The sequence below is a fragment of the Rhyacophila brunnea genome, unplaced genomic scaffold (genome assembly GCF_057557595.1).
Source record: "Rhyacophila brunnea isolate RB1 unplaced genomic scaffold, BYU_Rbru_1.0 scaffold_11, whole genome shotgun sequence".
In the NCBI taxonomy this organism is placed as follows: Eukaryota; Metazoa; Arthropoda; class Insecta; order Trichoptera; family Rhyacophilidae; genus Rhyacophila; species Rhyacophila brunnea.
The window spans coordinates 20,730,140-20,780,944 of record NW_028232763.1 but is presented as its reverse complement, the minus strand read 5'-3'; the positions used below and the strand labels follow the sequence as shown (position 1 = coordinate 20,780,944).

General features: G+C 34.0%; 3 protein-coding genes across 4 annotated transcripts; 2 read left to right on the top strand and 1 right to left on the bottom strand.

The window, feature by feature from the left end:
• Positions 1–17,182: 17,182 nt before the first annotated feature.
• Positions 17,183–42,518, top strand: LOC147078473 (DNA polymerase beta-like). 2 transcript variants are annotated; one of them, XR_015072139.1, is made up of 6 exons: positions 17,183–17,694; positions 19,503–19,625; positions 20,070–20,244; positions 21,035–21,224; positions 23,817–24,420; positions 42,469–42,518. XR_015072139.1 is itself a non-coding variant. In XM_085959919.1 (5 exons), exons 1-5 carry the CDS (start codon positions 17,264–17,266, stop codon positions 23,909–23,911), a joined length of 1,014 nt encoding a protein of 337 aa, XP_085816045.1. In that variant the 5' UTR covers positions 17,183–17,263; the 3' UTR covers positions 23,912–24,868. The 2 variants fall into 2 exon arrangements, 1 of the variants encoding a protein (XP_085816045.1); XM_085959919.1 differs by lacking the exon at positions 42,469–42,518 and having other exon boundaries at positions 23,817–24,868.
• LOC147078472 (ATP-binding cassette sub-family C member 10) lies at positions 25,348–48,203 on the bottom strand. Its single transcript, XM_085959890.1, has 21 exons — positions 47,858–48,203; positions 47,109–47,760; positions 45,885–46,011; positions 43,591–43,752; positions 43,150–43,372; positions 42,077–42,341; positions 40,978–41,215; positions 39,920–40,188; positions 38,902–39,325; positions 38,304–38,426; positions 38,047–38,160; positions 37,199–37,378; positions 36,478–36,638; positions 35,401–35,976; positions 34,920–35,052; positions 34,329–34,502; positions 32,075–32,281; positions 31,286–31,526; positions 29,604–29,795; positions 27,993–28,224; positions 25,348–26,821 (listed from the first exon to the last, which is right to left on the bottom strand). Exons 2-21 carry the CDS (start codon positions 47,739–47,741, stop codon positions 26,576–26,578), a joined length of 4,920 nt encoding a protein of 1,639 aa, XP_085816016.1. The 5' UTR covers positions 47,742–47,760; positions 47,858–48,203; the 3' UTR covers positions 25,348–26,575.
• Positions 48,204–48,245: 42 nt separating this feature from the next.
• LOC147078471 (coiled-coil domain-containing protein 97) lies at positions 48,246–50,604 on the top strand. The gene has a single exon (XM_085959902.1). The coding sequence runs from the start codon at positions 48,246–48,248 to the stop codon at positions 49,422–49,424; it is 1,179 nt and encodes a 392-aa protein (XP_085816028.1). The 3' UTR covers positions 49,425–50,604.
• The last annotated feature ends 201 nt before the right edge of the window (positions 50,605–50,805 follow it).

The following is a 50,805-nucleotide window of genomic DNA, read 5'->3' as shown; positions in this document are numbered from 1 at the left end:
GCAATAGTACCTACGCGATCCATTTTCAATAGATATTGATAGTGTACCGACAGAGCTACAACTTGAAATTATTGATCTGCAGTGCGACACTGATTTAAGAGAATTGCATCGTCATGAAGGAATCTCCAAATTTTACAATACCCTTAATTCAGACAAATTCGACCAACTTAAAAATTATGCAAGAAAAATGTTCGTTATTTTTGGATCAACCTATATATGTGAACAAACATTTTCGATCATGAACCTCAATAAAAATTCTTTACGATCAAATATCTTCGATGCCCGTTTACAAGCAGTTTTGAGAATATCAACTACAAAATTAACACCTGAATTTTAAAAAATGTACAACAGTTTCATTCTTCTCATTATTTTTTTGTAATGTTTATTTTTCGTGATAATAAATAGTGTGTATCTAAAAATGGTATTTTACTTACGGCCCGCCGCTCATTTTGAATTTTTGAATTTGGCCCTCCATCCAAAAAGTTTGCCCCCCCCCTGGTCTACACGGTAGAGCAAATTAATAGGTATATTACAATAATTTAATCTCAGGAAGGTAAGTACCTACCTACATAATATAATAGGTACCTATACTGTGAGTAGCAAACTTTAGCGGCCTTAAAATTAGTGTTAAATATGTCCCAAGAGAAACTTCCTATGTCCTTGGTTGGCATGCACTTACTAGTAGCGTAAGACAAGCGATTATTATTTTGTTAATAATTAATAATTATAATATTGCCGTAAATCCTCATTAAGAAAAGACTTTATTGTTCGCCGTAAAATGTTTCAAACCGAGAAACTTTCTCTCGTAGATGCTAAATCTTACTGGTCAACCGGTTCAACTGAGGTTCGCACCGACTTGTGAAGCTCTTGCCTTTCAACCAACTAAGAACCTGTCCACATGACGCGTTTTTACGCACGAGTGACAAATCGCGCGTTCTCCGGGTACATGTGACCCAATTCAGCTGTCCACAAGCGCTCGCGTGTGATGACTCTCGCGCGGAATGCGCCGAGCAGACGCCAGACTCTCGACCTCGCGCGTGTTGTGCGCGAGTCGAGGTACTATGCCGCCAATTATTGCGCCCAGTAACAACGCGTTTGCCAACGTGCGCGGAAGTGATTTGTCGGCTTGTTTTAAAATATACATTATTTTTTTCACAATGGAGCGTGAATACTTCGATACAGAATTATATATTGATGAAATGGAAACAAAGGAAGGCTATATGGGACATGGAATCTTCTGATTATTTTAATAGAAATATAAAACGCACAATCTGGGAAGAGCTCGTAGAAAATTTTGTAAACCTGGTGATTCGAAAAGAGAAATTGTTATTAAGAAAAATTTAGGTGCTCTAACAATGAATTATAGTTGGTTATACAATTATAGTAACTCTCAGTACCTAGAGCTGTATTTCAATTAATTTTACTTATTATTATAATTATTATTATTATTAAAATAACAGTTTGTTCAATCAATTGGTGACAGTGTATTTTTTACTTGTTTAAGTAGGCTCGATAGGTAGATACATAAATATCCTAGATTTTTGGACCGAATGGCCTAAAATATTAATTGTGACGTTAAAAAACAAACGTGGCCATCTCCAGTCACTGACTTTTTTGAGATTTTTGGTTGGTATGACTGCTTGTGTTGTTTTATATAATAATATTCACTTCAGACATGTCTATCTCCTTATTTTCTGCTAAAAAAATCAAAATAAAAGTTGTGATTTTTTTCAAACTTAGTCATCTCCATTGACTTTTTATATCAAACGTGGTCACATTCGTCTTAGCCAATCACGACGTAGCACTTTTTCAGAATGGCCAATCATGTCGTGGCATTTTATCAATATGGCTCCCATCAGCAAAAAGTTTTCTCTGTATATAAGATGTGCTCTTCAAGTTTTTAAGCGAAATAATTGTCAAAGAATGGAAAATAATCCAAATAAAGTTTGAAATAGTGTCTCCAGAGAATGCACGAAAGTTTACCAGATCAAATTATACCATTAAACGTTCAAAGAAGACTGAAAAACGGTAAGTAAATTTTGATTTTCAAACGTTTTACGACAGTTAGCATTTTAGAACCTCAGGGCTGTGCCTTGGCTGTTCATATTTTAAGTTCAGTTTTAAAGCTGCATAATATCGTGTAAACTGGTTCAGTCATCTATATTTTTTTATATATTTTTATTCAAAAATATTGTTATGTTTGCTTAGTTACCTATTTAATTCTAATATCATAAAACTCAAAATAAATTCATAAACCCAATTATAATTTTCAAATTATTAAGTGTTAGTTGTAAATATGAAATAAGTTATACATTTATATTGTTGTTTTTTTCGGGTGCCGGACGAAATCCCGAAGGCCGAAATCCCGAAAAATAAAAAAATATAAACAGTAATAATTTTCAACCAGCGGCACCCCAATAGGAGGCGCTTTTCCTCGATTGTATAATTTAACAAGATAATTAAAATAGTTATATAAAAACTATTATTAATTATAAAATGAAGCAAGAAAATAATTTTCAACCAGCGGCACCCCAATAGGCGGCGCTTTTTCTCGATTGTATATTTTAACTAGATAATTAAAATAGTAGTATTTAAAACTATTATTAATTATGAAATGAAGCAAGAAAATAATTTTCAACCAGCGGTACCCCAATAGGCGGCGCTTTTTCTTGAGTAAGTAATTTAACAAGATAATTAAAATAGTTATATAAAAACTGTTATTAATTATGAAATGAAGCAACAAAATAATTTTCAACCAGCTGCACCCCAATAGGCGGCGCTTTTCCTCGATTGTATAATTAAACAAGATAATTAAAATAGTTATATAAGAACAATTATTAATTATAAAATGAAGCAAGAAAATAATTTTCAACCAGCGGCACCCCAATAGGCGGCGCGTTTTCTAGAGTGTGTAATTTAACAAGATAATTAGAATAGTTATATAAAAACTATTGTTAATTATGGAATGATGCAACAAAATAATTTTCAACCAGCGGCACTCCAAAAGGCGGCGCTTTTTCTCGATTGTATATTTTAACTAGATAATTAAAATAGTAGTATTTAAAACTATTATTAATTATGAAATGAAGCAAGAAAATAATTTTCAACCAGCGGCACCCCAATAGGCGGCGCTTTTCCTCGATTGTATAATTTAACAAGATAATTAAAATAGTTATATAAAAACTATTATTAATTATAAAATGAAGCAAGAAAATAATTTTCAACCAGCGGCACCCCAATAAGCGGCGCGTTTTCTAGAGTGTGTAATTTAACAAGATAATTAGAATAGTTATATAAAAACTATTGTTAATTATGGAATGATGCAACAAAATAATTTTCAACCAGCGGCACCCCAAAAGGCGGCGCTTTTTCTCGATTGTATATTTTAACTAGATAATTAAAATAGTAGTATTTAAAACTATTATTAATTATGGAATAAATCAACAAAATAATTTTCAACCAGCGGCACTCCAAAAGGCGGCGCTTTTTCTCGATTGTATATTTTAACTAGATAATTACAATAGTAGTATTTAAAACTATTATTAATTATGAAATGAAGCAAGAAAATAATTTTCAACCAGCGGTACCCCAATAGGCGGCGCTTTTTCTTGAGTAAGTAATTTAACAAGATTATTAAAATAGTTATATAAAAACTGTTATTAATTATGAAATGAAGCAACAAAATAATTTTCAACCAGCTGCACCCCAATAGGCGGCGCTTTTCCTCGATTGTATAATTAAACAAGATAATTAAAATAGTTATATAAGAACAATTATTAATTATGGAATGAAGTAAGATAATAATTATCTTGTTTAATTACACACTCTAGAAAAAGAGCCGCCTATTGGGGTACAGCTGGTTGAAAATTATTTTTTTGCATTATTTCATAATTAATAATAGTTTTTATATAACTATTTTGATTATCTTGTTAAATTATACAATCGAGAAAAAGCGTCCCCTTTTGGGGTGCCGCTGGTTGAAAATCATTTTGTTGCTTGATTTCATAATCATGAATAGTTTTTTTATAACTATTTTAATTATCTTGTAAAATTAGACATTCAAGAAAAAGCGCCGCCTATTGGGGTACCGCTGGTTGAAAATTATTTTTTTGCTTCATTCCATAATTAATAATAGTTTTTAATACTACTATTTTAATTATCAAGATAAATTATACAATCGAGAAAAAGCGCCGCCTTTTGGGGTGCCGCTGGTTGAAAATTATTTTGTTGCTTGATTCCATAATTATGAATAGTTTTTATTATAACTATTTTAATTATCTTGTTAAATTACACATTCAAGAAAAAGCGCCGCCTATTGGGGTACCGCTGGTTGAAAATTATTTTTTTGCTTCATTCCATAATTAATAATAAATTTTAATACTACTATTTTAATTCTCTAGATAAATTATACAATCGAGAAAAAGCGCCGCCTTTTGGGGTGCCGCTGGTTGAAAATTATTTTATTGCTTCATTCCATAATTAATAACAGTTTTTATATAACTATTTTAATTATCTTGTTAAATTACACACCCAAGAAAAAGCGCCGCCTATTGGGGAACCGCTGGTTGAAAATTAATACTGTTTATATTTTATTTTTCGGGATTTCGGCCTTCGGGATTCCGGCCATTCGGGATTTTGGCTTTCGGGATTTCGGCTTTCGGGATGTCGGCATTCGGGATTTCAGCATTCGGGATTTCGTCCGGCACCCATTTTAACACAACCCTGTTTGTTAGAATACAAAACAAACCAATCGAATACAAAACAAAACTGTCCATCTCCAATAGTATTTATTTCAAACCTGGTCAAATCCAGATGATACAAAACAAACATAGCCATCTCCAACATAAAATCGTAAATATCTTGTTTGTTAAAGATTCGCGATTATTGAGCATTGTTTAAATCGTATCTTTTAAATAAAATATAATCATAAATTAGGAAATTATTAACTTACGGGTTCAAATTAACCACAAAAACAAAAAAGTTGATTTACTCAGTTTCACTTTTGATGGAGATGGCTACGTTTGTTTTTTAGCGTCACAATTTACATGTTGACCCTTTTCAAAATAAAAAAATGTGACCGCTGCATTAGATCATCTTGGATGATCATTGACGGTACGCAAGCCTCGCAAGTCCTCGGTTTCCATGTTGAATACTAAGCGTAAAGCATTTTTGCTACTCGCGCATAAAACGCGTCATGTGGGCGCACCGTATTTTTGCTACTCGCGCGCTGTGCGCGCTCAAAAACGCGCCATGTGGACAGGCTCATAGGGGAACACTACCAGACAATGTAATTGACATTTTGAAATTCATCAAATAAGTAGGTAGGTACCACCCAAGTCGGAGATTTTATTAAACCAAGCTTGATAGTGTTTGGAGATAAAACTGGGAAAAGTTCTACTACCTAGTATGAACCTTTATCCTTTGAATCATTTACATGCTTCCTATTATTGTAATATCAAGCGCCTAGTTTCAAAAGCCCCTAAAACGGTTTTCATAAAATTTTGAGTTAGATATATATTTAGAGATATGTTTTTGTCCACTATATGTTGGACAAAGTTATAGTTTCAAAAAAGGCCTAAAACCGTCAATATTTATTATCAAAAATTAGGCTTAATTTTAAAACCCTCTAAAACAGTTTTCGTGTGAATTTCAAATCCCCCTAAAATGAATACGCCAATCAGCGGCTGCTCTGATGGTCATGTGATACGGATTTCAATATGTCTGCCTGAACAAAATTAAAGTGACTTCGTGTTGATCGCTCTGTAGGTTAATAGTATTTTTCAATATTTATAATGAATGTTGAACCGATTAATGTGTTGAAACGTAAGCCCAATGAGTCAAGGAAGCGTTTAGAAAGAAAATAAATATGGGAAGTCAATATCGAACGCCAAAAACGGCAAGTGAATATTGACAATTTCTGCATGTTATTTGTCCAATAATACAGTGGTGTCTCAGCATACTGTCCCTATTGTTGATTATAAAATTACTTGATTTAAAATAATTACAGTTTACCATTGAAAACGTTAAATATGTACCTATTGACTAAATACTTTTTTCACATATTTTATTAATTATCAGGACCGGTTTTACCAACTTATTATTTTCTATACAAATATTTAAAAATGCAAACTAAATAACAAAATATAAAGTAGGGACAGCCACTAACTAGAATATAAATAATTATATATACACTATACCTATACCATTCACCCGATTACGATAAAACTTTGGTGAGTTATTGTGTGCACGGTTTCTGAATTAGAAAAATCATCTTCTTCTTCTTCTTCATTCTATTTTCTTTTATTCGTATGGTTCCTATACCATTCATCCGATTGCAATGAAACTTTAGTCAGTTGTTGTGCGCACACCCGCAATGATTTTTAAATTAGTACAACCATCTTCTTCTTCTTCTATTCTATCTTCTTCTATTCGTATGCATTGCTATACCATTCATCCGATTGCGATGAAACTTTCGTCAGTTGCTGTGCTCACACCCGCGAAGGTTTATGAATTAGTACAACCATCTTCTTCTTCTTCTATTCTATCTTCTTCTATTCGTATGCATTGCTATACCATTAATCCGATTGCGATGAAACTTTCGTCAGTTGCTGTGCTCACACCCGCGAAGGTTTCTTAATGATGGTTGTACTAATTCAGAAACCTTTGCGGGCGTCCGCACAACAAGTCGCCAAAGTTTCAATGAAATCGGATGAATGGTATAGGAACGCATACAAATAGAAGAAGCTAGAATAGAAGAAGCGGGTGTGCGCACAGCAACTGACGAAAGTTTCATCACAATCGGATGAATGGTATAGGAACCATATGAATAAAAGAAGATAGAAGAAGAAGAAGATAGTTTTACTAATTCAGAAACCTTCGCGGGTGTGCGCACAGCAACTGACGAAAGTTTCATCGCAATCGGATGAATGGTATGGGAACCATATGAATAAAAGAAGATAGAATGAAGAAGAAGATGTTTGTACTAATTCAGAAACCTTCACGGGTGTGCCCACAACAACTGACGAAAGTTTCACTGCAATCGGATGAATGGTATAGGAACGCATACAAATAGAATAAGATAGAATAAAAGAAGAAGAAGAAAGTAGTTGTACAAATTCAGAAACCTTCGCGGGTATGCGCACAGCAACTGACGAAAGTTTCATCGCAATCAAATGAATGGTATGGGAACGCACACGCATACAAGAAGATAGAATAGAAGAAGAAGAATAAGATGGTTTTTGTCTCTGCTATTCATTAGTTGATTGTTTTTTCCTTTGTTCACAAGCGGAAAAAATTGAGTCTTGCGAAAGTACAGTAAAATTGTGAAATTGTGCATTAACATGAAGCGTAATGAAGACAGCAACGTCGCGGAAGGACTGGCGATGGAAACCGACACGAAAGAGTCGGAATTACTGATGGAGGATCGAGTGAGTGAGCTGAGGGCGTCAGTAATGTCACTAGATAATAAGGTATCGCAGATCTTTTCAATGTTGACCCAACAGGGTCTGCCTGCAGTGGTACGTACTCCGCAGAAGCCGACGGTAAACATCGACTCTCCGGTAAGTTTTTTACGGCCGCCCGCAAGACCTGAACCAGCGGAAAAACCCAACAGGATTCCGTTGCCTGTATTTAGTGCCGTAGTACAGGAGTCTGCTTTCCGACGCCAGACAAAGCTCGGGTAGCGGAACTTACCAGACTCCAGCTTTTCGACACAGATAATTGGGCGGGGCTCGCTATGCTGAAACCCAAAAACAGTATTTGGCGGCCCCGTCCTTCGTTGAGTTGGGACTCAACGATGAGTTACGCCCCTACGATCGTTCGTCGCAAGGCATACATTTAAAGTAGCGTACGATCTTCGGCCTCCAAAATGCGATGCTCGCTCAAAAGGAGTACATTCGGGACTCGTTACAGCGAGTGGTCGACTCTGTCAGTGACCACACGATTGGTACGGCTCTTTTTGAGACGGTCGTAAAGGAGTTCGGGAACTCATCGGCACTCAACAAAGTGTCTGAGGACGTCACCCGAATCCTTTATGGAAAACGGGCAGAGTTGATTCAGACGAGGCGGCAGAAAATCCTCTCGGTAATAAAATACACATTTACGCGAGAAGCTCTTAACAAGATCCCACCTAGCGCCGAACATATCTTCAACAAAGACAAACTGGCGGTTTTCCTAGAAAGAGGTGGGGGTCACGAGAAGGTCTTCGATAAGACCTCCAAAGTGGTTGACCAGGGCAGGGAGAGTCAACCTAGCACTTCGTTAGGTGACCACAAGGACACCTTTCGGAGGCAGGGATACACGAGGACGATATCAGACCAGGTTAGGGGTGGCTTGCCGAGAGGCCCACGCCCATCCAACCAAGATTTTCTCAGAGGTAACCGAGGTGGTGCGAGGGGCACCCTAGACGCAGGTGACCGGGTCTCACTCACCACTTTTACAGGGGGGCGCCTCCAGCATTTCAAGGAAATCTGGCAGGCCAAGGGTGCACCACCACCATTATTAAAAATAATAACGGGAACCCGTATTCCGTTTATAAAGAAACCCCCTCTAATAATGCCTTCCGTACAATTCCAGAAGGATTTCCAAACGCGACAATCACCGGAGATCACTTCACAAATCGCGGAACTGAAGAAATCGAGAGTATTGGAATCGGCAGAGCCATTTCCGAGCTACCTCTCAACCCTGTTCTTAGTAAGGAAGCAAGACGGCAGTCAATGACCCGTCTTCAACCTAAAACGCCCAAACGGTTTCCTACAACCAAGGCCGTTCAAACTGTTCCAACATTTTAAGGTCCTAACATTCCTGCAAAGGGAAGACTGGTTAGTTAAAAATAGACCTAAGCCAAGCGTACCTACATGTACCTATAGCTATACAACATCACCGATTCCTTCGGATAGTTTACCAAGGAGAACTCCTGCAATTCACATGCCTGCCATTCGGACTGTCGGCAGCACCAGGACTGTTTGCCTCATTAGCAAACTGGGTAGCCGAACACCTCCGGGGAAAAGGTATGAGAATCGTCACTTACTTAGACTACTTTCTGATGGCAAATCAGTCCAGAGAGATTTTCCTATCGCAACTGACTTATATGATAGAATTCATGCAGGCACTATGCTGGATAATCAATAAGAAAAAATCTTGTCTAATCCCAAGCCAACAACGGGAGTTCTTGGGTATCACGTGGAATACTCACAACAATTGGAAATATCTATCAACAGAGAAATGCACATCACTTCGTCACCACCTGCAATTGCAGATCGAAAAAAGCAGTTGGTCGCTCAGGCAGACACAACGCCTCCTCGGGTGACTCAACTTTGCAATCTTCGTCACTCCACAGGGGAGGTTGCATTGCCGACGTCTACAACGCACGAGCGCTCAATTATCAAGGAGCCACCCTCACCGAACAACATCGATTTCACCACAAGCTCGAGAGGACATCATGTGGTGGATTCGAGCGGTGGGCTCCTCAGGAAAGATTCACAGGGCAACCTACAATCACTTCCTCACCACAAACGCAGCCGATTCAGGCGGGGGAGCGCATTTAGATGGGTACAGGTGGGTACATGGACACAAGGCTAATCCACGTGGCACTCCAACCGAAAAAAACTGTATGTAGTACTCCCAGCCATACAACTCAGGGAGCAAACGCTCAGGGGATAAGAATTACTCCTACAAACCGAAAAACAGTGGTGGCCTACATCAACAACGAAGGGGGCACAAAGTCCGCAACCCTACTAAGTCTTTGCCGATAGATTCTGAAAATCGCCAACCAGGCCAGTATATCATTGACTGCACAATACCTTCAAGGCAAATACAACTGCGTGGCAGACCATCTCTCACGCAGCAAAATTATCCTAGAATGGCACCTAGTTATGGCGGCTACAACACCCCTATTTCAAAGATGGGGACTCCCAGACGGAGACCTGTTCGCGTCCAACACAGCCCGTGTTGTCGCAATGTATGTCTCACGAAATCCAAACGATGCCCTTGCACTGTTCCACGATGCCTCCAGTCGACAGTGGGACTTCAAACTAGCCTGGATATTCCCACCACCGAATCTAATTCCACAAGTATTGGCACACCTGAACACGGCAAGGGGAACATATTTACTAGTGGCCCCATAGTGGAAGAAGTGTTTTTGGAGCGCAGACCTACAGCAGAGATCACTGGAACCCCCCTACCCGATCCCGCACTTAGAGTCATTTCTAGTGGACATGGTGACAAACCATCCACCTCCACAAGTGCGGGACCTATCACTCCAGTTATGGATAATTTCGGGTGGGCAGAGTTAGTTTCTAACTGGTCGGTAGAGGACAGATCTCTTCTCACTTCCGGCTGACGACCATCCACTTTGAAGACCTATAAACCTGCATGGGACAAATGGAAGACATGGTGCATGGCCAACACGATAAGCTATAATACCCCCGAGCCGATTGAAGTGGCTAGATACCTACCTGGGTCACTTATACAATAAGGTCTTTCATATAACACTATTCTTGTACATAAGTCAGCCATATCTACCTTTTGCAAACCTATGATCAGTAAAGACATCAGCAGTATCATAGTTGGTAGTGCGTCATATGTTAAAAGCCATATCCACCCGCAAGACTAAACCTACAAAACCACCAAATTGGGCTCCAAGAAGAGTCGTAGACTACCTCAAGAAAACAACACCACTAGTATACAACCCATATAAAGTTTCACGCAGACAGCTATATTATTATTACTCGCATCGAGACAACGGGTTCATGACCTTACCCTACTCAGTGTAGCAGATAATGGCCTAGTCGATAATGGCGACCATAACATAATACTATGGCCAATGTCTGGTTCCAAGACAAACACATCAAGGCATCGCCAATCTGGATGGAAATTAAACGCTTCCAGTTGTCAAAACATCGATCCAGTATTTTGGCTACGAAAACTTATCTGCGTTTCCAATGAGAAGAAAAATGAGAGTGGTAATATTCCGGCATTATTTATCTCGTCAGGAGACTCCCCGAAACTTGCAACTCGAACAGTCAACGGAAATTGGGTGAAGTCAGTACTCGCTGATGCAGGGGTACAGGAATCACCAGGCAGTACTCGATCAGCAGTCGCCTCCCTAAATTTGTTAGAGAATTACCGCATAGATGACATCCTGCAGAGAGGTAATTGGCGCCAGGAAGCTACTTTTAAAACATTTTACCAGAGACCGATAGACACACAGACTTCCACAGCGGGGGAACAAAATATATTGACCTCTATGTTCAGCCCGGTGCACTGAGTCTAATCTGAGCAAGGAATATATTATACCTAATTCTCATGCTAGGTTTCATCCATCCTATCTTGCAGGATCTATCTTGCTTTACCAGGTGATAACAAACAGATATCTCAAGGGACTTCAGAGTCAATACTGAATAATGAAAGGAGTTTTACCTAGGTACCATTAAAACTCTTATTATTCTTTTGTTGACTCTGAAGTCCAGAGAACACCTATCTGGTTTCCTTGAGACATATCAAAATGCATAGCACAAACAAAGGACGCCACCAACAGAAGCGTCAGTCCTGCCAGCCTGCTAAACAAGATGAGCAACCAGAGAGATAAATAATCGAGAAGAAAAGGGGGTAAAAGGGCCAGCACAGACGAACACAAGGCAAAAAATACGATCAACCTCTCAAGGAACTTCAGAGTCAACAAGAATAATAAGAGTTTTAATGGTAGGTAAAACTCCTTTCATTATCGTTGATGAAATTTGTCTCTAACACTGCCAATGGGCAATAACTTTGCCCAAAGAACAAAATTATCTTTAATCGCCTATAAACAAAAAAATGGCACAAGTATGAAAAATATAAAAAAATTGGAAAAAAAATTATGATTTTTCATTGTAGCTTCACTCAGTTGCAAGTTGCATCCCATCGAAGTTGGCGGGTATTTGAGTGGTGCCAAAAATAATAAAGTTCTAATAATTGCTGCTACTGGGTTTACACATAATTCACGTAAGTTATTCTTGTTACATATTATTGATTGCTATTTAACAAACATTTATCTTAGGGTGTTATTCAATTATCTCGTCAGAAACTCGAACAAATCATCTGGGCAATGTTACCGACACATTCTCAGAGTATCGTCTGTCAACATTGCCCACCTTTAGGGTTATCACTTTTGTAGTATATAATATATACTTATGTATATTTTTATAAGGTAATTTATTTTAGTTACTTTTTGTTGCGTGCTTTAACATTTTTGTTGTTTCTAGGATGAACAATACTGGAAGAGCCAAACCTCGTATTAAGAAACGAAATAGCAGACGCTAAATAGATGCCCAAATGTACAAAAATTATTCAAAAGAAATGTTGGAAATGGCAGTTTAGCTGGTTAGAAAGAAAACGATTACATCAAGAGATGCAGAAAACCAGTTCAGCATACCCAGAAGAACACTTTTAAACAGAGTCAACATATTGTGCCACGCAAAAGATGTTGGATGTCCGAAAAAACTCTCATTAGAAGAGGAGCGAAAGCTTGTTAAAGTTCTCAGTTAAAGTTCTCAGTTAAAGCTGTTGCAGACTTCGGAAATCCATTAACAAAACTGGAACTTAGGTTATTGGTTTTTGACTATTTAAAGATAAATTCACGTGAAGATATTTTTAACGGGAAACCATCCGGAAAAGCTTGGGTTGCAAATTTTTTGACAAGACATGCTGCAGAACTAACTGTCAGATCTACGCAGAACATTAAAAAGGTTCGGGCTGAAAAAGGATTAGATGATTTAATGAAGTATTTTAATAATTTAAAGGAAGTTTTAAAAAAACATACCTTCAATGAATATAATGAATTTCGACGAAACAAACCTATCAGACGACCCAGAGGCAACGAAATGTATATTTCGAAGAGATTTTAAATACCCGGAAAGGATCGTTAATTCAACAAAAGGCTCCATATCCATAATGTTCTCAGCTACAGCTAATGGTACATGCTTGCCAACTTATGTTGTGTACCAAGCTCAAAATTTGTACACAGAATGGCTAAATGGTGGCCCATCTGGTGCCAGATATAATTCTACTAAATTCGGGTAGTTTGACTCAGTTGTATTTGAAGACTGTTTCAAAACAATTATACTTAATTGGGCTGAAAATCTGTCAGGTCCAAGGGTAGTAATTTGTGACAATCTATTCAGCCACCTGAATGTCTATGTGAAAGAAAAAAATATAAAATTTGTATTTCTGCCACCGAACTCCACGCACCTGATACAGCCGTTGGATGTAGCCTTCTTTGGACCTTTAAAAAAAGAGTAGAGGAAAATTTCGTTTAAATATAAAATAGAGAATCCGCAACAGACGTCTCTAAATAAAAAAACTCTTTCCAAGATTACTAAAGAGTTTGATTGAAAATATTCAGTTAAATGAAAGCAATAATATTAAAAGCGGCTTTAAATCAACTGGAATCTATCCATTCAATCCGCAGCCTATTTTGAAGAAGATTCCTGAGTACCACGAAGAAGTAAATACATATGGGATTGATAAAACCTTATTGGAATACCTGAAGGAAACAAAATCTCCGAAACCTATGGAGTTTAAACGTAACAAAAAAATCGTTACTGAACTAGGAAAATCAATTAGTCTATCTGATATTTTTCAACATTCCACCTACGAACCGAATCAAAATTCTACTTGTTTCAAAATGGTTGAAATGAAACAGTTTTTCGATGAACAATCTGGATTACCTACTGAGATAAATCAAATTAAAAGCAAATTTACTATCATCTCAAACGAAGTAATAAGATCAGCGGTTCCCATAACCATCCTTTGCGAAAAGACAGGAACCATGATGCATATTACCACAATAAATCGTGGTTGTGTTGAATAAAGTCATACAGGCGTCAGCAGCTGCTATAAAATACAAACACAAACTATTAATTGTTAAGCGTGTTCAAGACCAAGTGAAAAGCAAACGTAAAACTAAACTAAATAAATTGACTGCCGGTAGTTTGGATGAATCAACTGAAAATAATTTAAGTGACTATTCTGTAATGGATTCGTCTTATGGTGAATTACAATTTTCTTCAGATGATGATCTAGATTCTAGAGGATATTTTTGAAAACAAACCCGAATAAACTACCTGCTTAGACATGTCTGAAGAATCTGCAGTTGGAAAATATGTCTTAGTAATATTTAATACTGATAAAAATAAAAGATATTACGTAGGTAAAATTTTACGTGCACATGACAATAACTGTTTTGCAACAATTTTTTTAAGAAACAAAATAAAAGGTCATTTTTACTGACCGGCAGTGGATGATGTGGCTGATATTTATTCCGCTGACATAGAGAAAGTATTGACGCAGCCTAAAATTAACCGTCGTGGTGTACTGGAATTTGGCTTTAATTTTATGAATTATTCAATTCATTAGATTTGTATTTGCATTTTATGGGTATGTACGTACCTGTAATATATAATTTTAATTCTGAAGCATTATTTTCATGGTTATTTTGTTACTTTATAAAAGCAGCATTATAAATACTACTTTACCTACTGCATTGAAATATTAGAATTTATGAAAATTTTAGTCAAATGCTACACACTTCGCCTATTCTCAATTTAAGTATGGAAACAATAAATATCTCTATTTTTCAAGACATAAAATCAAAATCACTCACAATATGTATGTACCTTAGCCAAATGAAACCAACGACACCAACCTTTGAACAAAAATTATGAGTAGGGAAAGTTGCAGCATTTCCCTTATAATTGCCTGTTTTTTAAAGAGGTGTTTATTCTAATTTCTGTATTAATGTGTTTTTCTATCAATACTGTACACAGTGACAAATTCTCTATCTAAATCAATTTTAAGATACTTAATTACCCTACTGATAGATAGTCTATATACTGACGTCCCAAATTATTTTTAAGTTATTACTTATTATGCTTTATAAACTCTATCTTTTTATAAACTTTCTTTCCATTCTCTTATACTAGGTACCTGTTTTTTTCCTCTTGTCTCATTTTTAACTTCTCCCTCTACTGTATTTATGCGATTTTAAATAACAGGACCTATTATTAAAATTAATGGTTGGTTTAAATAATGTTTTATGTGCCCATTTATTGTTGGGATTTGGGACCATCACTTATTCATGTATTTTATATTCACCTTAACTCTGATTGATTGACCTTAATAAATAAAAAAACACTAAAAAGGATTTTTTTAAACATACTTAGCTAACTATATATTTTTATTCCTTACCTAGATGTTCTGTGATAACCCTGGATTAATGCTAATATTTGTATGAAAAAATCCATAAAGGTGTTAGTAACATTGCCCAAAGATTTATTCTACAAAGTATTGTTTATTATGCCTCAAACTTAATGGGATCGGTAAGTTTAGCCAGTTCTACATTATAGTACATAAGGACGTAAGAGTAATGACTTATATTCAATGTACAAGATCAATGGGCAATGTTGGCAGAAATGGCTGATAATTTTGACCGCTTCAAAAAATTAAAATATTTCCTAAAGTAATTGCTTGTTTTGTATTTTAAACAGTTTTTCAAATTTATAATGATATTAGTGATCATTTTTAAATAAAAACGCCAGCGAACCATTGTTTTTTTGTAAAAATCCACGAGTACATTAAAAAAGTGGGCAATGTTGGATGATTTGACGGTATATTGTAATCTATGGAAATTAGTAGCCTAAGTAATTATTCAATAAAAAAAAAGAGTGCGTTAACAGCCACAAAGAAGTATTTAAAAAAATCAATTTTGGAATACAATAATTGAGGCGTTTTGAAACAATGCGAGGATTTCGAATCGTTCCAAAATTATAGTTTTTCCACCGCTTTGACCATTCAAATATTCAAATGTGATAAACATTCTACGACTAATGTTTGCTTTATAATAGTTATTAACCTAAGAATAAGGCAGTATTTTTTTTGAAATAGGTACGCCATTTCTATTGGCATTTCCCAGTGGTTAAGCTACAACATACGGCCGTAAAGTATACTCCCTGAAGTAGGGAGTAAGATCATGTTAACGTGCGTGTTTGAACATGTACCGTTTAAAAAAATCGGTTCGGTCAAAAGAAGGTAGAATCAAAAAAATTAAGTGCGCCAATGTGTACATGGTGACATTTGAATAAAAAGAATCAGTTCCATTTTTTGTCAATAAAGGATCAGAAGTTCTTGAGCGACGAAGACGTCATTCTAGGCGTGAACAGTAAATATGGCGATCGTATACGGCAGGGGGGGCAAACTTTTTGGATGGAGGGCCAAATTTAAGAATTCAAAATGAGCGGCGGGCCGCAAGTAAAATACCATTTTTAGATATACACTATTTATTATTACAAAAAATAAACATTACAAAAAATAATGAGAAGAATGAAACTGTCGTACATTTTTGAACATTTTTTTTAAACTTCAGGTGTTAATTTTGTAGTTGATATTCTCAAAACTGCTTGTAAATGGGCATAGGAGATATTTGATCGTAAAGAATTTTTATTGAGGTTCATGATCGAAAATGTTTGTTCACATTATAGGTATAGGTTGATCCAAAAATAACGAACATTTTTATTGCATAATCTTTAAGTTGGTCGAATTTGTCTGAAAAGGGCATTGTATAATTTGGAGATTTCTTCACGACGATGCAATTCTCTTAAATCAGTGTCACACTGCAAATCAATAATCTCAAGTTGTAGCTCTGTCGGAACACTATCAATATCTAATGAAATCGATGCTCAACGTAGAAAATAGTGGTTACATAGTGTGAGACGAGACGCAAGGAAGACGTACTGAGATAATACATTTACAAAATAACAAATTCTTCAAATTTTAATCTATTGTCAATATTTTTTAAAAAATTATAAAAAAGTTATTCGTAATTAATGATGGCGGGCCGCAAAAAAATACCCGGCGGGCCACATGCGGCCCGCGGGCCGCAGTTTGCCCCCCCTGGTATACGGTATGTAAGAAAATATCGATATGAACGTCATGTACCTACCTGTAAAATCATGGAAAATTTCTGAAATGTGTTCAATTCAATCGGTAGCGCACGTTTAGAAGTTAAAATGTGTGATAACAATAAAATGTCGTTTAAATGAGCTGTTGTTGCGTTTTCCAAAATCTCTTATAATATTAATAATTAGGAATTTTACATATTATTGAATACTCTTCGACTCTGGCAACCTATTTTGCATATATTGTCTATGGCACTCTATTGACACTGACAGACGTCAGATGGATCATTATTTAATCACAAATTCTTGGAAATAACAGTTACTGTTATTATTGAATGAAAATGAGCAAACGAAAAGCTCCAAGCGAGGATAATCCGAATCATGATTTTTGTGAATTTCTAAGTGAACTTGCGGATTATGAAAAAAATGTAAACAGGAACATTCATAAATACAATGCTTATCGAAAGGCATCCAGTGTTCTGGCTGCTCATCCTACTCGAATAAAATCCGGAGAAGAAGCGATTAAACTGAATGGTATTGGCGATAAAATTGCTAAAAAGATCGATGAATTTTTAGATACAGGTAAGTTGGCAAAGCTTGATAAAATCCACGATGATGTGAGCAGTACAGCCATTTCGCTTTTGACCAGAGTAAGCGGCATTGGACCGGCGAAAGCCAGAGAACTGGTTAATCAAGGAATAATAAATTTGGAAGATTTGGAAAACCATAAAGATAAATTAAATCATCATCAAAAAATTGGCCTTAGGTATGAATTATTTGTTTATTATTACGTATGTAAAGAATTTGTTATTTATTTTACTAATATATTATTATATACAGTAGGTACTCCAAATTGACACAAGAAATAATTAAAAAGTGAACTGAAATTTATACTTTTTAATGTAGAAGAAACGTATGTCATACATATACATTCAAAAATAATAAACATGAATAGGTGGACTGGATGGGTCATGTTTATCATTTGTTATACTAATTTAAATGAATACCTATTAAACATTGTAATTTATTTACAATGTGGAAATATGTATGACAACCTTTCATTACAGTTTCTAAATTAAATGTTAACGTAAGAAATATACCTATTATAAAAATATTGGTAGGTATGGAGCGGGATACGGATCTATATTAATATAGTTATATTTCCTTGATGTTCCATTGTATATAATATATATATATTCAATAATAAATGGAATAAAAAAATGTTTAATCAAAACTAATGATTTTTAGCTGTTTTTTTAAGTATTTGCTATGGAGTACTGTATATTATAAATGTTCTATTTGTGCACACAAATATTTCCAACCTCACACAGAAATATTGTAAAAATTAGTATGTACTATGTAGTAATAGTAGTATGTACTTGACAGGCAAGAAAAAAATGGTTTATTGATATTACCTAATATCCAGATAATTGTTTTAATGTACTTATAGTCTTTTTTTTAATTCATGTTATTTATATAGCGGGTGAACTAATCAATAATATACATATCTTATAATAATATTTAATAGATTTAATGTTGTAGATACCTAAGTACCTACCGACTTAAAGTTTTGAATTGTTATTTGATTGTCAAATAAAAATAAGCTTGTGTTATGTTTAAAAAAAGTGTAAAGTTGTAATTAATTGACCTCCTGGACCTTTAAGCCGTTTGTCTATGGTCTGATCTGAACTTTGGTATCCGTGATCTGAGATGATGGTCCGATGTAGGGAACCTTCACATTTATATACATTTCTTGTCCATGATTTCGGTTGACAGACATTATGTGGACACAGTGACGTCCCGTGGGGGTAGGCAGATTGAGCGTCGCTTGGGGCGGCAGTTACTCGAAGGGCGGCAAATCGAGGAAAATCATTTAGAATATATTATTCTATATTGAAATAGCTACCGAAACTTAGTAATAACGAAAATATCTTTCCATTAGAAAATTCAGCTGACTGGTTTTGTCGGGTTCGCGATATCTAGTTTACTTCCGTTGCCCTTCGACGTCCTTGGTGACCAGAAACGGCGCGTGCAGATTTGCGAATAAGTATTCTGATATTTTGTTGGTAATGTATCCAAACATCACATTTCTTAGATATTGGACCCATGAAAGGATGATTAAAATAATGTATAAAAATAAAGCGGCATATTATCTAGGGACGTCACTGTGTGGAGAAATGAGATACATAAATGTGAAGGCTACTAAATTGGACTGTTATCTCGGATCACAGATTTCGACATTTAGGTTGAACTGGGGACAAACCGCCTAATGGGATACAGCAACAAAATCGTGTAAGAATATTGTGTAATTGACATGTAAATAATTACTTCTTAATTAGGTAGGTACTTTCTTGCATGGCATAATAATTTGATGCACACAAACAAACGAATGATGGATATTTGAAAACACATAATTTTTTTGTACACAATTCACTGTTCAGATGAGCTTATGATCCACACACACATAGAACAATACAATTAGCGGGAATTTTTCAGTATATTTATCATTTATTTTTCTCGGTGATTCCAGTGTATCGTTGAATGCAGAATGTAAATGAATTTAATTAATTTCAGATATTTTGATGATTTTGAGAAGTTGATTCCACGATCAGAAATCCAAGATGTTGAGGCTAAGATAAACACAACGATCCTACGGTTAGATTCCACTTTTACGATAATAATTTGTGGAAGCTATAGGTGAGTAAATATTTTCTAAGAATGTGTATTATAAGTGTGAATTGAGCCCCTTTGCGGAAAAGTAACGTTATGATTCTTATTAGGTTTTAAATATACCCCATACTACCTTCCGTATTTACATGCGTGACCATGTACCAGGAATTAATTTAAAGGTTGAAATGTTTATAGTCTCAGCCCATTCTATCAGTGTTCTGCCAAGTACTTCACAGTCGGACGAAGAAGTTAGTGATCGACTATTATTATTATATGTTTACAGATGACCTCCAGTCGGTGCAATTGAATGAACATTTAAATTAACATGTGCAGTAAAATTGGATAAAGATTATGATAATGATATTGTGTAATTTTGGAAATCTTTTATCCCAGGAATAGATTTTCCCAAATACCGAAAGTCAATTGCAATAAAATATATGCGCTTTATTTTGTTTTATGTGTAACTAACAGAAGAGGAAAAGCAACTAGCGGTGATATAGACGTGCTTGTTACTCACCCGTCTTACACTAGTACAAGTAATACACCAAAATCAAAGAAAGGATTGCTGCTAAAAAGCATTGTCACTGCTTTAGAAAACGATGGCATAGTCACTGAAACATTATCTTTGGGAGATACAAAATTTATGGTAAATATATTTTGTCGTATTTTATTGAATCCTGTTATCCATAAAATAATGTCAAGCAACATGAACCAATATGAATGGCAAATGCTGGTAAAATGTGCAAATCAAATAAATGATACAAAGAAATGAATATGTAGTGCTATTATAAAATAATATTTTATAACCACTACTTAATTGTTCTCAATTTTTTTTAGCATTCATTGATTGAGAAAGAATGGACCTTGAGATCATGATATTAGGCTATAGTTTCAAAGTCAGTAACCTCCATTATTATACTTTTTTAAATATTTTTCTTGGTTCTTATTCTGTAAGTACTTTTCCATCGTATGTTTATACATAAAATATCAAATTCTGCTCTGTTTGTTAGTTAAATAGAATTAAACCTTAGAATCAAACGGTTGATTTGCAAAGTCCATTTTCAATATTCTTCGACTAACTTTCAACATGATTTTTTATTCATTTTAGTTTGATTTCGGTATTTGCATATTCCGATTGTTTACTAAAATTTTTGCAAAAAGAAAATATTCTATATGCAGTCCTAAACAATATGGAGATTACCAACTTTGAAAACAGTGTTAAATCATCGTAAAATATTTTATGTAATCATTCAATATTTATCCATTTGAGGAAACAGAGTATCACAAGGACACATTACTTTCCTACAAAGCGTATGGATTGTCTTGGACACTTACCTGAAATTATTTTTCAACCTTTCACGGCACTTCTGCGTTTAAGAGTTTTTAAATTGGCGACATTGGTGTTTGTTAACATATTTGTATCATTGTTATTGCAGGGAGTTTGTAAATTTGATGATGAATCGATAGCACGCAGGTTGGATATTCGTTTTACCCCGTTTGATCAATACTACTGTTCTACTTTGTATTTCACGGGGAGTGATGTGTTCAACAAGACAATGAGAGCCCATGCTTTGGAGAAGGGCTTTACCTTGAATGAGTACTGCTTGAGACCAGTAGGATGTACAGGTAAATCTAAATATTCACTGACATGTTTACCTATAGATCCAACATATAAGATGTGCATATCATATTCACATATTCAGTATTTTTTATACTGTGATGAGCTTAATTACAAATTCTAGACTTTGTGTTTATAGATTCTTTGAAGATGATTTTTTTTAGTAGTAGGTGTCACTAATGGTTGATGTTTGTAGGTGTTATAAATCACAATTTTTAAAACTTTTTTGTATTCTTTGTTAGGAGTTTACATACAATGTGGGAGTAAAAATAGTATGCAATAGAATTTTGAGTAGCTTAACCTTTTAGAAGCCCAGCTGAAAGTACTAGGTATACTCTCCAGGGCCCGGTAATTAAATATATTATAAAAAAATTTAAATATCAGTGAAAAGTTAAATTTCATACACTTACATATATGAGACCTCAATTGAAGTTCGGCAAAAAAGTTTTTCATACACAATTTCGTGAAAATGTCTGTAAATTTTCAGATATGGTAGGGTTATCACAACACTGCATTTACAAGAATTAGTTTAAAATTTTTTTTATAAAATCATGTTTTAGTATTTTTAAAAATAAATTTTATAGTATTTTTGTAAAATGTCGACATATATACTGATAGCAATAAATTACACTAAACACATTAAAATCACTAAAAATTTTCTTATGTATGGAAAATTTCGAAGCACGGTACATACAAACAAAATGCGCGCGGCTCAAACATATCGCATTTCCACTCAAATGTCGGTTTTTCAGTGGATTCTGATGTGGTATGTTGACTTTCATCGACTTCTAAAGTTTCTTCAAGTTCAACATCTAAATCATCACTTCCATCATCTTCAGATTCAACTGTTTCGATAAGATCGATTTCACCAAAATCGTCTATTTCATCCATTTTGAATCATAAAATTTGTAAAACTAAACTCGTAAATAAAACACTCCGTATACGTAAATTGAGCCCGAAATACAAATAAAAAATAGTCACAACACTTGGTCTTTCATCAATTTCTATCTAAAAACATCGAAAATCTTTCTTTTCATTCAACTTCAGTAGGTACAATTTAAAACAAAACTCGTAAATGTAACACTTTTTTATACTCAAATTATATGTGAAATATAAATAAAAACACTCGGTCACTCAACAGAAATTAAATTTCAATATAAAAACATTGAAAACAAATTAAGTTAAGTTAAATTATAACGCTAATCTGAATAAGAAAATTAGCATTCCGACTTTACTAATTGATAACTCGGCGCCAACTGCTCGCCGTTCGCGTCAGTATTGAATCATACCTACAGTACGAAATCCCAGTGTACAGGGGAACTTTGAGCTAACCCTGATTTGGCCTCTCGGGAAATTCCCTTATTCTCGCGATGTAAGCGCCATATAAATGTTTTTTGCTTGCAAGGTCTGATCAGAAATGTAGTTACACGTTTTAAAATTGAATGAATAAATATTTGACTCATACAAGCGCGCAGAACGGCACGGCGTATATCGTACGTTACGGGCGCCTGAATCGCCGCCGTGCATGACGTATCCGTTACGTTACGGGCAGCTATCAGGTTAAGGGTAACAGGTTACCAACGTGTGTCGCTGGTTACCTCTTACCCTGTTTATACGTTCATGGATTTACTGCTGACAGTACGTATTATCGCGGCCATAACAAAAAAATGCACGTGTTAATACGTATTATCGTGCAGATTGCATGCTTGGATTAAGAAATTTCAGAAGCTTTTTAATTTTCACGTAACAATTGGATTGCGATATTTGCGTCTGCGTAGTAGATCGATAGTGGTGAACTTGCCGGTAAAAAAAATGAACTATACAGCGCAGAGACTCAATTTGAGGTTATCCTGTTTTCATGACCTGTCAAATAGTACCCTAAAATGACAACATCGCGTCTCACTTACTCTTGAAGAATGAGATTAGCGAGACAGTTAGCACTTTTACGTGTAAACAGTTATTATTGCGATAGTTTAAAACACATACTATTGGTGAAAGTAAATCCATGCGCAGGTGCTATAATACATAATATGTGCCATCAGGTAGGTATTACTGATATTTTACAAAATACCTCAAAAGTTTTGCCAACCAAAAAAGGTTGATGAAAAATCATTGATGTAGTTAAATAGAGTATTTCATTATATTTTGAATGTTCAAGAATTAGGTAGACAGAAGTAAAAAGTCATATGTATTTTCTATTTTTATTGCATCACATTGTCATAAAAATACAAAAAAACTGTACAAATAATAAGGTAAACTCACCAGCATTTTATAATGTATATAAATAATACATATTAGGTATTATAAATGTACCACCTCATCACACAATATTAATTACATAATATATTAGCTTTAATGACAAATAAATTAGCAGCAGCTTATAATATGAATTTAAAATACTTTTGATGTCCTTACATCCACTGATATTAAACTTAGTTATTGTATTGTATAAAAAATTACATTATCTTTTTGTTATTATATACATACATATTTAGAATTTCTTTGTCTTTCTTTGAAGTGATAGTTAATTTGTGACCATTATACGTAGCTGCTACGTGTAGCTCAGTGTATCACAATATAATATAATATTATCATTACAGGCGTGCCAGGAGAAGCCGTCGAAATAACATCTGAGGAAGATGTTTTCGATTATATTGACTTCAAGTACAAAACTCCAGAACAAAGAAACATGTAAAGAAATTGGAAGACTTTTATAGATAGGGAATTTATGCTGTAGTCATGTATAAACTTATATCAATATGTATTATGCAAAATAAAAGATGTTTTACCATAGACTGATTGTTTGTATAACAATCATTATAACAAAACTCATAATACCCAAAACATGGAAGTAATAATTATAGGTGGTTTTATCGCATTCGCACTGCCTGCTGCTCTGGTTCTACATAATAGTATGACTTCTATATTCAGGCTGAGATACCAGAGTGCTGTAGGACATGGGCAGAGACATAGTGATGTACATGAAAAAGCAGGCGATATTCTTGGTTCTTCATATGAATCGTCAGAATAACATACATGTAGAAATCGCACTATATAATATGTTGAAAACTAGACCTAATACTTCTTGTTTACAATCTCAAGATGAAAGGATAAAATATTATTCTACTTCGAGTAGAGGCGACATGTTATTCTGTAAGAATGAAACAGAAGATTTGTAGAATGATATTCAAGCATATAAGCAACGTCTCGGAGGCTGATGTGAGTAGATTATTTATAAAATTCATGTTTAAACATAATCTAGCTTCAATGGATAATATACTACATATTAAGACAATTTTGGCATACTTAAATACAACTGGAGTAAGTAAAGGCAAATGGAATGCCCAAGCAGTTATTAAAACATATTTGTAGATTAGAATGAGTCTAGTATTCATTACTTTTAGTACATTATGTACTATTGTATGACAACATCTTTTTGGCTACGTGTTAATACTGTGAACTAACATGCTCCGCCCATTTTTACCCGGAATCCCATTATAAACTAAGAAGCTCCTCCCATTTAGTAGACAGCAGCGCCTAGAAGCTTAGCCAAGAAGATGTTGTCGCACAATAAATAAAATATTAAATGTGTGTAATATGTAACCAAAGCTCTGGACATTTAGAAATCATAAGAATAATACATGGCATCTACAATATACATAAATTATTATTGAATCCATATAGCTAGATTCTACGAGTTAAATTAATCTCACAACTATTTTCATTACAAAAAGATCTCACTTGATATAGTATATTGAAAATAATCAGAAAACATTAAAAATCTTTATACAAATATGTATTCTACATAATATAACAATGTTTTTTAATAATTCTCATATAATGAGTAAAGCATTGAGATTTATTATGTATACTAATATATATAATTTATCACAAATTTTGTATCTAATAATTATTAAAAAAAAAAAATCTTAATTTATATTTTAAACTGATTTAGAAGCCAAAAATTGTAAGATAATCCAATTTAATTTTCTATAATAAAAAAAAATCTTATGTGTATAAAACTAACAAAATATAAGTTAAATGGACTGTATTTACTGTTACATGTTTGGCTCATATCACAATATAATAAACCTTCGATTTAAAGCGTTAGTATTTATAACAAACAGCCTTAGTAGAATAATTTAGTATATAACATTATTATGAAATATAGTATTTTTATATCATGAGGTAGGACTCACTCTACTGCGCATCTGCCTAACAAAGTGGGGAAGAGCCTTTATTAGGTAAATACACTAAACCGGAATTATTACCCATAAAATCCAAGACTGTGCTCTGTAAAACTATGTATCTACATAGTATCAAAAATTTATGATCAGTGGTTATATGTAGAAGTCTTATTATTTTTCAATGCACCACAAACTGTCAAATAAAATTCTGACCCAAAATACCCAAGTCTATAAAAATGTTCTTTTTTACATACTGCGACACTTTATTTTGAGATGTTTTCAGTTATAAGCTTTTAGTCATAAAATATTTGATAAATTCTTAAATTAAATTCATTTACCTGTTGATGACAAATGACAAAAAACTGCTTTTTGGGAGTACCAAACTTCTTGGCATACATCTTTTCCACACTCATTATTGATGTTTGGGAAGTGGAGCCATTTACGATAGATCACTCAAACAAAATGGTGATTATGTTTCCCAAATTACCCCCTGTTTTAAATTATTTTTATTAATGCAAGTTAGATGTCATGTACGTTTTTGTGTATACTGAATTTAAAAAAAATCTCCATCAAACAATCCAGTAAAGGTATTTCAATTAAAATATGTAGTCATTTAAATTTTTTTGTAGTGTTTCTATAATAAATAATGGCTTGTCATCATTTACTACACTCTGTCACTTATTTAAAAGAATTATATACAAAAGATTGCATGCTTTTGGTAGAATAATTCAGCCGAACAAGAATAAAAAAAACATTATCACATTATAATTTTTACACGGCAACAATTTTGATTGCGTTGGATTTGTGTTGTGTTGGTATCTCGTCCTCCAATCCAATGGTTTTTTAAATCCAGCATTCCCAAAAACCAATAATTGGACTAGTAACTTGTAAATATTAAAATAATTAAATTCTATGGAGGACAATTTGGAAAATATGGCCGCCATTTTGTTAGGGGTATAAATTTCAGGTGGGTCCTCTTCCTAAACGCTCACAATAGGTGTGGGCATGATGTATGTCAAGTTTGGTGCTCTCAAAAAGCGCAGTTTTCTTCTAAAAAAATATTGCTTGCACAGTTAACTAAAAATGGATTCAATGGAGGATATATTAACGGCGTTTCGGGATAATGTTACCCTATAATTAAATAAAACTATTTTCACTCAGTCTCAACTTCATTATGTCTCTTGATTCATAAGTTGATAGAAATGTGAATCAGGATTTTCCATCAGATTGTCAGGAGTGTCGAACTCGACGACTTGACCGTCTCCCATGACGAGGACTCTATCAGAATCGAGAATCGTACTGATTCGATGTGCAATGGTGATGACAGTACTTTTCCTAAAAGAGCATCGTATTGTATCTTGTATGAGTCGATCGGTTTCTTGGTCAACGTTAGCGGTGGCTTCGTCAATACAAAGAATCTAATAAAAAGAATAAACATAATAATTTTATTAAGGTCTGGCGAAGCGTTACCCGCTCAGTCATCGTGGGTGAATGTTTAGTTTAATCAATAATATTATTGTCCTGGAGCTATTTTGATTATGCCTCATTTTTTATTATATCCAATAGTACCACTAAAAATTGATCCAGTTAGCGCACTAATTCAAACAAAAGTGTGAATTCTGAAAATATCCGCTTATATCTATCACTAACTTAGATCAATCCGCTGCTAAATGAAGGCCTCTCCAAACTGATTATATTTCTCTTGGTCTTATGAATTGCTACTAGTATAAAAACCTTATTCATTTATATGCCTACATAAGTTTTCATATATTTCTGGTTAAAAAAAACTACAATCACACTTTTCTGGCATCTATAATTAGGTAGTTTTTTTATAAACAATGGGTAGACGTAAGAAGACTGGTGATCGGCAGAGATTCTTGGAGGTGATGCGTGGGATCCATATTTTCTATCTAAGGAGCTCGAATATATCGTCACCGTTCAGGCAAAAGTCACCAACCCTAAAAACATAGTTTTGAGATATCGCAATTTGAAAGTTTGAAAATGCAGGAAAAATCAGATTTTAATGTTTTTAAGGTTTTATCTACATTAAATTATTTTCTCATGTCTTCTTAATAATTTCTTTAATGTAATTTTACTTTTTGATGCTAATTAAAACATCTGGAAGGTTTTGAAAGAGGCAAGGTAGCTCAATTATGGTTTGGTGACTTTTGCTTGTTAATAATCTGAACAATGTTAGCCAAAAGAAGGATCAGTAAAACTCACCATCCATAGTATAGTGACTTTTGCTTGTATATTTATAACGAAGGATTTATTTTTTTTGTATAGTCAATAATGTCTATTCACCTATAATGACTTTTGCTTGTTAAGTTTTATCGAAAGTCATTTAGTGAAAAACAAATAATTCGGATTTAAGCAAAATTTTACTAACTAATGTACCGTGGTGAGTTTTGCATCTTAAAGAACATAATTTTAAGCTTCGGGTGACATACTCAACTCAAAACTGCCATTTTCAGGGTTGGTGACTTTTGCCTGAACGGTGACGATATATAATATTTCAGGCCAAATAAAATTATCTTTAAAATGTAATAAATGAAAGTAGATTGTCTATTATTGATTTGATACTCTTACTTTTGCATTATGAAGTATAGCACGGGCAAGGCATAACAGTTGCTGATGACCTCTGGACAAATCAGAAGCTGTAGCTTGAAGTCCGCCTCTCTGCTGAACAATCCATTTGGCTCCGCATTTCTCAACCGCGTTCCACAGCTCATTGTCTATATACTGAGTAAGAGGGTCCAGATTTTCCCTAATAGATCCGGAAAAGATGAACGGCTCCTGAGGTATGATTGCCAATCTACACCTAGTATAACATGTAATTATAATTAGTGGATATGTTATATTTCTATAAAGTTGTTGATTAAATGAATATCTACATAGAGACTACATACTCTATGCATAGACAAACTTATTTAAATAAGTCGGCTTATTGTCGTTGAGACTAGAAAATTGTGTAACTCCAAAAACACTATTTTACAAGAGAGACAAAAAATTGTTGTTTTTATTTAATAAAACGCAATTTTTTTTTTGTAAAAAAAAAATAAAATAAAAGAAATTAGAGACAAAAAACATTATAGTTTCGTGTACAAGTCTATGGCCATGGAGTTAAATCATCCACGATTTGACAATGCTACAATTTTTTTGGAATTACACCATCTGCATGAGGGGTCGGCATCGGCCACAATTCAAAATCAATTTCAATTCCATTGAATTCCAAAGTCAATTTTCGATTAAAATGGAGTTACACATTTTTCTAGTTTCAACGACATTATGCACTATTAACCCGATTTTTTGGGTAAATAAGGAATAACAACTAATGCATAATGAATAGGAGGTCTCTCTGAACATAACTGTCATCTGCTGTCAAATAATTATGTTTTGTAAACAGAAATAGTAAGTATACTTGCGGCCAAAGTAATATGGTAGATATCGGTAGCGATTATCTACACAAACACCGACTGAAAAGGAATGAATAATTTGCAAGCATTTAATCAATTATGGAGAATTTTGTGAGAGTTTGTCATGATTTTAATAATAAATGATAATGATGCTGGGAATACTTTATCCATGGTTTTAATTTACAATTAAAACATAGATCAAGTGGCCATTAAATTATTCAGTGGATAATATTATGTACTATTAGGTAATAATTACATATTCAATTTCTATTGTGCAGTTTTCATACTTTTACCATTGTATGTCAATTAAAATATATGTAATAAAGTATGGAAAATAGTCATTAAAAAAGTGCAACAATTTTGATTCTGGAAAGTGACGTTGCAATGTTATTGTTTCGGTAAAATGTCATCTATGCATAGGGATCGTAATTAGAATTGTAAATGTTACTTTTTTGTTTATAATTATTCAATATTCTTTCTCATTTGTCTTATGTAATTTCTTTATATTATATGTTCTTCTTACTTTCTATCTTGTTAGGCTTAACTATATTATAATTTATATACGGAAAGTTTACTGGTTGCAATATCTTTTTTCTACTCTATTTTTATACTTTTTTTGTAATCAATGTTTTCCTTAATAAGTAAATAAAAAATAACGCCCACATTCTATGCATCAGACCAATAATGTTTCGATTCAATAAATGCAAATCAACATTTCTTTTGGAATGGTTAAATACAGTAATAAAGGAGAAAAATGGATTAACATGATGATGGAATTACAAACCTCAATTTTGCCAATGACAAAGTACTTATGTCTACTGAGTCAATAGAAATATTTCCGCTGGAAAGTTCGCACAATCTAAACAACGCTGAGAATAGTGAACTTTTGCCAGCTCCAGTTCTCCCGACGACACCAATTTTTTCTCCCGGTAAACATTCAAATGTAACATACTTCAAGCTGGGTGACAAATGAGCCCTGAAAAATATAATTTATTTGTAAAGTTTTTTATTTAAGTTAACTTTTGTTTAATTTTAATTTTGTACAAAGTTTTCTCATAAGGAGTATATAATATTTTGGATATCTGGTGAACTAAGGAAAACAACAATTGCAAATGTTTGACGAATCTTTTACTTATACATAATTTACATGAACTATTAATAAAAAAAAATGTGTGGCGAGCATACATAACATACTTCATGTATATTGCCACTTATTAAATTTTAAAACAAATGTAACATTTTTATATTTCCATCTATTAACATTGAAACAAACTAATACTTTTAAACATCGATAATTTATCAGTTTGCATCTACAATACAGTAAAACCTCGTTAATAAAACCACGGATAATTCAAAATTCGCCGTAAACCAAAATTTTTGTGAACAAAATGTCCTTTGAACATTATTTTCATATAAAACCATACCTTTAATTCGAATTTCATAATATGAAATGATTTCAGAGTCCCAGCATTTAAAAATATTCAATAAATCGTAATAAAGCACACTATTTCATGAGCCGATCATTGAAAATTGTAACACTTCTTTAAAACATCATAAATTGCTTATTTTATGAAGGTAACATGTAAAAATAATCCTGACATTTTATGACACATCAGTGGCCCGATGTTAGAACTTGTGAGTGCCAGCTGCCTGGTCGACATGACGTCATATGACATCATTGTGACGTACTACCGGAGTGATAATAGCGCTCGAGAATATAACGCTACTCCGACAGCGCTATTCATTGTCACCATATACATATAGGTGTTTCATCGTAATAATATCTACGGTGGGCATTGCGGGCGGGCGGCATGCTTCGAGCGTGTATTGGCTGACGTCACAATTACGTCATGTCGTCTGGTGCCACACGAGTCGATAGTTAGGAAATCGCGGTGCAGTGGCACAACTAGACTCCACTCAAAGGAATAACGATAACTCACATGTTTCAGGGCTGTAGGTATTTAATTGTCAATTGTTTATTGGATTTTCACATAGTTTTACTAGAAAACCAATGCCAAACAATAAAATTGTGTTAACAAATTGGAAAAATATAAAATATTTTATATTTTTTTATAATTCTAGCTCAACACATGGTGGTAAATACCTACTTACATTACTCGTTAACTTCAATTAATGGATTAATAACGCATGGTATTTGCACAGATTTTAATTTGAAAGAATTGTATCGGAAATTTGGGAGGCAGCTATGATCGTAAACGAAATTAATGAAAAAAAATCTAAATTTCAGTATTCCCCCCCCCCCATATATTTCATATTTTTTTTTTTTTTTGATTTTTGGTCCCATGGAATTTGTATTAACGAGGTTTTACTGTAATAGATTTCTTCTAAATTGATGAAGAAAATCAGATTCAGATTCAATCACTCTCCCGGGAATATTTGTCTACTGCGTGTAAAAAAGTTTCACTTCATAAAGATGTAAGATAATGATAATGATTGAGAGTATACCTATATCTCATGACTACTTCATTAAAGCAAATGATCCCCATGTTGGGCCAGCAATAAGGAGGCGCAACAGTTTTCTTTTGAACACTCCCTTCGTCATAACCTTCCGGCTCGATTTGACGAATGTATTCGCCCACTCTTTCTACAGCGATCATTTCTCGCTCCGTTTCAGTGAAGGCATTTATCACGCCGCTCAGAAGAGACGTAACAGTGAGGGCATAGGAAATTGACAGTCCGACCATCCCTAAAACCAAGAGATAATATTTTTAAATAGTTGTAAGGGAATCAATAAATAAAAGTATACAATATTATGATTTAACTATCAGCATGCTTACTACTATGATGTCGTAACCCCATCATCAATTACGCACCTGGTCAATTAAAAGACTATTGAGGATAATAAATTTAAAATTGGCAAAAAATTAGAACTAAAATTACATCTTAATTCGAATTATGGGTGAGTGAATTTAATGTCTTTACAAATTGGTATTTTTCAGAAACGCCACACAGCTGTACCGCTAATCCCGGCATATGTGTGAGACTGGAAAGATGGTGTCAGTATTTTTACTTGAGCTCGGCGCTTCTATAAAATACCAGTTTGATAGGGCTGTTAGACTTTACTGTAGGAAAACAGAGCCTATGTAATAAAATAGAAAAATTTTTCATTGAGAAAACAGTTTTTTTATAGCCAACAATATCATGGTCACAATTTCATAGTGATGTATATAATAGTGCAATAGGACGAAACGAGTATGTATATTAAATAATTAAAATGCATTATAAAATATTTACCTGCATCAACAAAATCAATATTCCTTTGAGCGACGGCCACTGCGGCCGCTCCCGCCAGAATGGCTGCCCCCATGAGGCGCAGGCGCAGACCCAGCCACTGAGCAGCCGCCGACCCGCATAGAGAGGCGCGCTGAGATCTCTCCACTAGGTGCTCTCCGCCCACTAACCATCGATTGGTGCGCCCCAACGCTTTGATTACCGTGCCACCTATACAGTTAATACAAAATCGAGTAAAAGAGTGTTACCTAGATGCAGATATAAACATCTGTGTCAGAATTTCAAATGCATTCTAATTGGATAGCGTTATACTATATTAATTGAACAATTTAAAAAATCAACAACATTATGTCATACATACATTATGATGTACAACAAAATGATGATGATGGTAAAAAAGAGTTTATACAGTAAGTCATCGACTTAAGTGATTAATTTGTTCCGAAGGTTTTCATGTAAGTCGAAAAGTCGTGTAAGTCGAGGACTTACTGTATATTATATGTTTTTGATGGCATTAGAAGTATTGCATTCGGAGATATTAGTTTTTGAGTACGTAGTAGTGTTTTCAAATGTTAAATTTCTCAAATCGTGTAAATGGAGGTTGTATTTGGAGGAAAGAACATTATTTTTACATTTTCATTATAGTCACAAGGCGGATGACTCTGTGCATTATCAACTAACAATAAAATCTTAAATGGTAGGTTATTTTCTTTGCAATATTCGTCTACCTCTTGTATAAAATGATGACGAAACCAGACATCAAAAATTTCTTGAGTCATCCATGCTTTTCGATTGGATTTCCAAATCACAGGTAGTGAAGATTATGAAATATTCTTAAAGGCTCTTGCGTTTTCGCTGTGGTAAATTAAAAGTGGCTTGATTTTGCAATCCCGGCAGCATTTCCACCAAGTATTTCCGGCATAGATTTTTCTAGTTGGGATATAAATGACCGATCTGGCATTTTTTTCCAGTGTAGTGTAAGTCGAGGACTTACTGTATATTATATGTTTTTGATGGCATTAGAAGTATTGCATTCGGAGATATTAGTTTTTGAGTACGTAGTAGTGTTTTCAAATGTTAAATTTCTCAAATCGTGTAAATGGAGGTTGTATTTGGAGGAAAGAACATTATTTTTACGTTTTCATTATAGTCACAAGGCGGATGACTCTGTGCATTATCAACTAACAATAAAATCTTAAATGGTAGGTTATTTTCTTTGCAATATTCGTCTACCTCTTGTATAAAATGATGACGAAACCAGACATCAAAAATTTCTTGAGTCATCCATGCTTTTCGATTGGATTTCCAAATCACAGGTAGTGAAGATTATGAAATATTCTTAAAGGCCCTTGCGTTTTCGCTGTGGTAAATTAAAAGTGGCTTGATTTTGCAATCCCGGCAGCATTTCCACCAAGTAAAAGTGTTAGCCTAGACACCTTAAAACCCGGCATAGATTTTTCTACAGTCCACATCAAAAATTTGTTGGAGAAAGTAATCCTATTTTTTATGATTTCTGCTAGACTCAAATTCATAGCTCCCTCTGTGTCTGCACTAGCAGCCTTACCTCTCACTTTGATGTTGTGTAGTTTATAACGGTCTTTAAATCTCTGAAACCATCCGTGGCTTGCAGTGAATGTATGAGTATCAACACTATCGTTATTTTTGCACTTTAGGTCTCCATAAATACTCAAGGCTTTCTCTTGTATGAACATAAGGCTTATTGGGAGGTGTTGTTGCTGCATATCTTCTATCCATATAGCCAATATTTTTTCCATTTCTTCTATTAATATTCCTCTATTCTTGGTAATAATCGTACATTGCATTGGTACTGATTTTTTCACATGTTCCATAATTCGAACTTTATCGAGTACCTATAATTGTTCTAATCGTAGAATGACTCATTTTATGAGTTCGTGCGATGTCTGCCATCTTTTCACCTTTTTCGTATTAATTAATTTATTTTTATTTAATCACGTAAGTATGAATTCACGTAATTCGAAATAGCATAAGTCGATGACTGTAGTTGCTATCTTTCAATGTCCTGATGTACAAAATATCTATGTTTCTACGGCTACCATTTCACCCACACTAAACACTTTATAGTTATAATCGAAACTCTTCAATCCAATATTTTATTTAAAGTGAAATGCGCAAAATATAATTTAACTTTTAAAACATTGCTAGGTATATAAGTATTCTTTCTGGTCGGATGACATTGCAAATCGTAAAATAGAGAATAAAATAAGTTGTGCGTTACCTTCAAGAGTGTCATTAAAATGGGAATAGATGGGAGATAAGGTGACACTTCCGAGCCGCTTCAATTCTCTCGACGTGAGTCTGTAGCGATGCTGCAACCAATGGTATATCGGTATCAATGGGACGATTACCAAACAGATCCATGGAAGACCATAAGCAGTCACTAGCACAGATCCTGAAATTCGATATGATGTATTTGTAAACAGTTTAGCATTATAATTGAGTGTTTTGATAAAGATTCAAATGGAACGTTTATATACACTATTACAACTGGGGGAGGGAGAAGCTAATAATGGCAACTTAAAAAAGACTATTACAGCTCAGTACATGTTACAATAATAATTCTATAAATTAGATGTTTAAAATAGAGTGGGTGCCTGCAAAGAACCCCATTCTCTTGGAATTGAATTCAGAGCATTCAAACATTCTTATGCACAGGTGGGTCCGCAGTTTTCTCGGAATCGACTGGGCTAGGTAAAATGTTTGTTACAGCAATCATTCTTAAATCTACATAGTGATAAGATCACCCAATGTCGGTTCCGGCATAGTCCCCGAATTGGAATCGATATAGTGGATATTAACCCATACTAACCTATTACTCCAAATACTTGGGCCAAGAGTATATTCATAATGAATGGTAAAGAATCGTCAACCGTGTAGGTGTCGGAAGAAAATCTGTTGAGTAAACGTCCAGCAGGTGTCATGGTAAAGAATTTCATCTTCCCCTGAAATCATGAAAGCACATTCAACATTTTTATAAATCAAACATACTTTGGATTATAGCGTTCTTGAGGCATAATGTAACTGCAAAATATTAATCGAACTGGTTTTAAAACAAAGGTTTTTATTAATTCTATTATATCCTAAAAGCAACTTGCAAAATGGCATGATCCTACCAAAATAAACTCCTTATTGGCCATTGGTACAAGAAAAAGAGCATGTGTTAGGCATACACCTATCTGCAGCAGCTACTTTACAAGTACATACCGAGTAACATATGAAGCTATTAATTTCAAAGTCGGTTATATTCAATAGCTGAAGTTAATTTATACAATATGTCAACATAAACATACCTTCATGACAGTTTTCAAAAGAAGTTTGTGTATAGCGATAGCCGCATGAATACCTCCATAGGCAAACATAAACGCTCGTATGAGTGTAAACAATGCATTTATTATTGCAAATCCTGCAAAAACGGACAGGTAGAATGACACCTCCTTGTTAGTTATGTTGTCTATCACAGGATCATTCATTACAGCCTTCACTAAAGATTCAGGGGTGTGTAATTTCTCATCCAGATCGGTCGTAATTTTACCAACCATATCATTCCAAAGAGTGCCCGTAATATTTTTGATGAGCTCTGTGATCGACGCATTGTTATTGCTCGGTTCGAGGGAATTATTACCAAGACCTGTCGGTTGGGTGTACACACTCGGTGCCAAGGTGGTGTAATCATAATTTGTCAAATTGTTTGTGCCATTTTTTGGTATCATATTTGTTACCCAATACGATAGCCACAGATCTGTGGTGTTACGGGAGAGTTGCATCAAGAATAACGATATGAAAATGGCCATTCCGAGCCAATGCCCGATGCTTTTCCAATACATTGATATTACCCAAAAATCTACACTGCCGACTGCGCTGCTTTCCTAAAATACAATCATATAAAAATTTATATAAACTTTTTTTGTGTCTCAAAGTGCCAAAACTTTATGACTAAATTATGTACCTATTCAGACTGTTTTATTGTCCGGGCCTCACTGTGGGTCACAGGTTCAAATTGCCTGAGAAATTATTATGTTATTTTTTCAATGTTTTTTAATAACACATTGACTGCTGACTAGATAATTACTTTTTAATTACCACATTCAAGTAGCATGCTAATTATATCGAATGACCACCTAATCGTTACGCGCGTCTTTAGCGTCCAATGTATTAATCCATAGGTACTAGGTTGAGTAAATGCACAATAATCATTTCTCATAAAAAATATGACGTTATGAAACGTTTTCCACACCGGATGAATTTTATTTTTGTACTCTTCTTGGAACCCAAGTCATCAAACATAGAAACATAGGTTCAGTGATTTTTGCATAATTTCAAGCGCAATACAGAATTATATATATATTATTAATAATAATGTTACTTACAGCTTGCATCATGCTGTTATTTGAGGCATCATCTCTAAGAGATATATTATCCATTTGAGTAAATTTTGAAGTACTAGTATTTGCACCTTCGGCGTCACTCATTTCCACATCACTCTGAGAGATAAAGTCATCTATTTCACTCAAAACAATATTTGGCATACCTACAATTTAACATCAAATTATATTACTATACATTGATACCTCTCCTCTTTGAAAAGGGCGGGAGATGACTGAGTAACTATACCGTTTTGCCAGGAAGGACGGCACATGTTAGAGACATTTGGGGGATGCAGATTATTGTAAAGTCAAAACACAGTATTAGGCATCACTGTTCTGGTGTATTCATACATATTACGTATTCAAAATAATACAAATTATAAGCCAAACGGTTTACGAAATAGTATTGACAAAGAAAACATTTTTAAATAGAATAGTTCGCACCGTGAGTGTAAAACCAAGGCATATTTTGGATATATTAGGGTTTGAAGTTTTCATTTTGTTAGGACAAATAGAGTTTCTAAAAAAAAACATAATATTTAGTTTATATCTACATTATATTGCATGTTCTTTCAGTTACTTCACTTTTACATTATCAAGTTCACGACTTTTGCAGTTGTTTAGCATTTAATCTCGAAATTGAATAATTTGCAGATGCCTTGGTTTTACACTCACGGTGCGAGTTGATTGTGATTTGCATAAAATATGGTACCTCATGGCTTACCTTGCTGCTGTATTGCCCCATTTTCCAAAGCAATAATGTGGTTTGCTTGGATAAGATACTGCAGGGAATGTGTCACAAAGATTCGTGTCTTGTATTTGAGCAATCCCATTATACATTTCTTGTAGATGTGCGCCCCCACCTGAACATCAACGGCAGACAGCACATCGTCCAGTAAGTAAACTGAAATTTTCAAATATATTTATTAACACACATAAATTTTGGAATAACGTCAGCATTATACCTTTCTATAAAATCCTACAAAATAAAATTGTACCCACACTCGAATGTATTTTACTAGAACCAACACATTGCAATATGGGCATTGAGCTTTGCTAGTATATTAATGGATTTTGAAATATCACTATAAATTCATTATCTTGACAATCAAGAGAAAATTTTCAAATCGCTGCTGAAAAGGTTACTAATAATTTGCAGAGAAAAAAAACCCAACAAATGTCCATTACCGTTCCAAATAAATATGCTCACCATCAAGGACATACGGTACATAACTATAAATTTTGATCATCATGCTAATTATTGCTTATATTTTTAGTAAATAGTTTGTAGAAAATAATGGTTGTTTCATATTGAAAAAAGTAATAATATGATTGAAATACGCAATTGAAAATATTCATTTACTGCGAACAGGTTACACATTGCAATCGAAGTTACGCAATAACTAGCACTACCATTGGAACTCACCATTTAGTACCTGATTATAGATGGCCTTGATCACCCTAAAGATAGACATTCTTAATTTTCGACAGGGCCAGTTTTATGGTCGTATCTAGGGCTCCAAATTATCTTAATCCAACACCGTATGTATGTAAATATAAAAAAAAGTTCACCTTGCTTATCTTGATATACAGCCCGTGCCAATGCAATTCTGGCTGCTTGTCCGCCGCTTATAGCACTTCCGGATTCACCAACACACATGTCATTTCCCAAGATAGCAATATCCTCTGCAATAATATAATTGTTGGAATAATAACACATGTATATAATGAAAATATACAGTCAATTATCACTACAAACATTTATAATTTATATCCATACTGTACTTGTATCATTGTAAAGGCTTAAAATTGCTTATTTCATTATTTACCTGTCAATGCACAAGCATCCAAAACTGTTTGATATTTGGTCTGTTCATAGGCTTTCCCAAATAATATGTTATCTCTGATACTTCCCCTCTGAAGCCAAGGCTTTTGGCTAACATAACCGAATCCTGAAAATACTTTTAATTATTAGTTACTCGGGTATCCGATAATGGAGATTAGGCTTAATATCACGGATTATCCTGTTAATAATTTTTTAAATTACATTGATAACAGGTTATGGCATAATCCACTGTGTATTGTATGGTATTTGAGATGTCACTATTTGTTTTTCCTCTTTATTTCCTCAACATTTCAGACTTGTTTTGTTGAAGATGTAATTCTCAAGAGGTGATTTCATGAGAATGTCATCTGTAACGGGATTGAAACGCTGAGGAAAGCAAAAGGAGGTAAAATACACTGTGAATCAAAAATCTTTTATTTTGCAGTTTGTCACTGTCCTCCCTGTTTGTAATATGTATCTCACGGTCGTTAGTAATAACATATTCAGTTATAACTATGAAGATGTAATTTCGGGTAGATTGAATGAATAAGTAACAGAAATCTTTACTATAATATACAAACATATTAATATGAATAATTTACCCAGCATCTCTTCTGATGTACCGATTTCTCCATTGACCTTAATCATTTCTGCGAGTATTGCACTCAAAAGTGACGTTTTACCACTACCGACCTTTCCGATGATGCCGACCAATGAACCTCTTTCAATCTCAAATGTGAGGTCAGTTAATTTAAAAGGCCTCTCCGCTTCACTCACTTCACTGTCGATAATCGATCCTTCCACGGAGGAATCTCGTCTTTGGATATGTGCATACTTTGAAGGCCCTTCCATTTTTCGTTTGCCTTTGTCTCTTCTTGCAGGTTTTTGACTAGTCGCTTTAGGTTTAGGGTTTAAAGTATTTATTTTACCCCAAGTAAATGTGGCATTTTTCATATATAAAACTAAGTTTTTCTCATTATCTAATGTTAATTTGCTGTAGTAATGATCTGTATTTAAATCGTCCAACTGAAACAATAATTTTAATTAATGCTAAAAAAAGTATATTATAGCAAAAAAGTATATTATATATTTGTTTTATTTTTTTCTAAAATTTCTGCAACATTGTTAAAATTTTTAGTTCAAGTATTCTAAAGCAGTGATATTCAAAGTGTGACCTGGGACGGCATAAGCTATTCAAAAAGAATATTAAACACAGATCATTTTAATTCAATGTTCTGATAGACAATCACAATGATAGATTCATATTATGCTTCGGAAGTGTCTTCTTCAGGTGATAACAAAATGATAACTTCTCTTCTCTTATCTCTGTTCATTCTTTGTGTCCTTCAGAGTCATTTTTCTTTTGTTTATTTTGAAATCAATTGATTTCTTTTTCATTGAAATATGAAAAACAAGATAGTGATATCCAAAAAAATACTGCGCATTGATTGACAAAAAAACTTTTATGCTTGATTTTGATAGGGACACTTGATTGATTCTACCAAATCTGACTATGAAGTGGAGATTTTCAATAGACTACTCATAACATATATTTTTAAGGCGTCGTTAAAAGAGTCTACTATTCTAAAAAAGCAATGTATTTATTGTTGGTATACTTACATCGATTAATCTTTGAATTCTTTTAACGGAAACCCACGCTTCGGTCAATCCATTTAAAACCCACGGAAACGAGTTTAGGGGAGAAATCAACATATTTAGAAGTGCAATACTCGTGAATACCGTAGCTGCAGTCAGTTTATTACCCAAGAGTGCATAAGTGGAGAGTGTTAAAGTTGCAACTATTACCGGGGTGGTGGCCCATAGAAAAACACAGATGGCATCAAGGTACTTACGACCTTTGAGATACTTCATTTCCTTTGATCTTGTATCTGAAAATTTGGTACAAAGATTAAATTTAATTTTTTATTATTCAATACCGAATACATACAAGATTTAAGAATATTATGACTCTTTATCATTGGAAATACATAATTTTGAAACACCTCAGAAAGCACACCTTGAGGGAGTTTGAAACATCTCCGACGATGTGAATTTTATGCGACGATTTAATTTTCATGTATCAAAGGCGGATTAACATGATCAAAGGATAAGAGCACTCACTCAGGAGTGAAAAATGACTAATCTAGTCTAGTCTAGATCACCTGGTCTTCCTGATTTTCTGAGATTTTTTGTAATAAGTACCTATATATTCTTGAGTTTTTCAAAAATACATATGTACTACATACGTAATACATATTATGATTTAGTTTTCATAGTTATAAGCAGTGAGTGGTGTAGTGAAGCACTTTGGCACTTTTTCAATAAATTTTAATAACCAATATGTTACACATGATAATGTTGAATCAGGAGAATATAGAAAATTGTGTCTATTAGTGTGTGGAAATATCAAAAAGCGGTTAAACAGTTCAATTCCAAAGCGATAATGGGAAAATTGTTCCGTCAAGAGCTTTGTCCAATTTTACAATCTTAGGTTACTAAACACATGGCTAAATTTTGACTGACTTAATTATAAAACACAATACGATGAAGGGGGAGGGGGGGGGGGCTGGCGGCGCTTAAAATTTTATAATTAATTAACACTCTGGGATTTTTTTGATTAGCACTACACCGCTGGTTATGAGAATGAAATATGTTAACGAAAAATAATAGTGACAAACCTGTGACTTTGTCGATAAAATGATCTTCCCAAACGTGCAATTTGATTGTTCTGATCCCCTTTATTATCTCAGTCATCAAACTGACCCTGTTGTCTTTGTGATGCATCAGGTCGACACTTAGCAGGCCAATTTTGTTGGCGACAAATTTGTTGATAGGTATGAGCACAATACTGAACACGAGTCCAGCCAAGAAAGATATACCGACTTGCGTATAAAGCAAATAAAGTGTAACAGCAAGCTGAAAAATTTACTAATGTCAATACATAATAATATGACCAACTAATAATTCTATTCCTGAGAGCCAGACTACCCCATCATCAAAAAGAACACTACTTAAGGTTCAAATATATTATGATCACTGACACGTGATTTCACAGTAAGTGTGTAATGTCATTTTTCTTGGTGTTTAAAATGTTATCAGACTGATGCTCCCATCCCGTAGCACATTTTGAACCTTTAAATGAACATTGCCAGTTAGCAAAATCTGCCGAAATCACCAGAACAATAATGAGGTCACCTTACGCGTACCCCACTGCATCGACATCCGCATGACTCAATGAACGTTTTTTTCATTTTCTACATGCATACACTTTTTTAACTCATATCAAAATCGCGCGTTTTTTGTTTTTTAGTGGTTGGCACTATGTATTTTCTATAAAAATGTTGTGTATTATCTATGGCCTGCAGGTTGGGTTCTGTTAAAAATATTATCTATGAATGCAATATCGCAAGTAATTTTAACGTACACACAGAGAAATTGTTAAATTAATTGACATTAGCAAGAATAATAATTCAAAATACTAATACATTAGAGTTGGTACTCTCCAACATTGTATTTATAGAGATAGTGATCGTTCAAAATATTCTGCATAATGACGAACCATAGACTAAATTTGTCGCTGGGAAAACATGTGACAGTACGCGACGTGCATCATAATGTATTTGAACCTTTAGCATCAACAATGTTGATGTAGTTATAGCTTTGTTTAATGAATTTCAGGTCTGTTATGAATAGACTTAGAGTGTGTAAGCCTGACAAATATAATATTTTAGGTATAAAATCTATACTTTACTCAATTTCACCATTTAAAAAAAATACCTGCAATGGAATACTCCATACTGCGTGAAAGCTAGGACACGAATTTACAATCCGATCTGTGTCTGTAGATATAAAGTTTGTGACTTCGCCAATGCTAAATTTCTGGTTCAACTCAGTCGACGTCACCGATAACGCTTTACGGAATACTGTAGATATTATGGCGGCTCTCAGCTTTAGACTGACAATCGTTATTGACATGTTGAAATGGGATTCGCAGAATGCTCCGACTAGTGCTGACGCTAACAATCCACCAGCATATAGATACCTGAAATACAGTAATATATTGTTATTTACTAATTGCTAAGTTCACACTCAATTGCAAATATGTATTCACTAAATCAATGTGACTAATTATTCTCATATGTATAACTATAATAAGTAATATCTTTAAGTTAACTTGTAAAATTACAATACAATATCAATATGTATTAAGATAAAATAATCTGTAACTATGTAATTCATCTACTATTTTCGCAATAAAGAAACTATTGCGGACATCTTTTGATTAATGTCTTAGAGACGTAGTTTCTAAATTAATCAAAACATAAAATAGCTACCTATATTAAATTTTATTGCGATAGAGTATAAAAAAACATGATTAGTGCTCAATATATCCTATTAAATATATTAAAAAAAATCATATTTTGTTTTATTCATTGCTATGCAAAAAATTGTCTCGAAACCTTGGGATTTTTTGAATTTCATTAAATTCTCCAATAAAATTCAATTTCGAATAGTAGGCGAGGTATGTATGTACTAAAATACAATATTATGAATCAATGCATGCATATAAAAATTAATATATAAAATTGCGTTGGTTGCGTATATGATTGAAATATAGTCAGTCTGTTAGTATCTATCATCGCTACAATTTGGTACGAAATACGTTTTAAGCTACCGATAAACATGAGTGTTCAATCAAAACTGAGAGTTATCATTGGATGAAATGTTCAAGAGTTGAACTCAGCACTGTGAGATTATAATTTCATTCACATGACTGTTATTATAATACATGAATACTCATATTCATTTGTGGTTTTAGATGTTTGAGTAAATATAAAGGAAAATATTACCCCATTCCAACATCAACCAAAGGGTCTTCGACAAAATTAACAAGCTTGTTTAGAAGTAGTGGCCCGGCAAACCCTGATAGATCAGCAAGCAATTTCAAGATTCCAACCAAATAAAATTCATAAGCGAAACAGGAATGAAGAGCTCTAAATAGAGATACATTGAATTTCTTCATCGGTGTTAATACTTCAACACGAGGTATTCCACTTGTAGCACCATAATTTCCTAACAATAAAGAAAATCAGTTAATAAATACCAAAGTAAAATACAGGGAAAGACATTGAGAGAAAATACCGATGGTAAGTTTTAGATGTGTGACAATTACATTATTATTTGTAATATTAATAAGCGGCTTACTGGTTATATTATACAAACACTATGAGGCATTTTTGTTTAGGACTACAGATTAACAATTTGGCTATCTGGAAAATGTATACACTCACCTCTATCTGTTGGCCTTTCATGGACACGTAACGGTGGTGATGATTGATATTTGTCAACATTTCCAATCAACGCCTTTTCAATTTTACAACTAATTGTACTGCAAGACAAATCCACGGGTAAATCAAAGAGATCATCGGGATCTTTCAATTTTTTTTCTAAGCCTGAAATTCAATAGATAAAGTTTAGTTTCAGATCAAGGCTACTTTCAGTTGTTTCAGAATTGAGGCGATTGGCTTGTGCAAAAAGAGACACAATATAGTTGAGGCTAAAGCAATGAAAGGAGTGACAGACGGGAAGGACTGGAAAGATTTTGTGGGAATGGCCAATATTCACAGAATGATATGTTGATGATTCCTCTTGCATTTATTAATATTATTATGTTAATTTTCTTAAGAGTGACAATCTGAAAGTTTACACAAGAGCAATTTGAAAGAATATTTCAGTTTTGTCAAAAATATTTCACCACCAGACAATAATTATGACTTTGTAACGGAATAACTCTTGCTGGAATACTTTTAGGACACTAAAAATTACATTACAAATAAAATATCGGTACAGTTTGGTTATGAGGAATACAGCGGCAAACGCCGATAATAATAATAAAAATAGCCCATATACTGGATTATTTGTTAGGTTAATCTAACCAAACCTAACCTAAACTAACCCAAACGAACAAATAATCCAGTATATCGGGTATTTTCAAAATGTGTTTTCCGCTGTATTCCTCATAACCGAACTGTACCAAAATATCTTATCTTAGCTAAAATGTCCCTTACGCTCTTTAGGCTTAGGAACTACGATTTAAGTATCTTACAAAAAATTCTACATTTTCTAAAAATGAAGCTTGAAATGCCAAAAGGATTTCTGTGCAGTTCTAATTTTAAAAACATTAAGTCGATGACAGATGAACAGAAAAAAAGGAAAAAAAAATTGGTCATTTGAATAAGACAGTGGAAAAATAGTTATTTTGTAATCAAATTATACTTGAATATCATATTTTGAGGTGGTTCAGTAAAATAGTGGTGAATATTTCGCAAAGCATGAAAAAGGTTTTTTGGAATGTTTTAGAATACATTCTGCCCATTTGAATGACTTTTTTTCATTGGCAGTGGTAAAAAAATGATGAGGTATTAGGTACAAACTTTATAGGGGGACTTTTCCGACATTTCCGAATGAGGGAATCATTTTCAGTTATTTTGTTCAAATTATAGATGCCAGCAGAAGGTTCTTAATATTCATAAGAATTTAGATATTTGTCATACATCGTTGGATGGCTTTCCACCTAGTATGTGATATTATAACAATGCAAGAAAAATTATTTGTAAATACTGTATTGCGTTTATTATAAAACGCATGTTTTGTCCTAAATTGGTGTCATGGAATTCGGTGTCCATCTTATAATCGACGGCATCTTACAATCGTCCCAAGAAATTCCGGAGTCAATAGTGACATACTTTTTTAACTTTTTCACCGCGGAGCATTTGATTACTATATTTTTTCTTTTTTTTAAATATCATGCTAATGGTCCCTTAATGAAGACACAACAGGTGTGCCGTCCGCGTTGAAAGGACTAAGAAATGCATCATCACTAATCACTAATCCCTTGATAGCACAGAATACGCTATTTTATAGATGATATTATATAACACAGAGGATAACATATTGCTTTTAATTGTCATTGTATGACTTTCATCTCTGTTACAAAGATTTTTTGATGTTTTTTTAAAATTATTATTAGTACAATTTAAAAATAATGGTGCGTTTTATAATCAATGTATTAAACGGATGGCTGCGAATGACGTCTTAAGACGTGAAATTTTCCGTGAACGGAACACCGCTCATACAAAAGCTTTGAATGGGAAACGGAGGGTAAATCAATTATTTTAAACATACAAATACCTATGTTGAACACACAACGGCATATATTGGGATGTCGTCACATACTCAGAATTAAAACAGAATTCGGTATTACCACTTGAAACGTAAATTGATTTTATTTGATTTTTGTAATAAAATTCGCGGCGTGCAAGGTACCACCATACATACACCCACCGGCAGTAAAAAGGTTAAAATATTTTTTCCTGGAATTTCTATTTCAAGTAAGTATATGTGGTTATATTATTTAGACAAGTAATTGTCTGTATTGACTGACTATTCCATGTATGTTATCTTTTATGAGTAAAATATCACATGACTATTGACTAACAAAATAATCTTTTCAAGTTTTAAAATGATTATACATATCTACATTTTTTTGTCCTGGTCAAACATTAAATCAAATATACTGACTCACCTTTTAAGAATAGCGGTTTCACCCAATAAAATAGAAGGTATGAAAAAAATGTTGCCCCATGTAAGGCGGTACCTAAAGCTCCTTCATCTTCTATAAAACTATGCAAAAGAGGTTGCTGTTCACCAAGCTGAAAATTTCAAACAATTAAAATTGAACGCTAAACAATTAAATTTTTCACATTATAGAATGAAATAAGGACATAAGGATAAGTATGAGATGTCTAATTACAAAAACCAATAAGTCACACATATGTAAAAATCTAAAAAAAAATATGTACATATTCTACAGTGGAAACTTGATTATTCGTATTATTAAAAACAAACACAAGATAGTTTTCTGAAATGTTTATTTTCACGATGTACCTAAATATTTATTTTGAATATTATTGATATGAACGTGGTGTATGTATTATATATTATCATTAAAGGACAAAGTGGATATAATCAATGCTTTAAAAAGAGGTGACTTAGGAGGTTTTTTGTCTAATAAATATGGCGTCGGCACCTCAACAATCTCGGATATAAAATAAAAACAAAGTGAAAACATTATACAGTTTACGAATGTTATGTCTGAGTGTGGAGATGAGTAAATTCATTTATATGTATCAGCTATTTTTCACTATGTATGACTAACTTTAAACATGGTTTTTTATTAATTTTAATGACGTTAAGGACATTTTATTTTGATATTCGCTTTTCCTAATTGTTTACTAATACGTTTGTAAAAAGAAAAATTCTATTTGCAGTCCTAAGCATGCTTGATGGTTTTTTGAGATTAACTCAAAATGCTGGGATATGGAGGTGAGCTTCAGGTGTTCAATTACAGCCGTCATGTAAGTATTTAACAATACTTAATATTTTAAAATGATAAATCGTTTAATCAACTTTCTACTTAATTATAAATAAGGAGGCAACTGGAGAACTGTGGTTAAAGATCTACCATCATAAATTGGCATTTCAGTGAGGGCGCTAGTATGACATTGAGAATTTTACCATAACTAACAAAAAAATGATAATTTATAATTTTTTATTGGTAGTAGATTTCTGTACAAATATTATGCAATCCATAATTCGAGAAACATGTTGTAAAATTAAATGGTATTTATAACAAATTTATCCTCGATAGACAATTTTAGTTTCAAATTCGACCGGCTGCCAACTTACGATGGTAGATCTTTAGCAATCATTGCTCTAAAGTAATTATATTAAAAAAATATTAGTTTACCTGTGAATATTGAGATCCAACAAGGCATGGAGAATAATACGTTGGGCTCGTGACCCCCTCTGAAGGTATCAAAGTAAAAAAATACACTACTTGTAAAACGAGCACAATTATTTCCAATTCGTATGCTCGCCCGAGCAATACGACAGTACGTAGGGATATGACACTCTGCACTGCTGTTAAACTCCATAATGATAACACAATAATTGGACCTCTAGGACTTATTCCTAGTCTATGCCTGAGGGCTAAAGCGAAGCCGAAATGGACGAGCCAAGCCAAGCACTCGGTCCCACAAGTAAAATAATCTATCGGCAGAGCGCGTCGATCGGCGTCTTCCAAAATAAAATAAAGTCTCAATAACGGTAACACTGATAAGCATAGTATAACAAAGCTCCTCAAGTTGATCACATTTTCTTGAAGTCTCCCCCTGGTCACCCAGTTAATCTGCGCGCCCACATAATAGGCGGAAGATATCGCTAGAAGAAATAGAATAGGAATGTGGAGGAACAGGCGCTGGAAACAGTAGCCCATGTCTTCGGTGGCAGGATTCCAGGGGTGTAATCCTCCCGGACCGCACATTTCTTCCCAGTCCCATTTGTAGCCACCGAGCGTGGTAAAAATACTTCCTGATGTCATTTTGATATTTTATTATGTCCTGCAAATTACAAGAAAAAATAGTTTTATTCATTTATCTTGATATGTAATAAATATTTCATTATTTTTTGAGGAATATATGAATTAAAATTGTCTACCTTCGTAAAATATTATGTATATTTTAAAGAATACATTATTTTTCCTTTGTTGGCATTCATTTCACGCATGTTTAGATCCATTTTAGATCTGAACTTGACCGTAGGAATTTGACGTTTCAAGTGTTTGCACGCGAACTGTCACAAGACGTTACAGAACGATGAATTCGTGAAATAATTCAATATTTGAGTGACTTAACTGTTTTATATGAAACAATGTAGTGTAAATATTCTCAAGTATTGAAGGTAGTGCACTGAGTGTAAAAACACATTTGGAAATTAGTTTTTAAATTCGGTGTCGGCTGTCAGAACCACTGTACTCCATTGTTATTTGACATTTTTTAATATCGGCGGATAAAACATATTCCTACGTTTACTATTGACAATTAGTATGTTGCTGCCGCATCAGAACAATATGGAAGAAATATTAGTTGATGAGACTTCTCATAGAGGCGCTGTCGACACTGCAAACGATAACGACGGCGGCAATATGAATTCCGACGATGAATCTTCCAAAGAAATTGATCCTGTTCTCGATATAATAGATTATTTAGTCCACAACGATGAAATATGTTTCAAGAGTCAACAAATTGGCGAAACTAATTTAAGAATAAAGGAAAAGAAACAAATAGCTCAAAATGTATACGATAAAGGGAAAACATTATTTTTAACAAAGTTCGGAAAATATCTTACTTTGCAACAGCTTACGTTCATTGAAAACGTGAAAAATGATAAACCGCAGGATGACTATGAGCTGACGTTTCTTATAAATCAGTTGAAAACGATGCTCAGCGAAAAAACTCGAAAGATGATCGTGAAGAATCGAAGGTTTGAGGCTCTGCAAGAAATGAAAAATGATAACAGCGATTCATACTTTTCAGAAACTGAAATGATGCAGAGAAATCCTTTGCTATATGAACAACTGATTGGACAATATTTGAGCGAAGAAGAAAAGAGAGATCGAGATAATATAGATACCGTTAATATTACACTATTAAATGTTTTAATTGAAGGAATCGATAGAGATAGAGTCAAGACTGTTCTAAAAGAGCAGAGAGCCGAAGAAGATTGCCAGATGGAAGAAAATTCTTCCGACGAAGAAGCTCCGTGCGACGAAGATAACGAAGACAATGAAGCGAGTTCGTCGAAATGGGGAGAATTTAATGTTTCCGAAGAGAAAAAATTCAGTATCAAAGTTAAACCGAAGGAAAAGAAAGAACAATACGTCACCGCTACCGAAAGAGAACTACTGCGCGAAGAATTTGTTCAGGAAATGTATCGAAGTTTTCTTGCCGGCGAAGACGAAGGATTTAACTATTTCCCGATAGACAACAGCGCAGATTATGATTGCGTCGAACTTCGAGCGAGAGACGAGGAAGAGAAATACTTCGATTCAGAATCACCAATAGAAGCGACTCCGGATGAAGTGGCCGAAGAAGAGGTATCTGGAGATAAACAGCCGATTATTATGGAACAAGTCGATAAGAAAAGTGAAAGCGATGATGAACTTGATGTCTTTATGGTTCATTTGAATCGCCATCCTGCAATTGGACATTTGGTACAAAAATAATGCCTATTTTAGTTAGATAGATAAAGCAATCATGTCACCAACATAAAGAGATTGGACTCCTATCTCTTTGCACCCACAGCATTTGAAAAGTGTTTTTCGTAAAGGGGGTGATGCACATACAAGCGAGCAAGCTAGTTGTGAGTTGTGGTAATATCACTATAATAGCACCTGTACACGTGGATGGATTTACTGGTACCAATAGCGTGTAAATTAAACTATCGCGATAACAACTGTTTACACGTAATAGTGCTGACTGTCTCGCCAGTCCTATTCTTCAAGCGTAAGCGAGACGCATTGTTGTCATTGTATGGTGCTATTTGATAGGTCGTGAAAATTGTTAAACGACAAAAATACTCTGCGCGGTGTAGTTCGTATTTTTTCTATCAGGTTTGCCACTATCGTTCTACTGCGCATGCGCATACGTCATGCGAGTTCCAACTATCGTGTGAAAATTCATAAGCTTCTGAACTTTTTTTATTCATGCATGCAATCTTGCAAGTTGCACGATACATACATGCATTTTATTGTTGTTATTGCAGTAAATCCATGCACGTGTAAACGCTATATAATTCGTGAGTAGTAGAAGAAATCGCAATCTGCGCAATTTCAAGATTATATTGTTCCACTATATACCATACTCATCATACTTTATCGCGTCTCGATCAATTCGCTGCGCGTATGACGTAGAGCTTGACAACCCGTGTGTAGGTACATCGCACTCCTTAGGTTACAAATAAAATATTATCTGAGAATATTCAGTGAGTAAGTAGGTACATATGTAATTTTAATCTTCAAAATAAATGAAACATGTGTTAATTAATATGACCACTTACATCTTTCATTTTTTGCACATAAGATAATAATATAATAAGATTATAGACAGGTATGTATGTATGTAAGTACCTACTTACTAATTACTTATATTCGTGGTTTTCAAACTTTTTAGTTTTACGGGGCCTGAAAATGTGTATTTTTTTGTTCTAAGCAGCCAATTAAAATAACTTATGTAATATTAAATTAATAAATTACTTTCAGAATCGCATGCGTAATATATTTCAAGTTACTACCTACCCTACTGATTAAAAAAAAACTCAGAATCACTTCGAGACCTAAATTTTAGTTTAAGCGAGCTGCAAATCGAAAGTCTCAATTAAAATCACACGTAAGAGGTTTTTGCCTCCGTCTCAAAAAAAAAACAATGAAAATTATGTAGGAATTTACGGATTTCAAAACAACATGGCAATTATGGTTTTTTGAAAGAAAAACATCTAAAGGACACGCCTTCAAGGTATAGAACTATATTCTAAAAAAAATCTTGCTCACCGTAGGCAGATACGAGAAGAGCAGTTTAAATTTTGTTATCGCCTAAAGAAGACAGCCA

Bases quoted from the DNA above. Each gene is read 5' to 3' on its own strand.
- LOC147078473 (XM_085959919.1), top strand. From the start codon at position 17,264: ATGAAAATGAGCAAACGAAAAGCTCCAAGCGAGGATAATCCGAATCAT. The intron at 19,626-20,069 runs GTGAGTAAATAT...TGTAACTAACAG, and splicing joins ATAATTTGTGGAAGCTATAG to AAGAGGAAAAGCAACTAGCG. The intron at 21,225-23,816 runs GTAAATCTAAAT...TTATCATTACAG, and splicing joins GAGACCAGTAGGATGTACAG to GCGTGCCAGGAGAAGCCGTC.
- LOC147078471 (XM_085959902.1), top strand. From the start codon at position 48,246: ATGTTGCTGCCGCATCAGAACAATATGGAAGAAATATTAGTTGATGAG.
- LOC147078472 (XM_085959890.1), bottom strand. From the start codon at position 47,741: ATGACATCAGGAAGTATTTTTACCACGCTCGGTGGCTACAAATGGGAC. The intron at 34,503-34,919 runs GTTAGTATGGGT...ATCGAATTTCAG, and splicing joins CCAAGTATTTGGAGTAATAG to GATCTGTGCTAGTGACTGCT. The intron at 29,796-31,285 runs GTATACTCTCAA...TATATTTTTCAG, and splicing joins GAAGTAGTCATGAGATATAG to GGCTCATTTGTCACCCAGCT.